This window comes from Xyrauchen texanus, chromosome 38 (assembly GCF_025860055.1).
Source record: "Xyrauchen texanus isolate HMW12.3.18 chromosome 38, RBS_HiC_50CHRs, whole genome shotgun sequence".
In the NCBI taxonomy this organism is placed as follows: Eukaryota; Metazoa; Chordata; class Actinopteri; order Cypriniformes; family Catostomidae; genus Xyrauchen; species Xyrauchen texanus.
The window spans coordinates 211485-283573 of record NC_068313.1 but is presented as its reverse complement, the minus strand read 5'-3'; the positions used below and the strand labels follow the sequence as shown (position 1 = coordinate 283573).

General features: G+C 43.0%; 1 protein-coding gene across 1 annotated transcript; it reads right to left on the bottom strand.

Annotated features, from left to right (window-relative positions):
- Window positions 1–18178: 18178 nt before the first annotated feature.
- Window positions 18179–47906, bottom strand: LOC127632076 (ADP-ribosylhydrolase ARH1-like). The gene is made up of 8 exons (XM_052110553.1): window positions 47768–47906; window positions 37002–37116; window positions 36696–36804; window positions 36501–36599; window positions 36179–36284; window positions 32581–32847; window positions 30587–30801; window positions 18179–19389 (listed from the first exon to the last, which is right to left on the bottom strand). Exons 1-8 carry the CDS (start codon window positions 47779–47781, stop codon window positions 19235–19237), a joined length of 1080 nt encoding a protein of 359 aa, XP_051966513.1. The 5' UTR covers window positions 47782–47906; the 3' UTR covers window positions 18179–19234.
- Window positions 47907–72089: the final 24183 nt, after the last annotated feature.

Below are 72089 nucleotides of genomic sequence, written 5' to 3'. Positions count from 1 at the left end.
CACTCCCCCACAATGTACTGTGTGCATTAAAATCACCACACCACACCATCTTGTGATTACCTTCTCCACGTATCTTTTCCAGATTTACTTTATTACGTTTTCCACATGGATTATAAAGGTTTACAATTTTAATACTTTGTTATCCTTCCCATATTTCAACTATCACTACCTCTTGTTCCTAATTTACCTCTACGATTCTGTATACAATAACTTGTTTTATGAAAGCTGCTAATCCACCACCATTTCCACCTTGCCTATCTCTACGTACTGCAATATATCCATGTAATGTATAATGTAAGGCTGGTTTCAGCCATGATTCTTGAACACATAAGATATCTGGGCATCTTTTTTGTTTTAATATAAATGTCTTAAATTCCTGTCTGTTAGCGATCAAACTTCTTGCATTCCATTGCAATATTGTTAAAACCATTAAGAACCATCACATGTTGCCTGAGTGTTTCCTATCTGTACCTTGAAGTTTTCATTTATCATCTCCAAATTAATTCCCACTACATCCAAATACTTTTCAGCTGCTTTAATAATGATTTTAATACTCTCCGTCCGACTTTCTGATTGTGCAGAGCAATTATCTTCTGGAATTGAACGTATCACTTTTTAACCAAGTATCATCTTCAACTCCAACACAAGTTCCTGTCTGTCGCTCACTTCGACGTTGTGTCGAAGAAGGGACACTAGGGGTCTCTCTTGATCGCTGAATATGCCTCTGATCTATGAAAAAAGGCCAATGAGAAGTTGGCAGACAGAATTTGCATGTAAAGGCGGGGAATTACGTCTGTTTCATTCAGAAATTTTTTCTGGGAGCTGATGGTCGTGTATGCAGCGAGCTGTGAGTCACACATATACACCTGTTCCTCTTACCTCTGAGCGATCTGCTGTTGGATCTATGACGCACTACAGCGGCTTTCTCCTTCTCTGCACACCAGTGCAGTTTAAAAGAGTGTTTGTAAAAGAGTGATTTTCTCTAAAAGAGTATTTTCCGCTAAAAGAGCAATACACAGCGGCGTTGATGTCCTTTTCAGGACGCGTCTTTATAAAGATGCCTTTCCACCCCTGTGTAGTTCCTGGATGTGGTAGAGTGCTCTCCGCTTCAGACGGCCACAGGCACAGTCTCGTGTGTCTGAGCTGCAATCACACTGAGGCAGGTGGATGGTTCATGTACTGTAGTATATTTTTATCAAGTTAAGTATACATTAATCAGGTGTAATCAATGTAAACATTGTTGATTTGTACCACAGTTATGTCTGACAGGCAAACATGCAGTTTACTGTATGTGTATAAAGGCCTGTGGATGTGATGGAATGTGTGCTCAACATATGTGTGACTATTTGAAGGTGTGTGCAGAAACAGGAATAGCTGTACATGTGTGCTCACATGACCACTGGGAGAATTTATGTCCTCCAAAGATGGTTCCTGTTCACTTCTAAAAATGGTCAGACCAGAGTCAAAGAAGAGGATGATAGATAAGGCATGTTTAAAAAAGTGTAAGCCCCACCTTGTTTGAGGAGATGTATTTAAGTGAACAAAACCCAGAGATGCGTTAGTTGTTGTTGTGGTTTTACTGCAGGCAACTCGACTTTATTGAAGGATAATAAAGTCTATTCTTCTGAAATCAAAATCCCCAAAAAGATGTGGAGTGATTTTTCACAAAATTGGCAGAAACTACTACAGTACTCACTGCGAGAACATGACCATGGCAACGTTGAGGTCACGGCTTTCCTTCAACCGAAGGAACGCCACTCCAGCCGCCCCATCGTCGCTCCTTCTTCCCACGGGATTGAGGACGATGCGGCTGGCGATGGAGGCAATCTGGGGATAGCAGCGGGCTCAGTTTCACCAGGTATGCCTCCGCGAACCACCTGCCCACCGGCACGCTCTTTGACTTCCGTCCGGGCTCCAGGCAACAGCGGCTCGCAGCATCTGATGCAGGTGACTCGTCTGAGCTGCCACCTTCGGACCAGCATGCCCAGGCTGAGGCCAACGCCCAGATGTCCGACATCCTTGACCCTTGCAGTGTGGGGCTGGACTGGAACCCTCCGTCCTCCCCACAGCCGTTGAGGCTGGATGATTGATTCCTTGGGTCTGCGCGCCGCTCCCAGCCATGCCCCTCAGGTCCCTTTCTTCCCGTAGGTGCATGATGAGCTGATGACTGCATGGAGAGCACCCCTCTCCACTCGTCACAAAGCCCCTCGCTCATCCGCTCTCACTACCCTCGACGGCGGAGTGCCCCAGGGGTACACAGCAATTCCCCAGGTGGATAGGGCGGTTGCGATCCATCTATGCCCCGAGAACGCCACCACCTGGCGGGGTTGCCCTGTGCTCCCCTCCAAGGCCTGTAGGACGATGTCATCAACCTCGCCCTCAGGGCCACACACTGGCAGGCGATGGCCACACTTGTAGTTCAGGAACGTCATCTGTGGCTGAACTTGGTCGAGATAAACAAGATGGACAAAACACGCTTCCTTGATGCCCCGTCTCCCCTCCTGGGATCTCTCAGTGGTCCTTTCGGGCCTTCAGAGACCCCCCTTTGAGCTGCTAGAATCAGTTGGACTCAGGACCTTCTCACTAAAGACGGCCATTTTGATTGCGCTCTCCTTAATCAAGAGGGTCGGGGACCTGCAAGCGTTTTCTGTCAGCGACACTTGCCTGGAGTTCGGTCCGGCAGACACACATGTGATCCTAAGACCACGGCCTTCAGAGACCAGGTAGTGAACCTGCAAGCGCTGCCCTGGGAGGAAGCAAGCACTGCCCCAGTATGTGCTTTGCGTACCTACTTGGACCACACATAGAGCTTTAGACGTTCTGAGCAGCTCTGCTTTGGTGGACAGTGGAAAGGGAACACTGTCTCCAAACAGAGGCTCTCCCACCGGGTGGTGGACACCATTTCATTGGCCTATCGCATCCAGGCCATGCCCCCCCTCCCCTGCGGGTCCGAGCACACTCAAAAAGGAGTGTTGCGTCCTCATGGGCACTGGCCAGAGGCACCCCCCTGGCAGACATATGCAGAGCAGCGGGTTGCAACACCTTATTCCTTTGCTAGATTTTACAATCTCAGTGCAGAGTCAGTTTTGTCCGTGTTTTCTCAGGTCCGAGCCAGTAGAACTCAGTAACACATTGACGGACTGACCGGGTGGATTGCTTGCACCTAGCGCCCTTTCCCTCGGTTGAGGTAAAACCTTGCGCTTTTTCTACCAGGTGATCCCACTCACTCGGCTCACTGGAGGACTCCTCTCTAGCCCTCTGGGTCCGCAATTCAGTGGAGGAATTTGCCGACTCAATCCACTGCGGGTACTCAAATCTACCTTGTACTGGAAATACTGCCTAACTTCCCCCCTGTGTGTATTTTCCGCGGTATGGTCCCCTTACGAGCGGACCTGCGTCTCCCTTGGGCAGTTCTCACTGCCCCCGGTTGCCGTGTCGGTAGCAACTCCTCCCTCCGAAGAAGGGAGGGAGGATCTACCACCGCGCCACTCCCCACATGTGACCTAAAAGCCCATGTGGTGTATGTCACCACTCTTACCTCCCCCTCTCTGGGCAGGTGTGGTCTCCAAAGGGTCTTTTCCCCATGAAAGAATAGGAAACTGGATAAGACCCCCTTCCCCGATGCGTGTAAGGGCCCCAGCCATTGACTCTATGTGAGAAACATAGAGAGAAAAGAGGCCCGGCTAGGCTCGGCCCGTTCCCAGGTTGGCAAGCGTCACCTTGTTCCCCTGTCTAGGGTAACTATAAGGATTCCAACAACTTTATGGGGCATTGGGGGAAGGGTATGTGCAGTCTGATACAGCTGGTCATTTTGGCACGTCAAGTACCTGCCCGCTCCTGTGTCAGCAGTACATATACACGGCTCAGCGCATGGCGTGATTTAAACTGGACCCCTAGTGTTGCTTCTTCGACACAATGTCGAAGTGAGCGACAGACGGGGAACGTCTAGGTTACGGATGTAACCTCCGTTTACTGATGGAGGGAACGAGACATTGTGTCCTCCCGGCTACGGCGCTGAGCAGAGCCACTGTTGTGGCCGGACCATTTACGGCTCCTCAGAAAAATCCTGAATGAAACAGACGTATTTCCCCGCCTTTATACCCGTATGTCTGGGGGCGGGACATGCAAATTCTGTCTGCCAACTTCTCATTGGCCATTTTTCATAGATCAGAGGCATATTCGGAGCTCAAGAGAGACCCCTAGTGTCGCTTCTTTGACACACTGTCTCGTTCCCTCCATCGGGGAATGGAGGTCACATCCGTTACCTAGACGTTTCTGTTGCATATTATCTTTACAGAATAATAGCAATTTCCCCATCCCTCAATGTTTTTGCACTTTCAATCTGCCCTATCTCATCATGCAGGCCCGGACTGGCCATCGGGAGCACCGGGACAATTCCCGCTGGCCTGGCGACTAAGTTGGCCTGCTGCCAGCCAGCGCTTTTTAATTATTTTTTATTATTATTATTCAATAAAATTATTATTAATATTAAGAACAATAAAAAAAAAAAATCATGAATCTCTTAGTCTTGACTGGCAAGGCTACGATTCGACTTTACGCCTCAGACAAACGGTTAAACAGAAAATGCGAGCAGCACCCGATGATGGAGGGAAAACGGCCAGGTGGAGCAGAGAGGGAAAGGAAAAAAAAAAAGAAAGCACTCCAAGAAGAAGCAGCAAAATGTTGCAAAATGACTGACCTGTTCAGGGCTTCAAGTGCAGGTCAGTTTCATCTGTAAATACTTTTTTCTTCATTAACTTAGTATTGAACTGCTAGCAAATGTAAGCGGTAGCTTACATTGTACTGAGGTAAAAATTCTAATTGTTGTTTTTTTTTATTTATAACATATGATTTAGTTTAACATAACACAACTAAGGGAGCTGTTTTGCTGAATATTATCACAATTGAAAATGTTACATTGAATTTATTGTTCAATAAACAAGTAGCATAGTTAATATTTATTATTAAGTTACTTACATTTTAGACACAAACCATATTAACCGTTTTTGTTCTATTTCACTGACTAAAATAGTTCCAAAGGAAAGCTACAGCAGCGCTGTGTTTTGTTACTGAATGATTCAGCATTTTGAACGAATCTTTTGTATGAATGACTCACTAATTAAGACGGTCACTTGCCGCCACCTATTGTCGGTTTAGTTTAATGTTTAAGTATTGCATTTTTTTTATATTCAAACATTTATTTAAAACATCAATCTCATAACATTATTTATTGCAGTTGTAATTGCAGTGCACATTTTTTAATTTGATGGGTAATAGCCCTATAGTGTCTTATTATTATAACTGAATTTATTGATCAAATGTAAGAATTTGACATGAAAGATGATGCATACATTTAATAAGGTAATACAAATTTCCTTTTTTTTTTTTCATCAAATGAAGGTGGAGACAGCCAACCTAGCACTAGCTGTGGTGCAATGATCACACATCAGATTCAGCCAGGGAGTGAGATGACAGGTAGAAGCAAAATAAGAAAAGAAAAAAAATTAACATATTGTATGAAATATAGTGTTGCTAAATGTTGGATATTTAAGTAGTTTTAAGATAAAAACAACAACATTTTGTCATAAATATAATACTTTGATTTTTACTAAAATAAATGTAGATTCTGGGCAAACAAATTACAATAAGGTGGTTGTTTTGCACCACGGTGGAGAGTGGGACAGTTCTGTTTGTAACATGAGGCCAGAAGAAGTGACAGGTGGAGAAGAGACAGGTACAAGAAAAATACACACACTTTATAACTACATACATACATACACACACACACACACACACATATATATATATATATATATATATTAATGTTTTAGTTTAAATTTCCAATAACACTAGTACTCCTCTTTACTTGGTGTATGAGGCTGATAATCCTGGTGGAAGGGAGAGACACAGCGATATTAAGGAAAAGGGAAGTGAGGGTACCGTTCAAGAGAAAGCCTTTAATTATTTTGCACAGCCACAGCCTAAGGATTTAGGATTTAGGCTTTCATGTTAATGTCAACAGAGAGGGAGATACTTGTTGGAATTGACATTGACAGCATTATTGATAAAGTTGCTGAGAGCAGCGAAGTCTTACGCAACCTGCTGACCTTCTAGGTTCTAGGTTGGTTGTTTCTGTTTTTATGTTATGGTCATACTGTGAAATAAATGTAATTTAGGGGGAAAAAAAACAAGGTTGTCCGTGTTTCAAAATTTTATTTGGGTGCATAGGATGGCCTGGATGGGTGTAGGATTTCCCGGCCTGAAATTGTGTCGCAGTCCGGCCCTGTCATCTTTAATTGCTTTAGTTAACTTCAACGGCTTTATTGCAGATCCAGATTCAGATGCGAATTTCAACATTACCTTGTATTCTTCCTTACCTTGCCTTATCTGATGACTTCCCCTTTCACTGTAACGAATGCAGGAATGCAGACAGGAGGTGCGGATCCAAATGCGGTTTTTATTTAGCATATAATAAATAAAAGGGTAAACACAAAGGAAAGTCCATGGTGGGAAAAACAGGCAACTGAAAACACAATAAAACAGATCAAACACGAGGGAACAAAAACACAAAACTAAACCAGGAACTCGGGTGAAGGAGACAGACCAGGCTAGACAGCATACCGGACACAAACAACGATCGACAGTGATTAAACAAAGAAACAGGGTTTAAATACACGGACAAAGTGGAGACTGAACGAGACACAGGTGGAAACAATGATGAGCGCAGGCAGTGAGGGAGGCCGGGAATTGTGGGAAATGTAGTTTAGACAAGGACAGTGGAACACGGGGCGAACAACAAGGAAAACGCGACATGGAGCGTGAACGGTGACGGGTGAAACGGAAAACACGGAGCAGACAAGGAAACATGACATAAATTTGATAGTGTGACAGAGAACACAGGGCAGACAACGGGGAATCGTGACAGAATCCCCCCTCAAAAGGACCGGATTCCAGACGGACTTAATAAACAGAAGGGAAAAAACAGCAGGGATAACCAAATGTTCAAGGCGAGAGGGGCTAGACAAGGGGAAAAAAAGATGGACAAAAGGGGACACAAGGGACACGGAGACAGACCAAGGAAGTTCAAGGGACATGGAGACAGACCACGGGGGCACAAGGGGAAATTAGGCAGTCCAAGGAGGCAAAAGGGGCAAATAGGCAGTTCACGGGGGCACAAAGGGCAGACGGGCAGACTAGGGAGGCCGAGAGGGAAGGTAAGCAGTCTCTGGGGGTGTGTGCAGGGAACCAGGTCGGGTGGCCTGGGGAACGTCCCCCGGGTAGGGACAGGTTTAGGTGGCCTGGGAGCTGGCCACTGGGCAAGGGCCGGTTCAGGGGACCCGGGAGGTGGCCACAGGACCGGGACAGTTCGAGGAGGCCTGGGAGGCGGCCACAAGACAGGGACAGGTCTAGGGGGCCTGGGAGGTGGCCATCGGACAGGGACAGGTCCAGGAGGCCTGGGGTGTGGCTCCAGGACAGGGACAGGTTTAGGTGATCTAGGAGGTGGCCATAGGACTAGGGCTGGTTCAAGAGGCCTGGGAGGAAGAGTGGCCACTAGGGGAGCTGGCGGAGCCAAGGTGGACTTCTGAGACGGAGCAGTCGAAGACTTGGGTGGTGGCGCCGAAGGAGGCACAGGCAAGGCCGCAGGAGACCCTGGGGGTGGAGCTGCAAGGGGCTCTGGAGATGAAGCTGAGGGAGGCTCTGGGGGCTCAGGAGGCGGAGCTGAGGGAGGCTCTGGGGCCTCAGGAGGCGGGGCTGAGGGAGGCTCTGGAGGCTCAGGAGGCGGATCTGAGGGAGGCTCTGGGGCCTCAAGAGGCAGAGCAGAGGGAGGCTCAGGAGGCGGAGTCGAGGAAGGCAGAGCCGAGGAAGGTTCGAGGGGCTCAGGAGGCAGAGCCGTGAGAGGCTCAGGAGGCAGAGCCGTGGGAGGCTCAGGAGGCAGAGCCGATGGAGATGGCGCCGTAGGGGGCTCTAGAGGCGGAGGCCTGGAAGGCTCTGGAGGTGAAGCCGAGGGAGGCTCAGGAGGTGGAGCCGAGGAAGGCTCAGGAGGCGGAGCCGAGGAAGGTGGTGCCGTAGAGGCCTTTAGGGGCGGAGCCGTAGGAGGCTCGGGAGGCAGAGCCGTAGGTGGCTCAGGAGTCTCGGGGAACAGAGCTGTAGGAGGCTCGAGAGGTGGAGCCGTAGGCTGCTCGGGAGGCGGATCTCTAGTAGGCTCTGGAGTCTCTGGGAGCAGAGCCGTAGGAGGCTCTGGAGGCGGAGCCGTAGGAGGCTCGGGGCGAAGAGCCATAGGTCGCTCTAGAGGCGGAGCCCTAGAAGGCTCTGGGGTCTCTGAGTGCAGAGCCGTAGGAGGCTCGGGAGGCGGAGCCCTGGAAGGCCCGAGAGGCAGAGCCCTGGAAGGTTCGGGAAGCTTGGGAGGCAAAGCCCTGGAAGGCTCGGGGAGCTTGAGAGGCGGAGCTCTGGAAAGCTCGAGAGACTTGAGGGGTGGAGCCCTGGGAGGCTCGAGAGGCTTGAGGGGCGGAGCCCTAGAAGGCTCGAGAGGCTTGAGAGGAGGAGCCCTGGGAGGCTCGAGAGGCTTGAGGGGTGGAGCCCTAGTAGGCTCGAGAGGTGGAGCCCTGGGAGGCTCGAGAGGCTTGAGAGGCGGAGCCCTGGAAGACTCGAGAGACTTGAGGGGTGGAGCCCTGGGAGGCTCGAGAGACTTGAGGAAGCTCGGGAGGAGCTCTGGGAGGCTTGAGAGACTTGAGAGGGGGAGCCCTAGGAGGCTCTGGAGGAGGAGCCCTGGGAGGCTCAAGAGGAGGAGCCCTGGGAGGCTCGAGAGACTTGAGAGGCGGAGTCCTGGAAGACTCGGGAGGTGGAGCTCTGGAAAGCTCGGAAGGCGGAGCTCTGGAAAGCTCAGAAGGTGGAGCTCTGGAAAGCTCGGGAGGCGGAGCTCTGGAAATCTCGGGAGGCTCAGAAGGCGGAGCTCTGGAAAGCTCGGGAGGCGGAGCTCTGGAAAGCTCGGAAGGTGGAGCTCTGGAAAGCTCGGGAGGCTCGGAAGGCGGAGCTATGGAAAGCTTGGGAGGTGGAGCTCTGGAAAGCATGGGAGGCTCGGAAGGTGGAGCTCTGGAAAGCTCGGAAGGCGGGGCTCTGGAAAGCTCGGGAGGCGGGGCTCTGGAAAGCTCGGGAGGCGGAGCTCTGGAAAGCTCGGGAGGTGGAGCTCTGGAAAGCTCGGGAGGCGTTGGCGCTTGGACGGTCATGGCTACAGACGCTGGCTCAAGGACGGTCGAGGCTACAGGCGCTGGCTCAGGGACGGTCGAGGCTACAGGCGCTGGCTCAGGGACGGTCGAGGCTACAGGCGCTGGCTCAGGGACGGTCGAGGCTACAGGCGCTGGCTCAGGGACGGTCGAGGCTACAGGCGCCGGCTCATGGACGGTCGAGGCTACAGGCACTGGCTCACTGACTTCAGGGGCAACAGGCTCGCTCACAGTGACATGCCTTGGCGCAGGTTCGCTCACAGTGATGTGCGTAGGCGTTGGCTCGCTCACCGTGATGTGCGGAGGTGCCGGCTGGCTGACCGTGGCTGACGTGGGCACAGGCTTGCTCACAGTGATGTACGTAGGTGTTGGCTCGCTCACCGTGACAGGCGTGGGCTCTGGCTCGCTGACCGTGGCTGACGTTGGCCGGAAGGCGGAAGCCCGTCTTCTGTTCCTCCTCCGGCCAGACGAAGTGGGCCGCGCTGGCTCGTAGAGAGTGACTGGCGTGGGGGTGCGTTCGCTGACAGATGGGGCTGGCGTGGTTGGGTCCTCCTCAGAAACGTCCACCGTGACAGGCGTAACAGGGAGCCCAGAGGTGAGGGCCGGGATCGAGAGAGGAGATTCCCGGCAGCGAATTCCTCCACGACGAGACTCACGTATTCCTGCCAGGTGTAGTCTCCTATCTCCGGCAAATCATCACACCGGTGTTTAGGTACGCCAATCCTGTAGACGGTCTTCAGGAGGTTGTCATCCCAACCGGTGTAGCCGGCCATGCAGGAGAAAAAATGGGAGAACTCACGGATGTTTAGCTCCATGTGTGTCAGTCCCACGAAGAAAGCTGCTGGATCCATTGTGGTCGATCGTTCTGTAACGAATGCAGGAATGCAGACAGAAGGTGCGGATCCAAATGCGGTTTTTATTTAGCATATAATAAATAAAAGGGTAAACACAAAGGAAAGTCCACGGTGGGAAAAACAGGCAACTGAAAACACAATAAAACAGATCAAACACGAGGGAACAAAAACACAAAACTAAACCAGGAACTCGGGTGAAGGAGACAGACCAGGCTAGACAGCATACCGGACACAAACAACGATCGACAGTGATTAAACAAAGAAACAGGGTTTAAATACACAGACAAAGTGGAGACTGAACGAGACACAGGTGGAAACAATGATGAGCGCAGGCATTGAGGGAGGCCGGGAATTGTGGGAAATGTAGTTTAGACAAGGACAGTGGAACACGGGGCGAACAACAAGGAAAACGCGACATGGAACTTGAACGGTGACGGGTGAAACGGAAAACACGGAGCAGACAAGGAAACATGACATAAACGTGATAGTGTGACAGAGAACACAGGGCAGACAACGGGGAATCGTGACACTGTCAGAATCCAAAACCTGACCCCAATTTTTCTTTCTTTTCCGATTTTCCACTATATTCCAATTAATCGCTTTCTGGAATCTCCGTTACTTCCTACCATGCGCACTCCACTCTCAGTCCAGCTGCCGCCACCGAATCAACACTCTCTTCTTCTTCTTTATGTTTAATGGCGGATCGCAAACCAACATGTATAGGTGCATACCGCCACCTAATGTACCGGAGTGTATAATATCAGGGTTTTACATACATCAGGTTACATAAAAGTAAACAAATAAATAAATAAAATAAAACAACAACTATATTTTATGATCTAATCCTGTATTTTTAAGAAAATGAAAGAGAGCCTGGCAGCATTCCCTCATTTTCTCACTCATCCCTAAAATCCCTTCCAAATTCTATCCACGTGTATATATCTTATCACATAAGATATTCCTCTCTGAATTATATTTACTACACCACATAATGACATGCTCAACATTTTCAGGAACATTACAAATGTCACATTTATCTGATAAGCACTTTGCCATTAAATAAAACGTTGATTTTAATCCAGTATATCCAAATCTTAATCTAGAAAAAGTACTTCCCTTTGTATGCCTTCGCCTTAATTGATTTTTGTATGCTATAATAGTGTCACCCTTTGGTATCTGTGTCCCACTTCTTCTGCCATTAATCCCTCACTGCCTTTTAATTAATGATTTGGCCTCACCTTTTCCAAAGGGAACTTTCAATATTTCATTCTCATTTAATTTCAATGCTCTCTTTGCAGTCTCGTCTGCTTTCTCATTACCCATCCCCTCCAACATGAGCAGGAATCCAACAAAACTGTACATTAGTTACAACTCTTTGTATTCTCCACATTATAATAAATGTTTCCAGCAATATATCATCTCTTATTGTTTCTTTTCAGTTCAAGCTACTAAGAGCCTAGCCTGCAGTAGAGTCTGGACAAATGACAACTCTCTCAGGCCTTACCTCTACTATCCATTGTAATCTTAAAATGATGGTGATTATTTCAGCTGTAAATATACTCTATCATTCATTCTTTTACATATGACAACACTAAACTCTGGTATGTATACTCCTGCTCCTACATGTTTGCAAGAAATATAGATTTGCTCTCAGTTTACTCTCAGGCCTACTCTTTCATTTTGGGCCTCCATTGTCACTAGTCTTTACTGACACGTAGCACATTGTTTTTCTGTTCCTTCTGCTCTCCTTATCTGAAGCTCAAGGATTTCTTAGGGTCGTCTTTAAGTATAAACTGGTATTCTGATAGCAGAGAATGTTATTGATGCATGATGATTTTCCTTGATGCACTTTTCTGGTATAAATATGTTTGATTGTCAATAAACCTTTGAAGAAGTTTTTATTTACATTTTGTGTCAGAGTCTCTTCCCTTGCAAGCATATTCCTGAGTGAGAGGACAACGGAGAGTGCTGGGGATGAAAACTATGAACTACATAGATCAGAGGAGAAATAATCTAACAACGTTCCCTCCCTGGGTCTTAATCCATCAGTAAATATGAGCATATAATGAAAATAGTTCCTTTTCACATAATCTTGAACCAAATATCCAATGTTATCCACATTCCTTTCAGTCCATTCCAACTTTAGGCACTGGAAATATCCATGGAGGAACATTACCTCATACAGTATTTGGTCCATAATCTAACCTATTTAAACCAAATTCCTCAAATATTGTATGAATATTCCAAGCAAATCCTTTACCTTTTCGTTGTTGTGAATATTCCCAACAATCACACAGCACCTTTGTTGCAGGCTGTTCCTCTCCAGATCCTATTATGCCAGTAAAACCCAATATGTCAATGACAGCTTTTAACTTCTTAAATATATTGGTAATTCGTCAGTGTCCACCAGTAATGCATTAGTAGGAGTTGTTTTAACTCCACCAATACTGAGTCTTAAGGGTCTGTCAAGTTTTCCTAACACACTCTTAGCTGCTGCTCCATATACCATACACACATAATCAATACACAACCGTATTAAAGCCCTATAAATACCCAGTAGTGATTGTTTATCTGCTCCCCATTCATAACCAGAAACTGATCTCATGAGATTCAATACATTTTTGTTTCAACCTGTTTAATATGATTCCTCCATATACATTTCTCATCAAACCATATCCCTTTCCATATTTTGACCATACAATTTAATCTGCACATTATCAGGCCTTCTCTTTCTGGTAAAGAGCATGTGACATGACTTTGCAATTGACATCTTAAATCCCCAGTCATATGACCATCTTTCAACTTTCAATATAGCACTCTGAATGCGATTAGTCACGTCTAATGCAATTAGTCACATGTCCCCCCTTTTTCATATAGCCCCATCATCTGCATAATTTCAACATTCATAAAAATATAATTTATCATAATGTTAAACAGGCGCTTTCTCAATATCAAAAAATACTAGTCATAACCTCTTTCATACGAATTGCTTTTTCTGCTTCATTACTAACTTTCACTAAGGCATCTACAGTAGATATTCCTTTATGAAATCCACTTGGGCATGGGCTTAACTATTCTCTATGTTCTAAATAATATGACAGTCTATGAACAATTTTCCATCCATTTACACAAGTGTATTTTTAACGCTATAGGCCTGTAGTTTCCTGCATTGGCTGGGTCTTTACCAGGCTTACCAAAATGTAGTACCAGGGCACCTTTCCAACTACCAGGTATAATGCCTTCTCTCCATAACTTATTACACTGATTTAATAGAATTTCCAATACGTCATGTGGTAGGTCATAGTTGGTCTTGTCCTGGGGCCGTATATCCACTTCCCTCTAAGGCCATTTTCAACTCGTGTAATATTAAGTCCATATCAATTGCCGATCCATCACTATCCTTTTTCTTTATTACATCATTATTTGCTCTTAAAATTTCATCTTTTCATTGTTAATGTATTTCTGTCTTTTATAGCATTTTTACATTAATCATTCCACCATGGAACCATTTTCTTTTTCCCCTTCATTGTGCTCTTAGGAATACATGTTGATGCAGCACTGATAATCATCTGCGCATGATAATCTGCTGCACAGCTATCAACATCACCCTCCATCCATATTCTTAGTCTTCTTGTACATACATATCAAAATTCATAGAGCATATTATCAGAAAGTGACATCTCTCTATGTTAGTATCATTCTTAACATTCACATAAATTACTCATATTTCCAGAGACTAAAGTAAGATCTAAACATGAAACTGTATTTCGTGTAACATCCACTCTGGTACCTCTTCCATCATTAAGACAAACAAGTGATCTGTTTGTGTTCTTCAGCTTTTTCTCCATTTGTGTCTGTATGATCACTTTCCCATAGAGTATAATGAGCATTAAAGTCTCCACATCATATTTCTGAGATCATATGAAAAATTTGTATTGACAGGTTCTTGCAAGGATTGTAGAAATGGACTAATTTCTCCTCTGGGACTACATATTTCTATTACAATACATTCATACTTATTTGGGACATTTACTCATCTATATGCTAGATTATCCTTAATAAATATTTCACATCCTCCACCTTGTTCTCCAATTCTGTCACATCTAATAGAGCTGTAACCTGGTATAACAAATTCCAAGTGTGGTCTTAACCATGTATCTTGTAAACAAATAACATCAGGTATAACTTTCAGATCAGCAACAACATTCTTGAACTCTTGCCCATTAGCAATTAACCTTCTCTATTGGAGGATATGGAAAACCATGAGGAAGCTAGGCGCCTGTAAGTTGTCACTCTCCTTCAGCCGACACATCAGGTTCTGCATACCCTCTATTCTCCGCTCTTCGGTTGTTAGTCAAGTTAGTCAAGTGGTTTTTATTGTCATTTCAACCATATACAGTTAGTACAGTACACAGCGAAACGAGACAACGTTCCTCCAGGACCAAGTGCTACATAAAAACAACATAGGACAAACACAGGACCACATGAGACTACACAACTAAATGAACTACCTATATAAAATACCTATATACCTATATAAAGTGCACGTGCAAACATGTGCAAAAAAGTACAGGACAGTACAAGACATTTCTAACAATGAACAGGACAATAGGCACAGTGAGAGACAGTGCAGCTCCGACCAGTACACAGTAGTGCAAAAAAGACAGTTTCTTGACAACTGACAGTTTCTAAAACACGTAAACATAACATACTATGAGATAGTGTTCTATGCACATAGCAGTTATTGAGGTAGCAGACAGTTATAAAGTGACAGTAATTAAAGTGCAACTCAGGGCACGTGTGTGTGTGTGTGTGTGTGTGTCAAACCAGTCTTTGAGTATTGAGGAGTCTGATGGCTTGGGGGAAGAAGTTGTTACACAGTCTGGCAGTGAGGGCCTGAATGCTTCGGTACCTCTTGCCAGATGGCAGGAGGGTGAAGAGTTTGTGTGAGAGGTGTGTGGGGTCGTCCACAATGCTTGTTGCTTTGCGGATACAGTGTTTTTTGTAAATGTCTTTGATGGAGGGAAGAGAGACCCCGATGATCTTCTCAGCTGTCCTCACTATCCTCTGCAGGGCTTTGTGGTCCGAAACGGTGCAAGTCCCAAACCAGGCAGTGATGCAGCTGTTCAGGATGCTCGCAATAGTCCCTCTATAGAATGTAGTGAGGATGGGGGGTGGGAGATGTGCTTTCCTCAGCCTTCGAAAGAAGTAGAGATGCTGCTGGGCTTTCTTGGTGATAGAGCTGGTGTTGAGGGACCATGTGAGTTTCTCCGCAAGGAATTTGGTGCTCTTGACGATCTCCACAGAAGAGCCGTTGATGTTCAGCGGAGAGTGTTCACCTTGTGCTCTCCTAAAGTCAACAACCATCTCTTTTGTTTTGTCGACATTCAGGGACAGGTTGTTGGCTCTACACCGGTCCGTTAGCCGCTGCACCTCCTCTCTGTATGCTGACTCATCGTTCTTGCTAATGAGACCCACCACGGTTGTGTCATCGGTGAACTTGATGATGTGATTCGAGCTGTGCATTGCTGCACAATCGTGAGTCAGCAGATTGAACAGCAGTGGACTGAGCACGCAGCCCTGGGGGGCCCGAGAACTCAGTGTGGTGTGGTGGAGATGCTGTTCCCGATCCGGACTGACTGAGGTCTCCCAGTCAGGAAGTCCAGGATCCAGTTGCAGAGGGAGGTGTCCAGGCCCAGCAGGTTCAGCTTTCCAATCAGGTGCTGAGGAATTATTGTGTTGAATGCTGAGCTGAAGTCTATGAACAGCATTCGAACGTATGAGTCCTTTTTGTCTAGGTGGGTGATGGCCAGATGGACGGTTGTGGCGATAGCGTCATCCGTTGAACGGTTTGGAAGAAATACGCAAACTGCAGTGGGTAGTCGTTGAGGCAGGACACTGAAGACTTCTTTGGCATGGGGATGATGGTGGTGGCCTTGAAGCACGTTGGAATGACGGCGCTGCTCAGAGAGATGTTGAAGATGTCAGTAAGAACATCTGCTAGCTGGTCTGCACATCCTCTGAGCACTCTGCCAGGAATGTTGTCTGGTCCAGCAGCCTTCCGTGGGTTGACTCTACATAGAGTTTTCCTCACATCCGCCGTGGTAAGGCAGAGCACCTGGTCGTTGGGAGGACGGGTGGTCTTCCTCGCCACCGCGTTGTTCTGCACTTCAAACCGAGCGTAGAAGTCCTTCATTGGATCTGGAAGGGAAGCATCTTTGTCACAGGCAAATGATGTTGTCCTGTAGTTGGTGATGGCCTGGATGCCCTGCCACATGCGCCGCATGTCACCGCAGTCCTGGAAGTGACTGTGTATTCTCTGGGTGTGTGCGCGCTTTGCCTTTCTGATTGCCCGGGACAGTTTGGCCCTAGCTGTTCTTAGGGCTGCCTTATTTATAAAAATACAATTATAAACACCACATGCTACAAACAAACCCCGAACTTCCCCCAGAACCAAACAAACAGCAAAAAGAAAAACGTGCGCATTAACCCCACGCACAACAGTGCCAACCGGCGTGCATCCCTTAAAACTCAAAAGTCCAGTGTTTCTATACAAATTTTGTGAGAAAGATTTAAAAAAATTAAAAAAAAAAAAAAATCTATTAAACAAGTACAAAGAATGTGCAGATTCATCCACAACACTGTACGGAAGGAGTGTTACTACACAACAAAAACTCCAGCTGCTAGGCAGAACATGCACAAAAAGAAACCAAAAAAGCCCTGTTTCCTCAGACGGTCAAGAGAATGTTCATAGAGTCAGACCCACTCGGCTGCATCGTGAGAATCGTGAGTGGGGCCTCTCTTCCTCAGTGGATCGCCGATCTGGAACTCGCTCAATTTCCAGCTTATGGCCTGTTATGTCGAGCAGACTCGGAAAGAGCCCGTCTAGAAATTCCATCATATTCTGACCCTCTGCTCGCTCAGGAATTCCAACATTTTGGATGTTGTTCCACCGACTGCGATTTTCCATATCTTCCAACTTTCCCCAGACTTGCTCCATGTCTGCTTTGGTCGCTAGCAGATAAGTAGCTAATTCCCTCTCCGAAGACTCCAGATAATCGATCCGTTTCTCAACCTCAGTGAATTTTGTTTCCATGGCAGTGATCGATCGATGTATTGAGGCAAGATCCTTCAAGTCAGCAACGACCTTCATCAAGATTACCGACACGTTCAGCAATTCACATCAAATCTCTTTCACCTCTCCGACCAAATTGACTCCCTGGTCCAAGGCCTCCAGAGGGGCGTCAGCTTGAGCACTTAAGTGTCATTTAATGTCTCCAGAACCAGAGGGTTTTGAATTCGTTGACATAATGTCTTCCTAGAATAGTTATGGATCAGGGTGTATCAAATCTCACCAGTTTACATCATTAAAATATAAAAACTAGTGCACAGAGCTCGCCGTTTACACGTCCGACCCTCGCATGGCGTCATGTGACTCCCGAGTACTCCTATTTTAATCGCTTTATACTGGCATGTAAGCGCTTTAATTGCATTTCTTCAATTTTGACCAAAAAGTGCCATAAAAACATTGCGAAAAAGAAGCGTCACTTTTCGGCTTCATGTAAAACGGCAGTTCCATGCACCGTTTTCCAGCAGTGGTGCTCCTCCATCCATAGCCACACGGCAAATGAAAACATATTTTCCGAGTTGTGAATATCCATTTGCAGTCTGAATTGAATGTTGGGGAGATAAAAAAAGACCATATGCCATATGCAAGTTTGTGGTGATTGACAACAATGATGTCATTAGGGAATCTGTATCTGGATATGACTTTCATCCTGAAAATACTTTAATTACTAATGAGAGGATTAATCTTTGAAAGGCCAAAAAAAAAACAAAAAAACTTGCATGTTGAAGAGCTGTCAAAATAAACACATTAATGCATGCGATGAAAAAAGTTTCATTTTTCTTTATCACAATTAACACATTTATTAATACAGCATAAACCATCATAAACACTGGTTAGATGGGCGGAGTCTTTGTGATGTGTCCATCCAGAGTCATTACACACCACAAACACACAAGTGATTCATGTCAGTGATAAAATGATGGAGAAAGAACCTCTTAGTTCTAATTGCTGTAGGAAACAGGCAGAGACGGGACTTGTGACAGAAATCAATTAGTTTTATTGAATTTATTCTTATTTTAATTAACATACAAGCATGTCAAATCTTAACTATCACAAAAAAAAGAATTAGACATGTTTGTCTGTAAGCACTTTTCCCCATGGAGTTCAACATGGCGCTTGGCTCTGGCATTGACGCTCTGACACAAATCATGAACGCAGCTTCACGACTGCTGTAGGAATGCGGATAGCCACAGTCCACCAGAAGATGAATTAATATTAATATTGTGGAGGATGAGAGTTTAAGAGATTTAATGCCCATTGCAATGAATACGCAACCAATGTGGAGAGACTAGTTCTTTCAATTAGTCAAAACTCCCACTTTGACTTAATATCAACACATTTCTAATTTTATAATGTATTGAGTATCAAAATCTAAAGATAAAATTTATTTGAGGTCATTTTTATTTTATTTGAGTTAGTTTTGGATTTATGAAACATATTTTAGTTAAGTTTCAGCTTTTTCCCCATCATGTTTTTATTTCAGTTAAAGAAAATTTGTTTTTCATATAAAGTTTTTTCGCCTTCAGGGGTCTAAATACAAATATTATTTACTTATTTATACTACTTGATTTATTTTAAGGCACAATTTACAATCATGTTTTTTTTAATAAACTTCACTATTATGACTCTAACAGAAAAATAAGCTGTAATATAGGTAATGTCTTAAAGCATAATTTTCTATAAAGCTGCTTTGAAATTATGTTGTGAAATGTGCTATACAAATAAAACTGACTTTAGTTTTGTAAATGAAAATAACACTGGTTCAACATTATGCAAATACACTGTGATGCAGCAAACATGATTTTATACCTCATACAATTGGATAATGTACAGCGGCTTTGCAATCTCTTTCAGATTAATTGTTGTGTGTGTGAACGCACCTTACAAATGTAAAAGCATTCAAGTTTGCTTAAAAAGTAGTTAAACTGTTCTAAACACTGACAAACCTCAATTTACTAAATTAGTTAAAAACCCTAATTATTTTAATGACATCTTTTTCTGTGTTTATATGAGGCGTATTTTACTGTGTGTTAGTTTCTTCTCGAAAGAGCATAAAGTTTTTTAGCCGCGCTCTTCAGTCGGACCCTGTACTCCAGCTTACTATAGTTAGACATTGGCACTCCCCCTGTCCCGTACAGCAGACCCCAACAGCAGCAGGCGATCACTGCGGTGCTGTCACTATCTCCTGTAGAGAGAGAATAAAGATATTATTGAAGTAGTATTTCACACAAAAATATAGATTCTATCAGCATTTAATTAGTGTCATTACAAACCCATATAACTTTCTGTGAAACACAAAAAGGGGATGTTTTAAAGAATGGCATGATTGTGCAACAATTGCATTGTGGAAAATTCCATTGACAATTCTTTTAGTACATTTGAGGAAAAAATATTTGGAAACAAGAAATGCAATTCTTAATAATCTCAGCAAAAAAAGAAACGTCCCTTTTTCAGGACACTGTATTTTAAAGATACATTTGTAAAAATCCAAATAACTTTACAGATCTTTATTGTAAAATGTTTAAACAATGTTTTCATGCTTGTTCTATGAACCATAAACAATTAATGAACACGCACCTGTGGAACGGCTGTTAAGACACTAACAGCTTACAGATGGTAGGCAATTAAGGTCATGGTTATAAAAATTTAGGACAATAAAGAGACCTTTCTACTGACTCTGAAATACACCAAAAGAAAGATGCCCAGGGCCCCTGCTCATCTGCGTGAACGTGCCTTAGTCATGCTGCATGTGGCCAGAGCAATCATTTGCAATGTCCATACTGTGAGACACATAAGACAGCGCTACAGGGAGACAGGAAGGACAGCTGATTGTCCTCACAGTGGCAGACCACATGTAACACCTGCACAGGATTGGTACTTTCAAATATCACACCTACGGGACAGGTACAGGATGGCAATAACAACTGCCCGAGTTACACCAGGAACGGTCAGTCCCTCCATCAGTGCTCAGACTGTCTGCAATAGGTTGAGAGAGGCTGGACTGAGGGCTTGTAGGCCTGTTGTAAGGCAGGTCCTTACCAGACATCACGGCAACATCGGCACAAACCCACCTTCACTAAACCAGACAGGACTGGCAACAACATCACCTATGGGCAAAAACCCACCTTCGCTGGACCAGACAGGACTGGCAAAAAGTGCTCTTCACTGACGAGTCGCAGTTTTTACTATGTGCGTTACAGTGAAGACATCCTCCTCCCTAATGTGGTACCCTTCTTGCAGGCTCATCCTAACATGACCCTCCAGCATGGCAATGCCACCAGCCATACTGCTCGTTCTGTGTGTGATTTCCTGGGTTAGGACAGGGATGTCAGTGTTCTGCCATGGCCAGTGAAGAGCCCGGATCTCAATCCCATTGAGCATGTCTGGGACCTGTTGGATCGGAGGGTGAGGGCTAGGGCCATTCCCCCCAGAAATGTCAGGGAACTTGCAAGTTTCTTGGTGGAACAGCGGGGTAACATCTCACAGCAAGAACTGGCAAATCTAGTGCAGTCCGTGAGGAGATGCACTGCAGTACTTAATGCAGCTGGTGGACACACCAGATACTGTTACCTTTGTTCAGGGACACTTTATTCCATTTCTATCAGTCACATGTCTGTGAAACCATTTAGAATAGTCTTAGTTAGAATAGAATAATTTCATGTTCATACAAATATTTACACATATTAAGTTTGATGAAAATAAAAACTGTTGAAAGTAAGAAGACGTTTCTATTTTAAACACAGTTTATATTTAACTACATACAATCCCTGTCCCTGCCCTATTCTACATTTCTGACAGAACTGCTGGTAAATATTTGGTGATAGAATCATGTCATTATTGCACCCAGTATAACGCACATACATATGAAGTGTGTTCGACATCAACTTCACACACAGTTGCAGTCAGTGGAGGAGTTGAAAAGGTGCCATCAGGTTGAGACACTGGGGGGAAATCACTAAGAATGAATTACGTCCGGTAGGGTTGTGTTCTTTTGGAATTAGCTGGTTTTCTGCATTAATTGGTAATTAAATGTGATCTCATCTTCATCAAAGTATACACAAGTATAGACAAACACAATGTGTTTAAGCTAACAACACACACAATTATAATCTTTCATATCTTCTTTGAACACATCACATCACAACATTCACAGTGTTGTGTAAAAAGTAAGTGAACCCTTGGATTTAATAATTGGCCAATCCTCCTTTGGCAGCAATAACCTCAATCAAGTGTTTCCGGTATCTGCGGATTAGACCTGCACAATGTTCAGAAGGAATTTTTTACCATTCTTCCTTCCAGAACTGCTTCAGCTCAGACATATTTTTAGGATGTCTAGTGTGAATGTCTCTCTTGAGGTCATTCTACAGCATCTCTATTGGGTTAAGGTCTGGACTCTGACTGGGACACTCCAAAAGGTGGATTTTCTTTTTTTTTAAGTCATTCTGTAGTGGATTTACTTCGATGTTTAGGGTCATTGTCCTGCTGCATCAGCCAACTTGTACTGAGCTTCAGCTGGCACACTGCCACCCTGACAGTATCCTGTAGGATATCTGGATAAACTTGGGTATTCATTTTTCCCTCGATGATGGCAAGCTGTCCAGACCATGAAACATGATGCTCCCTCCACCGTACTTCACCGTTAGGATGATGTGTTCATGTTGATATGTGGTGCCCTTTTTATGCCATACATAGTGCTGCGTGTTCTTCCCAAACAATTCAACCTTACTTTCATCAGTCCACAAAACATTTTTACAGTAGCATTGAGAAGTATCAAGGTGGTCTCTGGCAAACTTCAGGTGTGCAGCAATGATTTTGTTGGAAAGCAGCTGCTTCCTTCATGATGTCCTGCCATGTTTTCTGTATAGCAGTCTCAACAACAGAGATGTAAACAGTTCCAATGATTCCTTCAAGTCTTTATCTGTCACTCTAGGGTTCTTTTTTACCTCATTGATCATTCTGCGTTGTGTCCTTTGAGGCATCTTGACTGGACGGCCACTTCTAGTGAGAGTACCTATAGTACTATATCATCTCCATTTATAGACAGTTTGTCTAACTGTGCACAGATTAATATCTAAACTCTTCCAGATAACTTTGTAACTCTATCCAGCTTAGTATATGTTTGAGTGCTTTTTATAAGTCTAAGTATCTCTAGCCCACACCTCCAATCTCATTTCATTAATTGTATGCCAGGTTTGCCAACTCCTGACTCTAATTAGCTTTTGTTGACATTATTATCTTATGGTTTCACTTACTTTTTCCAAACTACACCATGAATGTTTGAATCATGTATTCAGTATGTACAAGAACAATACAATAATCTGTGTGATATTAGTTAAAACAGATTATGTTTGTTCATTATTGTAATTTAGATGAATGTCACAAGATTTTAAGACAAATTTATACATAAATGCAGGTGATTCCAAAGGGTTTACATACTGTTTCCTTGCCACTCTATCTATCTAGCTATCTAAGCTTTTAAAACCCAGTTTTGTTTTTACAAGCCAACCCAAAAGTTTTCTTACAAACTTTATTTGTCAAGTTACATTTTATTATCAAAAAAAAGAAAGAAAATAGAAAATATAATTATTTTAATGAATTTAAGTTCACGCATATGGGGAGGGGCCTTCATACACTACCTATTTGAAACCTCTCTACAATAAAGGCAATATTCTAATATTGGCTATGGTGTTTGAGCCCCACCTGATTCGGTGCGAAACTGACCGCTCGTTTCAGCGTGAACTGACCACTATAAAACAGGTGCACACACACCATTTCCTCAGAATTTCTTCCTTCAAGACAGCAAATTCCTCTTGTCTTGAAGCCCTCTACCTTCATCGTCGATTCACACCAGTCAGCAAATGGAATCTTCACAGCAGCGAGAAGAATATCTGCTCCCCTGCAGTGCTCCGGCGAACATCACTCCGCCTTGCTGCTTGACGCTTCGCTGGTGAACGGACCTCAGCATCCTGATTCTCCGCAACGCATCGGCAGGTGTAGAGTATCTTTTTAAAGCAAATACTTTTGTGTTATAAATATAAGTTATATAAGTTATATAAATATAAATCTATATTTAATATATATCTAAAAGAGCCCTTGTTCTGAGGGACGATTCAGCCTCTCGCGCCCTCCCACCTGCCTCGGGCCGCGATGTCGAGCAGGACGAACTTGAGGTGGATTTTGTTGCCGGCCCACAGGCCACGAGCCCCTCAATCTCCACGAAGCACATATTTCCCTGTACGCTATGTGCGAGACGAGCTCCGGCCCTCTGAAGGAGCGTGCGGCCTCGTCTCGTTTGGTGGACCTGATGCTGGGGATGATAAGGATGATAATGATGATGTCATGTCTCTCGCCACATCAGGCGACTGGTCAATGGATGATGCTACTGCCTCTCCCCCCAGCGAGGGCGAGGACCACGTACGCACCACTGAGAGGGAGATGCTTCGTGTCCTTGCAAGGGTGGTCAAAGAACTCAATCTCGAGTGGTCTCCTCCAGAGGTACCTGGACAGTCTCGCCTTGATGAGTGGTTCTTGCAGTCCGGACGCTGTCAAGCGGCCGCGCCCCGCAGAACTACCCCGTTCTTCCCTGAGGTGCACAGCGAATTATCTAAGTCCTGGCACGTGCCCCTCTCAGCGTGCACACGCAGTGATACGTTCTCTCGAACGTGGACCACAGAGAAAAGAAAGGCTATGCCCAACTACCCCCGGTGGAGGTCTTTTAAGGGGCATGGAAATCACGCCCCATTCATCCTTTTAAGCCATGTAGGCAGTCTACACTGGCGGCAAAAGCCTACTCGGTGGCAGGCCAAGCTGGATCAGCACTCCATGCAATGGCAGAGCTCCAGGTTTTCCAAGCGAAGCTCCTCAGACAAATGGAAAACGAAAGTCACGAAAGTCACGGTGCAGGCCATCGGGAAATCCATGGATAACCTGGTTGTTCTGGAAAGGCATGTATGGCTGACCCTCACGGAGATGAGTGACAGAGAGAAGACATCTCTATTGGCTGCCCCAGTGTCTCCAGCCGGCCTCTTTGGTGGCGCAGTGAGTACGTTTGCTGAGCGCTACGTCACGACTCAGCAGTAGTCACAAGCCATAAGGCACTTTATGCCCAAACGGAGCATAGTGCAGATGGCTCGCCCCCGCTCTGTATCAGGCCAGCGCCCGGCTAAAAGACCCATGCCCGCTAAAACAGCACTCGTTGCAAATGCACGAGATCCTCATACATTCTCAAAAAAGAGCCCTTTTCCTCTTCAAAGCACACACATTATGCACAACCGGTAAGCGACGCATTATATCATACCAAACCAAATTGCCCTCTGTCCCATTACGCGGACGCGTGGCGAGCCCTAACGGGCATTTCAGAATGGGTGCAAATAACGATCAAACATGGCTATATGATCCAATTTGCTCTCTTCTACCCTGTTTCAACAGCGTTCTGTCTTCCATGGTTTCGTCCGAAGACGCGCTATTGTTACGAGCTGAAATACACAATCTAATCGTGAAAAACGCAATAGAGATTGTGCCAAATTGTCAAGCACATAAAGTGTTTTACAGCCATTATTTTCTTGTCCCAAAGAGAGACGGCGGACTTCTTATAAAGCGCCCATTCAAAATGATTGCTCGGAAATGGATTCTATTGCATGTACGCCCACATGATTGGTTTGTATCAATACATCTGAAGGATGCGTACTTCCATATCCAAATTGTACAACACCACAGGATGTTTTTGAGATTCGCGTTCGAGGGAACAGCGTATCAATTCAAAGTCCTGCCCTTCGGACTGTCTCTGGCTCCTCGCACATTTACGAAGTGCATCGATGCAGTTTTCTCCTCTCTGAGACCGAGCGGCGTACGCATATTGAACTACCTCGACGATTGGCTGTTACTAGCACAATCAGAGGCTCTGTTATGCCAACACAGAGACTTACTGCTTCAGCATCTAAACAGCTTGGGCCTCAATGTAATCTGGGCGAAGAGCACGCTCTCCCAGCCAAAATATCTCCTTTTTAGGAGTCCGCCTCGACTCCACGAGCGGGCGCGCACACCTCATGAGCGAGTGCGTTCAGGCCATTGTACCGAGTTTGTCTCAGTTCAAACTGGGGAGAACACTTCCTCTGAAGCTGTTTCAGAAACCATTGGGATTTATGGCAGCAGCATCGGCCGTCATCCCATTAGGTCTCTTACACATGAGACTACTTCAGTGCAGGCTGAAGTGCCGTGTGCCACAACATGCTTGGCGCCAAGGGTGCGTGCATATAACTGTATCCCGCCGCTGTATAGCTGCATTGGTACCATGGACAGCTCCTGCATTTTACCAGCGAGGTGTGGCGCTGGGGCAAACTATCAGGCGGAAAGTGGTGACTACGGATGCTTCCAACACAGTTTGGGGGGTGGTGTGCAATGGGCGGCCAACTTTTAACACCTGGATAGTTCCGAGGATGGCGTGGCATATCAACCGCCTAGAACTATCGGCTGTAATTCTAGCCTTGAAGGCTTTTCAGTCAGATATAGCGAACTGACATGTCCTGGTTTGCTCAGACAACATGACAGTTGTGGCATATATAAACCATCAAGGTGGAATTCATTCACCGACACTGTTGAGACTGACACGGCACCTCCTCCTATGGAGGCCGCCTGAATTACGGCGCGGACCTACTGTCACGCCACTGGGTGATACAGGTTGATTGAAGACTTCATCCTTAGATGATGTTGAGGATTTGGGAAATATTAGGCAAAGCAGAAATTTACCTATTTGTCTCAGTGGAGAATGCCCACTGTCCCCTTTGGTATTCGAAGTCCCAAGCCCCATTGGGAACAGATGCAATGGCACACAAATGGCTGGTGAAACGCAAATATGTGTTTCCTCCACTATGCCTGATCCACTATGCACTACGCCTCTATGCACTAAAATGGAGAGACACTGACTGGTGTCTCTCACATAGTAAGGACCCAGTAAACAGCCCCATACATGAAATTCTAATATTTCTTCAAGAGCAATTAGACGCAGGATTCACCCCGTCAACACTCAAAGTGTATGTGACAACTATAGCTGTGTATCACGCACATGAAGCAGGCGCCTCTATAGGCAAGCATGATTTAATCATAAAGTTCCTAAAAGGAGCAAGACAATTAAACCCGCCTCGGCCAGCTACAATCCTGACTTGGGACCTAACTTTAGTCCTAAAAACTCTCGCAGGGCCCCCCTACAAGCCTTTGGGCTCTGTTGATTTGTGCATGCTTTCCGTTAAGACCGCACTACTGCTGGCTCTGGCCTCAGTAAAACGGGTCGGTGACCTACATGCGTTATCAGTCGACAATTCTTGTCTGGAGATTGGCCCCCGGTCTTTTTATATATACGTATATATATATATATATATATATATATATATATATATATATATATATATATTATTAAAGCTTTATTGCAGACACAGGTCCATATAACACATACATACATACATAAATACATACAAATTTCCATATTAGCCTACAGGATATACAGGCTATTGCACCAGTGTCGTCTTAACCTAGAGGTGTATCTATAACAGCTTTTCAGCGGACTGACTAGGGCTTCAATTATATGGTTCACTGACCTGTCCAGGCGACACATAAAACTAAACATCAGTTGTCTTAAAAGTGCCTCACAAGATGGCACTCTAGTAAACACAAACAAATGACTGGCACTATGCCACCTAGGGACACGAAGCAGCAACCTCATTGCATCATTGTATGCAACCTTGAGTCTATGCATACTCTTTTTCTTATAGTTAGACCACAATTGAGCAGTGTATAGTGGTGTGATGTAGGTTCTAAACAGAGAGCACTTCACAAAGTCAAAACACAAAGAAAACCTCCTTATAAGCATATTAGCTTGAGAGTAGATTTTACATCGCTGACGATATAGGTCTTTGTCATCTGTCCAGTCATTGGATATGACATGACCTAAATATTGAATTTCCTCACACACAGCAAGAGGACTATCTGCCAAATAGAATGTTGGGAAAATTGATTTCATGTCCTCGTCGCTTCTAACTATCATTATGTGGCTTTTCTTAGCATTATATTTTATGTCATGATCAAGGCCATACTGAGAGCACACCTTCAGCATTTCCTGCAGCCCAGCACTAAATGGACAAAGCAGGACCAGATCGTCAGCATACATAAGATGATTAACAATAGTGTTGCCCACAAGACAGCCAGTTTTCAATCTATTTAATTGGTTTGATAATTCATCCATATAAAAATTAAATAAAAAAGGAGACATGATACCTCCTTGTCGCACACCATTACTAACATGAAAAGGAGTGGATACAACATTGTCCCATTTAACCAGAAACGTTTGGTGGGCATACCAAAACATTTAAATTCTCACTAAAAATTTAGGGGCACCTCTGTCTAACAATTTTACAAACAATCGTTCATGATTAATCCTATCAAATGCCTGTGACGCATCAATAAAACATAGGAACATAGATGTATTCAAGCTTTTGTACCTGGACACAATCTCTTTAAGAGCATAGATACACAGGTCAGTTCCATGTTTTCTTTTGAACCCAAACTGATTGTCGGAAGTAAGGACATACATTTCTAGCTTGGTTAACAGTATCCTCTCCAGTACTTTAGACAAGATACTTGCTATTGCAATAGGTCGATAATTGTCAATACTGTTGAGCTTACCAGCCTTATCTTTAAGCACCGGCAGTAACATTACAGACATAATAGCATTTGGCAGGACACCATGGTCCAGACAACCATTAAAACACATGGAAAGTAAAGGACAGAGCCTATGGCTGGCATATTTTAGATGTTCTGCAGTAATACCGTCCATACCACAGGCTTTGTTGTTCTCCAACATATTAATGGCACCATGAATATCTACTGCTCTAATTATCATATCTGTTGAAAAATCAATATGTTCATTATCAATTCTACCTGGGTTACTTTTAACACAATTAAACAGGTCCCGGTAGTGCTCCTGCCAAAGCTCAGCTATTTTTTCGGGGCCACTGATACCTTCAATATCCACTGGTAAAGATGTTTTATTGGAATTCATTACTTTTACCTCTTGCCAAAAGGCATTAAAGTTGTTGTTCTGTAGCTTTCTGGCTAGCGAGTCCGCTCTTATTGTATTTAGATTTTTCTTAATAAATCGGAGTGCATACTTAACTCTAGCATTTGCCTGTTTTTTCACATCTAGCAGTACCCCATGTCTAGGTCTACCTGCCTCTGACCAAAGTCTAAAAGCCTCTCTTGCCTCAGCATACTTCTCAACTACAAACTCATTCCACCCAGGTCTAATGTTAAATACCTTACATCTACTTTTACAAAAGGGATCACTGGAAGCATTAAGACATTTCACAATATCATCATACATGGCACAAAGTTGTTCAACATGTTGCACATCCTTACAATTCATATCTGAGCACATAAGGGCCTCATGAGGCAGAGCAATTTTATTTAAATAATGCTCTGTTAGCAATGAGTATATATCTATCTATATATATAGATAGATATATATCTATATACTTATGCCCCCTTTTTAAGTACGGGCTCCGCATCATTTACACAACCGCCTGCATTCAGGCTGTTATAATTTCATAAGTCACAAACACTTCATTATAAATAAACTCTCTTCCCGGCTGGGTTTATATGGAGTAATTCATACTATATTGCTATAGCTCATATATTCATTATTAGTGCTCTCCATCATGAGGATCACTCACTGCGGCATACACATGTCGGTCGTCATCCCATAAGACTGCGCCACCATGTTTCCTCTTTAGGAAGTTATGTCATGTAGTTCGGCGTGATGAGATTCTGTTCCCCATATGTGTTAGTAAACGCAATGTCAAGTGGACTGAAGTCGTAAGGGAACGTCTCGGTTACGTACGTAACCTCGGTTCCCTGAGACGAAGGGACAGGGTCAGTTCAGATGGCGAAACAGGTGGGGCTCAAACACCATAGCCAATATTAGAATATTGCCATTATTGTAGAGAGGTTTCAAATAGGTCGTGTATGAAGGCACTCCCCATATGCGTTAATAAATGCAATGTCTCGTTCACTTCGCCTCAGGAAACCGAGGTTACGTATGTAACCGAGACGATTTCCACATAACATGGCATCATTTTCAATTAAGTGCTTTTATACAAAATCCTCACAGCACAATCCAAAACACTGGATATATTAATTACAGTAAACATCACATTACTATACAGCAGTAATAAATAGTTGTATTTTCCCTATTTCACTCGTCCATTTAGATTGAGGTTTTATTTAGGTGTTTCAGTCTGTTTTTGATGATAGTTTCTTACCTACAGATTTTAACTTGATTAATTGTGTATTTAAACATTAATTTCATCCCTAATATGTCATATTCCGTGACATTACACATTTTTACTGGAGTCAGTGATTCCATCTTTATTTTCCATATGGTGGAAATTATAGGGTCCTTCATGTGGTAACAGTGGAATAATAAAACTCCAATTGTTTTGTTTTATTTTTATATTTAAACACATGAATGAGGGGAGGCTGTCCCCCTCCACCTTGAAGGTTTATGTAGCCGCTAAATCAGCTCACCATGACGCAGCGGATGGTAAGTCTCTAGGGAAGCACAATCAGGTTCCTAAGAGGCACCCGGAGGCTGAACCCTCCCAGGGCATGCCTGTTCCCCTCATGGGATCTCTCCGTGGTCCTTTCAGGCCTACAGAGACCCCCTTTCGAGCCGCTAGAATCAGTCAAGCTCAGAGCCCTCTCCTTGAAGACGGCCCTCCTGATCGCGCTCACTTCCATCAAGAGGGTTGGGGACCTGCAAGCATTCTCTGTCAGTGACACTTGCCTGGAATTTGGTCCGGCAGACACCCATGTCGTCCTAAGACCACGACCGGGCTACGTGCCCAAGGACCCCCTTCAGGGACCAGGTAGTGAACCTGCAAGCGCTACCCTGTGAGGAAGCAGACCCCGCCTTATCGTTGCTGTGTCCGGTGCATGCTTTGCGTACCTATATGGACCGCACACAGAGCTTTAGATGTTCTGAGCAGCTCTTTGTCTGCTTTGGTGGACAGCGGAAAGGGAACGCTGAATTTGAGGATGCTGTTCTAACTACATCGGCAGAAAATTGCACACTGGAGAACCGTTAATGGAACTGAAAGTCACAAAGACCATACAGTTCTGATATTTTTCAAACAGTTTTACTCAAATATTTTTCAAGACATTTAGGTATTTTCAAATTTTCTATGACTTTTCCATAATTGGAAAACTGCATTGCAAAATTCCAGGTTTTCCAGGATGGGTGGAAACCCTGGCATTGCATCAAGTCATGTGGTAATCAGTCTGTGCAGTGCTCCATGAAGTCGAACACACCTAAAGTTAATGGACTTCCTACTGACCTCCATGAAATGCTGCTCGACTCATTAGCTCCTCCCAGTCTGACCCCGCCCCCAACAGAGCATCCAGAGCTATCATTGGAGCATCGTGACCACAGCTACCCGCACAACCAGAAAAGCTGAAGCTCTTGTAGGCCCCGTCTCGTTCAGCTAAACCATATGGTTCAGGCCAGACAACTGGACCAGTACCAGAAGACAATCCCCGGAGATCCAAATACCTTAAGAATGAAGAAATGAAAATATTTCACATGTGAAGATTTTCATGGCCAAATTAAAGGAATAGTTCAAACAAAAATTAACATTCTGTCATTATTTACTCGCCCTCAATTTCAATCCAAACCCATATGAATTTCTTTATGTGGAACACAAAAGGAGATGCTTTAAAGAATGCTGCGAAAAAGTTGTCCATGTGACTCGTGCCTCATATCCCAAGATTTCTGAAAGCATATGATAATTTTTTATGATGAACTGGCAAAAATTCAAGTTGTTACCAAAGTCTCTTTCTAGCAAGTCAGTCCACTCTCGGTCATCTGTGGCACGCTCTCGGGAGGTTATTTCCAATCATGTCAGTGCAGCTCCTATCTACTTGAATGGGGGAACACCAAAATCTCAAGAATTGTTGGTCAATATTATGAACAAAGAACATATTTCAAATCAGCAGTAAAATCAAGGTCCAACAATATAAACAATACTACTACTACTAATAAGAAGTATTGAAAAATAAAATGTTTATAAAGTGTAACAAATCTCATACATTTCATAAAATGGCTACAACAGTGTTTGTCAGGGACAATATATAGTGTTCCACTATATTTTTAGAGTTTGGACATGAACTTTATTACCACGTGCTGGTGGAAACTCAGAATTGCAAATGTAGGAACTAAATTTAGACTTTGCTCTGAGAATAGATGTGGTTTTGAAATGTCTTAACGCAATGACCAACCTCTCAGGAAAATAGCAAATTGCACTTTGTGCCACTTCATTAACATACTGTACATCCAAAGCAAACAGTCCCATCCACGGCCAACTGCAGTTTGTGCTGGCACGAAAATAGCGCTTAGCGCTTGATGAACTGGTCGAGTTCATCAATGACTTGATTTGATTTAATAGCGAATAACAACCAGAGGTGGGCCACTTCTATTAAAATGAATGGGAGAAATGGAAAAGCACCATTTATGATACCAGTATTGTCAGATTTTATTGCTGATTTGAAATATGTTCTTTGATCTTCATCTAGACCAACTGGAGATTTTGGCCTTTCTCCATTCAAGTAGATAGGAGCTGCACTGTCATGACTGGAAATATTGTCCTGAGAGCGTTCCAAACATGCCCGACAGTGGACTGACTTGCTAGAAAGGGGCTTTGACTAGACGAAGCTCAACAAAAACATTGAGACGCACTTTTTGATATTAAACTCCTTTCAGCTTTTTAACTCCACAACGTTTTAAAGCTCAATGGCTGTTCATACTGAATGCATTCTTGTGCTAAAAAAAGTTAGATGCAGCTCTTTCACATTCAACAGTACGAAGGGATCTTGATACACACTTTTAAAAGTTGAGGTTCCTTATACCTTAAACAATGTCTATAATGGTGTCACTAAAAAACAGCTAGATTAGGTGCAGCGGTTAAAGACATCCATCTAGCACATGTGCATAAAAAAAACAATAGTAAAAAATCAGACAGACACAAAATCGGTTCAGTGTGAACGGCCCCTTGTGCTGCAAAACGCTGAGCAAGACACAACTACACTAAAAACCTCCACACAAGTTATCGTCAGGAATTCGAATGCACAGAATGCACATATGCATTTTTATTTCTCAAATGACTCTTCATTTAAATAATTATACAATTGTTCTGTGGCTTAATAACCTCAGAGCTCAAGGTCAGTCTGTCTAAAGAGGTTTTAATTTTATTGTTTGAGGCAATTTCTCTATAGGGCAAATGCATTTGATTTTTTATTCCAGAACCCCATTGTTGCCTTTAATGTAGTTTCTCACCATTTCCATTTTTCAGTAAAGTAGCCCCAGTCTTTCTCTGTCTCACCAACAGCATATCCTGCAGTCTGTACATACTGCTTTGCTACAGGACAAGCTTCCTCCAACAAACCCAAACCCCAGCTCATGACTGGTCTGCGCTGGACCGCATAGGCAGCGAACAAAGCTGCAGCCACAGCTCCGAGAAATCCGGTTGGATGATTATGAGTCATTCGTCCAGTCTCCACAGCAACCGCAACCAGTGAGGACAGCTGCTCAGTATTAGGGTATCTGTGGAGCAAAGACACTTACTGTAGCTACCAAACAAAACCACTGCTAAATTAGGGATGTGCAAAACTGCATGTTTTCAAAATCTGTCTTAAGGAAGCCCTGTATAATTAGGCCAGTTTCAGGTTCACCCATCATCAGATGCATGTTTTTTTATGGGGCTTTTACATCAGATGCATTTTTGCATTCAAAAACATACAGTATGCAATAGAATGGAACAGACTGCAGGGTCTCGAGACGGGTACCATTTCTAATTTGACACCCAGTCTTAACAGTGTAACGCTCATGGCGTGAGGCGCTCAAAAACAATGCGAGTTGTGACTTATCCAAGAGTGTTCACTGTGCAAACAGTCTAACAGCTAAAGCACAGCATGCTAATTAAAGCACTGTCACTAAATTATTGAAACTAATCAACGTTACTAACTGACTAGCAATGTTGCCAATCTGGGGAATTTGTCACAAAATGTAGCGACATTCTCATGTTTTCTGCAACTATTAATGAGGTTTAGTGCTAAGGGGCTATTTTGGCTATGCTGTATTTAAATATATCTTGTGACTTTGAGCAAATATTATTAAACATACACACAAGCCATCAGAAATCATCCACTTGAAATCTTGGGAATGTGATCTCCATACTTCACATATGATATGGCCTTTTTGCTTGCAACAAAAGATGTTGAAATTACAATCTTTCACCTGACTGAACCTAAGTCAGAACAATGGCATCACATAAGGAGAAATTGAAGATCTTACAGACTTGTTTTATCTAAAACAATATTTAGCTATGCTTTTTCTATACACACACACATACGGACCTATATACAGTTTATTTGTGAACTGGGCCCAGGTTGAGGCGGAGCAGGGTGTTTCTTAGCCGCAGGGGGATGCCCTCGGCGAGCAGATGGGGCATGGCCCATGGCGGCAGGCTTGCGGCGGGGCATGATGTGAGATATGGCCTCTGTCTGCTTCTTCACCGCAGAGAACTGCTGGGTGAAGTCCTTGACGGTGTCGCAGAAGAGGCCGAAATGGGAGACAGGGGCGTTGAGGAAGCGAGCTTTGTCGGTTTCACGCATCTCGACCAGGTTCAACCACAGATGACATTCCTGGACCTCGAGCGTGGCCATCGCCTGCCCGAGTGACTGCGCTGTGACCTTCGTGGCTCTAAGTGCGAGGTCGGTCACTGAACAGGTGTGTGACTCGCATCAGATTGCATGCACTACCATCGGCTCATCGAATGAACTCATCGTATTTGCCCGCTTAAATACCCGTATGTCCGGGGGTGGGGTATGCAAATACTGTCTGCCAACTTCTCATTGGCCTTTTTTCATAGTTCAGAGGCATATTGGCACTCAAGAGAGACCCCTAGTGTCGCTTCTCCGACACAACATCGAGAGAGCGACAGATGGGGAACAATCTGATACAACCACCACAACCTCGCATTTCATCAGACATTTCAAAAACCACAGTAAATAATTTAGTTATCATTTCATTATCCAGAAAGACTAAATATAATATGTAAAATTACTGTTCAAATGTTTGAGGGTTGTCAGTAAATTAAAATGATTGATGATTAATAATGTTTTTTTGCACGACAAGTTTGAAATGACGCGACATTGCCTCTAAATGTGTGTGTGCTTTCTCAACAGTCAACAATAAACCATAACCATTTTTTGACAATGTAACAACATAACAGGCAGATCTGTAGTCACAACACTTTATTTAAAACATGACAAGTATTAAATATACAGAATGACTCGTGACGAAATCAAAGTGCTCTCATAGTGATTATGACTTCTGAAGACTTTAACTAAAGCCCTTGAATACAAAACCTTTATGAATATTATCTATAAATGTATCTCTGAAGGGAACTGACTGTCTTCAGAAAAGTTTCGATGGCATTTTCTTTTCATCTTACCTCCGTATAATGCAGGGGTCAGGAACCTTTTTTCAATTAGGAGCCCATTTTAAATTTTTTTGGTTGATGCATTTATTTCGTTAGAGGCATACCACAAACGAATAATTTACTATTTTAAAAAACAAAGTATTTCTATAAAATAAAATGTTTATAGTGCCCATAGACTACTCAAAAACGCACAAATATGCAAGTGGGCGTAGTGGGCTAAAGCACATAACCGGTAATCAGAAGGTTGCTGGTTCGATCCCCACAGTCAATACCATTGTGTCCTTGAGTAAGGCACTTAACTCCAGGTTGCTCCGGGGGGATTGTCCCTGTAATAAGAGCACTGTAAGTCGCTTTGGATCAAAGCACCCGCCAAATGCATAAAAAATAGGTAACATGTTGCAGTATGGAATTGAGTACACATGTTTGTGCGGTATACATAAAATGACTTCATTTTACTTCATGAAAACTGTAACTTCCCTTTTGGGCGATATGTAAAACATATTTGAATAATAATCACATTTAAAATATCAATATTCAATTATATGGTCAATCCCCAAGGTTGGTGAATATTTGAGTGATAACTCTTACATGCACTTGTTTCACGAGACTCGTGCTGCACGCCCCTGAACAAACAGAGAATCAGACATGAGCGTTCACGGATATAATAAAGTCTTTTCAAGAGTATCTATGTGACTAACTCATTTTTTGTCATGTGTCACTGCGACATGTCTTCCAGGTCACCCGCCTATTAATATTAATAAAATTAATCATGCAAATTTAACGGTTAATTCTAAAAATGGAAACAATTCAGATTATAAGGTATCTAGAAGTGTTCACAGTATTTTTAAGTGCCAATGATAAAAATACTGTGCATGTTCATTAACGCAATTCACTAATACTATATATATATATATAGTATAACACATTACTGTTATACAATTCATATAAAAAATGAATGTAAAGATATGTACAAAAGTTCATCTTTTCAGAGCAAAAATAAATATTATTTAAAAAATGAACCTCTATTTATTTTAGTACTGTGGCTTGACTCGACTTGAAACTCACCATGACTTGACTTGATTTGTCTGCACTGGACTTGAGACTTGACTTGAGACTTGACTTGAGACTTGAACATATGTGACTTGCTCCCACCTCTGGTTCTCGCTCTCGGTGGGGCGCGTGGTTAATTAAGCGTGGATGTCGCTGAGAATAGCGTGAAGCCTCCATACGCGCTACGTCTCCGCGGTAATGCACTCAACAAGCCATGAGATAAAATGCGCAAATTAATGGTCTCAGACGCGGAGGCAACTGAGATTCGTCCTCCGCCACCCAGGTTGAGGCGAGTCACTACACCACCACGAGGAGAAAAAAAATGTCCTATACAAAAATAACAGGGTTAATAATACAAATGCAAACATGTTTGACCCTCACCTAAGGCCGATGCACATGGACCTCATAGCTGCCCCACACCCTGCGCCCCTTGGATTGTAGGGGACCCTGTAACCCCCTTCAGTGCCCGGACGCAACTGTGAAGCCCCTTTACACGGAGAAAGCATTTATAAAAGAAGGATACAAGATATGAATGGATAACACACAAGAACTTACACTGTCACAATATATAATATTTCCTTCTTTAAGAAGCTTCAATGTAGTTGAAATATGAATTAACCCTTAAGTGGATTTTGGTGTAATATGTGATGACAGATGTCCCCTAACAGACAGAAAAGTTGCCCTAATTAAAAACCTTTTTTACCCAGAATGCATGCATGTCCTGGCGCCCTGTTGTCCATGTCCTTCATTGCCTCCACATAACGCAACGCAACCTCATGAAGTAACGCCTCACCTTCTTTACCTGCAAGACAACAATGATGACTCCTTGATGACCTTTAAGTGAAAACAACATCATCATTCTGTTTTCCTGTCCAAACACATCGACTGATGGACCAACCTGTTGCTAGAGCTTCAGCAGTTGCCAGGTGAAGCACTGTGTCGTCACTAACAGGCCAATCAGGAAGCTTCACACAGATCTTTTTCAGTCCTCCGAGGTTTTGCAGTTCCTATTTGAACATGATAAATTACTGATGGCAAATACTGACCAGAAATTAAAGGAACATTCTGGTTGCTCATATTTAACAGTTCAAAAACACATGACATAAAACATATGTAAAAATAAATTAGTTGGTATTCTAGGTTGAAGATGTACCAACAGATTAAACAGAAAATAGTTGTATGCTGCAATTGTAGTTTGTCAGACCTTGTGGATGGCAGGACCGGATTTGTTAAATTCCCACAGCCCATTCCTGTATCCCATCGCATCTCCTACACCACTGAGCAGCATGCCTGCTTTATAATGTTCCTTGGAGACAGGTCTGCAAGAACATCCATCCATTCATATCCACACATTATAGGTGTTAAACTCTGACAGGAGGTCATGCAACACTCACTTGAGGTCTGGTAGGTCTACCATTGTTCTACCAAAATTTTCTGAACATGGCACCTTCCCATATGGTGTTCTGGAAATCTACTATAGTAATACCAAGGTTTTTAACCAAGCACCACACTGCGGTAAAGTTGGTTTCATATATAAAATTTCTTCTCTGACAACAGCTTTCTAACGGTGGGTCCTAAATGGTTGGTATCAGTTAATTATTAATATTGGCAAGTATATCAATCAGCAACAATGCTGTTTTCTCTTGAACAACGTTTTTAAAAAGTGAACAAAAGCATTGATCTCTATGGATGGTGCTGAACAATCTTTAATGGACCGTCTACAAATTATTGGCTCTATTTTCCTGAGTTCGCAAATTGCAGCGCTAAGATCGTCTTATCCAATTTACGTGACAGTGCTAATTCTAAGTGCAATTTTCTTGCCAGCACAAGTGGGCGAGGGTGGGAGTGTACGTGTTGTGCTACTCTGGGTGTACGCGTAAAAACTGTAGGTGTATTGTATGTAAATGAAGTGCCGCAAATCGCAACTTGCTCTTTTCCTGAGAAATATGTCAGTGCGCTAAGACGTTTCAATATCACCTCTTATCTCAGAGTGAAGTCCAAATTGAGTTCCTGCATTTGCAGTTTGGAGATTTCAACAGCAATTGGTAATAAAGCTCATCCCAATTCTAGAAGAACCTAAAATAATGTCCTTGACTATCGCTGTTGAAGCCGTTTGTTGAATCAAAAAATTACGAGATTTGTGTTAAACTTTCTAGAGGTCATGTTAATAGTTTCAAATATTAAAATTTTTATAGTTATGTTTATATATTATTATTATTGTATATTTACAATTGTATTTATGATACTAGTAATTTTCCACCCGTTGTCGTAGAATGATTTTAAGTCACTGTAAAAGGGGCTGGTGGAAGTTGGAGAGAGTCAAAAGTTTGATGATTTTTTTGACCACTTCATTATTTTGATTATATTTTTTGTATTTAGTTTGGAATGTAATTTGAATTTAGATTATTTTGGGTTGAAATTTTTTAGTGTTTCAATAAATGAATTACATTTTTCAAAAACAAAATTGACTTGTAGAAGTGAAGTGCATTCTGATACAATCACCTTTAATACTAGACATGATTTGTGTGTCAGTAGATGAAAATAAGTAGATGGGAATGATAGCAGAGAATGACAGTAGATGAAAATAATAATAATACTTACATTCTCTACAATTGAACAGAGAATGCATCCAAATTCTGAGGAGAATCACATTTTCCATGCGTATAAAAGGAGCATGTCACTGTCATAGAAATATGCCTGACATTCATCAAGGACGCAGTTAATGCACAAAAGAACGTATTTTCAATACTTCTACATTGCATACAGTCCATTTACACCAAGTCTACTAACTTATGAAGTTGCTGTCGTTGTTTAAATTATTGAGGCTTAGGAATGGACTTATATATATATATATATATATATATATATATATATATATATATATATATAATTGGACGCAGATGCTGGAATAACCGGAGAAGAACCTCAGAATTAAAATGCACTTGAACCAGCCTATTAGCACATTGTGCGTGTGATTTCACCCAAACTAATTGAGCCTAGACAAAGCGCATGCTTGCACGCAAACACCAAAACTTCATGGCCATGCCCACTGACTTTACACTAACCCTAACCCTTGCGCTGCGCTTAACACTTGCACTTTTAAAATAGGCCCTATATTTTATATTTTACTTCAACCTGCCCAGGCTTCTGAGATTTCTGCTTGACTTGATCTATAAAACTTCCAAAACAAGTTGTAGAACATCTGTGAAAAAATAAATAGATCAAAATAATAATCATCAAAAATAAAAATAATTATTTTTTATTTACATATGTTTGCCCTTGTCAATTATTTTTAAGTAAATAAAAAATCACATCTGTATGTTTGTCCAAATGCTTTTGAAAACATTCAGGATACACAAGTGGGCCTACAAGTTGAAAAAATGAATCTATACCCCACAGGACATTAAAGCTTGTAGCTTTCCAACTTCTACCTTGGTTAATTTTTGGTCATGTTTATTGTCCATTAAAAACTTAAATAACGTTCCACTATTTTAACTGATTGGTTAAATGTTGGTAAGTGTTATGCACCCTCTTGCACCAACTTTTAGTATGGCAACTTTCACCCAAATATTTCAGTACCTTTTCAGTGGTTGTACAGATCACCCCAAAATAACTTCAACATTATCAAGCACCCTCTATAAGACATACTACACCTTAAATTTTCACTATTGTCAAATCTATTTAATTCCATTGACTTTTTAATGTGGAAGTATACAGAAATCAATAGATCCTACATGGTGGAACAGATTGCTCTAAAACATGCTTGAAAACCTTACGTGAATCATACTGAATAAACAACACCTTAAAGATTTTAAAGTTTCAGCAGAGCTTAATAGTTATGTTCCCCTTCTGTCACTCACTCGACGTTGTGTCGAATGTAGTGACAAAAGGGATCTTTCTTGAGAGCCTCGTGTACCTCTGAACTTGAGAAAAGGCACCTTCGGTCTGTTCGTCCAGTCTGAGGCTGCCGTGCGGATGTCCGCTATGCTTTCACGGGCTGCCGTAAGTGCAAGGCTGGACTGGAAACGTTCGCCCCCCCCCTCACCCCTCATGGCTAGTCGATTGGTTCCTCGGGTCAGGGCGCTGTTCATAGCCACGCCCGGTTCTTTCCGCATAGCCCGGTTCCTTTCTTCCCGGAAGTGCATGACGAGCTGATGAGGTCGTGGAGGGCACATTTTACTACCCAGATCAGACCTCCTCGCTCTTCCGCTCTCACTACCCTTGACGGTGGGGTGGCCTACTGGTACACGGAGGTCCCCCAGGTGGATAGGGCAGTTGCGTTCCACCTGTGCCCCGAGAATGCCGCCACCTGGTGGGATCGTCTGGTATCCCCCTCCAAGGCCGTCGAAAGCCTACAGCCCCACTGGACAGGCCGCCTCCGCCCTGCATGCCATGGCTCTCCTGCAAGTCCACCAAGCCAAGGCACTTAAGGATCTGCACTTGGCTAGTCCTGACCTCGACGTGCTGCAGGAACTGCGCCTTGCCACCCACCTCACTCTCAGAGCCACGAAGTTAACAGCACGGGCACTCGGGCAAGCGATGGCCATCCTCGTGGTCCAGGAACATCACCTATGGCTGAACATGGTTGAGATGCGCGATGTTGACAAGGCTTGCTTTCTCAATGACCCCATCTCCCAGCTTGGCCTCTCCACAAAATCTTTGTTTTTCCACATTGTAAATAATAGAGCAATTTCCTCACTTCCTGGGTCATCTAGCCGGTGCACGCAATTCTCGCGGCACCCCGGCACCAAAAACCACAGTCCCGGCTCCCCGGACGCAGTTACTTTGCCTCCGGACTCGCGACTGTCCATCCCTGGAGGGACGGCGCTGACGAGTTCTGAGGACGTCTTCACCAGATCTCCTCCTCAGTCTCTAACCCACCCCCTGCCAAATGGGCAGAGCAAGGTAAGTGCTTTGAGTCTTTTCTCAGCACCCAAGCCTCGGGACGTGCTTTTGCCTCCCGACACATTATTACCTGCTCCCCCCGCTGCGAAGCCCCACCCGGTATGTAAAAAATCGTCTCCTTAGTGCCCCTCGCACGGAGCTTGGACGCATGGCTTTCGCTGTCCAACCCGTCGCGCTGTTTGATAAGGATCATCTGACTCGGCAACGCGATTCAATTCACCAGGCTCCCGCCTTGTTTCAGCGGTATTCTCTCCACTTCGAAGCACGGCGAAAACGCCATCACCTCACGGGCAGAGATTACAACTCTGCTACTCAAGGACGCGATAGAGCCTGTCCATCCAGCCGAGATGAAGAAGGGTCTCTACAGCTCTTACTTCATCGTACCCAAAAAAGGCGGGGGCCAATCTTGGACTTGCGAGTTCTCAACGGGGCTTTACACAAACTCCCATTTAAAATGCTCACGCAGAAACAAATTTAATCTGCGTTCAGCATCAGATTGGTTCACAGTGGTAGACCTGAAGGACGCATACTTCCACGTCTCCATTCTGCCATTGACCCTTCCTACGGTTCGCGTTTGACGGCCAGACAAGGTCCTCCCCTTTGGCCTGTCTCTTTCTCCTCACGTCTTAACCAAGGATGCAGAGGCAGCCCTTGCCACGCTACGGGAAGTGGGCATCCGCATACTCAACTACCTCGATGACTGGCTCATTCTAGCTCACTCTCGGGAGTTACTATGCACTCACAGGGACCAGGTGCTCAGGCACCTCAGCCGTCTCTGCCTCACGAACGCGTGCACGCAGTCAATGCTCAGGTGCCCCACTCTCTTCGAACCCAGCACAGCGGTTCCTCTAAAACAGTTACAGAGGCTTCTGGGGCATATGGCATCCTCAGCCTCGGTCGCGCCACTCAGGTTGATGCACATGAGAAGGCTTCAGCACTGACTTCAGACTCGAGTCCCGAAATGGGCATGATGCCACGACACATACCGTGTTAATCACCCGTTCCACTCAACGAGAAGTGTGGCATCCTCGTGGGCACTGGCCAACGGCACCTCCCTAAGACATCTGCAGAGCAGCGGGCTGGGCAACACCCAACACTTTTGCGAGGTTCTAAAATCTCAGGGTTGAGTCAGTCTCGTCCCGTGTTTTTTCAGTTCCGAGCCGGTAGAACTCAGTAATACGGAACAGCCGACCGGGTGTTCCGCTTGCACCTAGCGCCATTCACCAAGTTGATCCAAGGCGCTTTCTATCCCAGGTTAGCCACTAAGCTCTCACTTCCTGGACGATCTTCCTCCCAAGCCTTCTGGCCTGTGAATTCAGCAGAGGAATTTGCGACCAGACCCACTACGAGCCCACAAATTGCACAGTTCGCCTACAAACCCAACAGGTCAACTGAGGATGCTATCGCCTCAGCTCTTCACCCCGCCCTGACTCACTTGGACAAAAATTACATGTATGTCAGGATGCTATTTATTGATTTCAGTTCTGCCTTCAATACTGTGAACCCATCCAAGCTGATCTCCAAGCTCACTGATCTTGGCATCAGCCCCTCCCTCTGCAACTGGACCTTGGACTTTCTCACTAACAGACCACAGTCTGTTTGTATCAGCAACCACAAATCCTCCACCCTCACTTTGAACACTGGTACACCACAGGGCTGTGTGCTGAGCCCAATCCTCTACTCCTTCACCCTCAACTGCATACTTGAGCATGGCTCCAACTCCATAATCAAGTTTGCAGATGATACCACAGTGGTAGGCCTGATCAGTGGCGACGACGAGATGGCCGACAGGGAAGAGGTACAGCGCCTGGCAGTGTGGTGTGCCACAAAAATCTCACACTTAACACCCAGAAGACCAAGGAGCTGATTGTGGACTACCGGCAGACTAGGAAGGGACACACACACTCCCATCTATATTGATGGGGACGAAGTGGAGCGTGTGACAAGCTTCAAGTTCCTGGGTGTCCATATCTCTGAGGATCTTTCCTAGACCTACAACACCTCCACTCTGATCAAAAAGGTGCAACAGCGCCTTTACTTCCTTAGGAAGCTAAGGAAAGCTCACCTGTCCCCCCACATCCTGCTGAACTTTTACCACTGCACTATTGAAACTATCTTAACAAACTGCATCACAGTGTGTTGGCAACTGCACTGTCTCAGACCAGAAGGCACTCCAGCGGATGGTGAAAACTGCCCGATACATCACTGGTGTCCAGCTACCCTCCATCAAAGATATTCACAATAAACGCTGCCTAAGGAGGGTGAGAAGCATGATCAAAGACATCTCTCACCCCAACCATGGTCTGTTTACTCTTCTCCCATCTGGGAGATGCTATAGGAGTCTTTGCTGTCGCACCAGCAGACTCAGGAACAGTTCTTTCCCTCAGCTGTCAGCCTACTGAACTCTAAGCTCAGGCGCTGAACACTACATCCCACCCGAACTTCATATTTGTATTTTTTTATTAATTTATATATATATATAAATTTTTTCACACATTCTCTTGCACATTTCTTGCACATAACTTCTACCTCCTGATGCCGCTTGCACTGTTATGGTCACTGGCAGTATAAACATATTTACATATTTATACCTCATTCTGTAAAATGCACCTTCAGTTTTATACTTCTTCATTTGCAACTTGTACTATAGTCATAGACATTTGCATTGAGCTGGTCTCTGCTTCTCTACATCATAACTTTGCACTCAAAAAACCCATATTGTATATACTCACATATATATATATATATATATATATATATATATATATATATATATATATATATATATATACATATTGCTATTTGCACTTCTGGTAAGATACTAATTGCATTTCATTGGCTCTGTACTTGTATTTTGGACAATGACAATAAAGTTGAATCTAATCTAATCTTGTGTCACTACATTCGACACAAATTCGAGTGAGTGACAGAAGGAGATATCAGTGGTTCTTCAGTGGGTCATACCAGTGGGTAGAAGGCGCAGCGCTGGGGGCGGCTAGAGTGGCTTTCCCGTGGAAGAAGGAAAGCCGCGACCACAACTTTGCCATGGTCATATTCTGGCAATGAGAACATACCCATCCACACATACGCTGCCTCAGTGTGATCGCTTCCCAGACATGTGAGGCAGCACCCATGGCCATCGGAACCGGAGAGATAACGACCGCATCCAGGAATCACACAATGAACGTTTAAAAAGACGTCAATGTGTGTAATCTAATAGGGAAAATATACTCTTTAGCAGGAATATACAATATATATATATCGTCTGTCGTTTTAACGTGTTAATTCAGTGCGATTAATTTAACCAAAAATAACACGTAAAAAAAATGTACGCATTTAATCACAATGCCCCCCCCGGACCATAATAAGGAAGAGTCCTGAGAAATGCAAGCTTGTAGTACCACCTGTTTACTCCAGAGGGCAGTAAGTGAAATTTCAGCTGTATGAGCAACGCGCAGTTTATACAGTGACGAACACTTCAGTAGGCAGAACAACACGTTCTTGCATTCAAAACACTTGAAGGAGCGCAAATGCGAACTAAGGGACCTCAAGATGTGTTTAAAGATTGAGTATTAAACTATATTTAACTTGAAACAGTGAACTAAACATTTTATGCTTATGATGCAATGCACACGAGACACTACACAAGCATGTCTGACGATGGATTGAGATGTGCAAAATTTGGAAATTACCCATAAATATTTAATCACGAATAAAATCAAAGAAATTTCCTTCAAAGAGAGATTTAATTGTGATGTCAATATATTCTGTACATTTTGTGGTCTGCAGGAGGAAACATTTTTTCATTTATTTTGGAGTTGTCCCTACTCGACTTGTTTTTGGTCTGATTTCTGCAAGATTGTTAGAGATCATATTATTCATTTTGAAAATGTTTTATTTGTTTATTTAGCTATGACATGTCTCTTCATAAGGAATATTATTTGATTAATGTTCTGCTTTTGTTGGCAAAGGTTAGTATTCATAAATGTTAGTATGGTGGTTATAAACCATTAGATTAAATGTTTAATTCAGAGGTTCAGCAATACCTATTAAACTGTTTATTTATTTATTTTCCTTTTTGTTTGTTTTAATATACCTCGTGGCTCTAGATGTAAAAGATTTTTAAGCATTAATAATAAAAAATGTCTGACGCAGGTGTACATTGACGGGTTCTTAAACAAGCCCTCATAATATATCTCCAAATGATTGACAAATTCACTTGTGAAATGGATTTCTGTGAACTGTATACAATGATTGACTTAAGATCAATAATATGGTAGTAAACAATACATTGTATTCTAAAGCCGCTTTTATATTGTTTTATCAATGATGAACTCTTCTACTACAAGAATGTAATGCACTTTAATTATCTGAATATTTTTTATTTATATATATATATAATTTTTAAATATTTAAAGATAACTATGTATAATTATATATTGATATAAATATGTATAATCATTATGTATTGAATTATTGTTATATGAGGGGCTTTCTCAGCAAATATTTGTATATGCGATAAATTAATCGGGACACCATGTAATTAATTCAATTAAAGATTGTAATCGATTGACAGCCCTAATATATATATATATAAGAATATACTCTTTTAGCGCTGTCGAATCACCCAGGGGCAAAATCTGCACACGACGTGCAGGAGAGAAACCCCCTGCACCGTGTATCCAACAGCATATGCTTCTTAAGAGGTGAATGGAACAGCAGTGGTATTCAGCTTGCTGATAGTACAACCGCTCGGCTTCGAAGAAAAAATCTGAATGGAATTGCATTCCAGCTCCTTTCATACCCTTATGTCCGGGGGAGTTGCATACAAATTCCACATGCCAATTCTCATTGAACTTTTCTCAAAGAATGGGAGGTGTTCGGGGCTCTCAAGAGTGACCCCTAGTGTCACTACATCAACACAACTTCGAGTGAGTGACAGAATGGGAACAGCATTTATTTCTTCTCCAGTAGTCCAATGGGTTTAATTCCTTGGCTCAGTGAAATACCCTAAAGTATACATCCTAAAATTATGTTGCCAAACCCATTCCAACACAGATAAAAGCTGGCACGAAGCTCTGTATAGGCCCTGCCCTGACTAGTATGGTTTGTGTCACAGGCATTCCTTAGTCCTGTTGAGTTGCAGCCAAACACTTTGAGAATCCTATAACTAGCTATAACTGTTACGTATTGGAAGGAAGTTCAAGAGCTGGATCTAGTTGCGGCAAAACTGTATTTAATAAGATAAACAAAGTACAGATTAACGGGGTAAACACGGGAACAAAAGAAACATCCACGGAGGGGAAAAAACACAGGATCAGAGAAAACATGAACACGGGTCAAGAACAAGGTCAAAAACACAGGTGAGGACAATGAAGGACAGCTGGCAGAGATGAGAGCAGGGAATTATGGGAAGTGTAGTCCAGGAACAGATGACAGGGGAGAAACCGATGCCAGACAACAGTGAATTGTGACAATAACAGCGGTGGACTATTATTCTGTCTGGATTGAGGAAGGCATGGGTTGACCAATCAGAGGACAGGGCCGTTTCATGCCCACCCACATGTGCAAATCTAATATTTAAGCTGATTATCCATTTTATATCAATTAACCAAAAATGAAGCAGAATTCTTGGTTTTTTTTTGTCCTGTTTATTTCTATTTGTTTGTTTGTTCTATTTATTTTAAATTATATTCAAAGAAAAAATGTACACGTTCAACATGAAGAAGCTTCTCACTTTTTATTTATTAAAATAACTTAATCAAAAATCATTAAACCTTTATATTTCTAAATCAGTGCCTGTATTCGCAAAGATGAAGAGGTACCTGCATATTTAAGTTTATAATTATGAAAACACCCTCACGTTTCAGGTGATACTTTTTTAAACGGTCAATGTCAAAATACGACGCGTCATAATCTGAAGACCACGCCCATCGTGGGGGGAAACAATCAAACCGTCTCCATTGACTTTGCATTGCGAGAGGCTGCCTCCTTGTCATTTATAGCATAACAAAAGACAGAAAAATGCCTAAAAGCTGCTGTGTGACAAGGTGTACAGCAAACAAGCTAAATAACCCAGAAATAATTTTTTATAAAAGTGGATACAGGCAATAAGACCTGAAGCATGGAAGCAGGAAGAGTAGGTGAATTGTGGGATCCTGACACTCAGTATGTCTACGTGTCAATATATCTCCTCCTCTCAGGTTCACATAGGGATGTGAAATAAGCAATCAACATGGTTAAAATTATGATTTTTTTTTCTTCTTTTTTACAATATCATGTCGCGTTCCAGTGGGCGTGGTTCTCAGAGTAGTTCGAGAACTAGTTGCGCTCTGTCTCAATTGATCCACTTTTATGTCCTGAAACAAACCGTTTTTTGGGGTCGACAGTTTATAAAAATGTTTTTCTGGGTTATTTAGCTTGTTTGCTGTACACCTTGTCACAAAGCAGCTTTAAACATTGTTTTGTTTTTTGTTATAAGTCATAAATGACAAGGAGGCAGCCTCTCGCAATGCAAAGTCAGTGGAGACGGTTGGATTGGGTGTGGGCTAAATACGCTCTGTCTCTATTGTTTTTAATGTGGATTGACAGCAGACATGCCTCCATCGGTTGAGTCATTTATAATATGGAATCGTCCAATATTTGATGAAAAAAAAACTGTGTTCGTATTAAATCCATACAGAATTTCTGCATTAGTAGAAGACTTTTAGCCTTCAGTTGTTTTGTGAATATGTGTTTTGTGATGTATATGACTTTCTTCTGCAGAACACAAATTAAGATTTTTAGAAGACTATCTCTGTTCTGTAGGTCTGAACCCCTAACATGAGAGTATTTTCATTCTGGGTGAACTATCACTTTATAACCATATAAACCATGTTTGAAAACATGTTTCAATATAGAAAGTATCTCTTACAAGAGTAGAAATGTACCTATTGACAGTGCAGGCAAGACATAACATAAAGAAATAATAAAGCAAGAAGACAAACGAAGATTCACACACTTTATACACAATCTCTATCTTCTGACTCACATACATGAAAACTATATTAATTTACAAACACTTACCTTATTGCTTCCATTATTATAAAACTTGAACTGCTCGATCGGTGAGATTTGCCGGTTGCAGTCGGAGGAGGATTTAAAAGTGGAGCATTCAAGCCGGACACTTTGCTAGCTGTGTCTCAAAAGTAACCCCCGGCAGCCCAAGTCTCGCGAGAGCCTCATTCGCCGTAACTAAGGTTAGGTTTACGGTTAAATTTAGTGATAGGGGTGGGCGTAGGTTTTCTGTAGGACTGTAAGTACGCACAAAAGTCACATTGTGAGAATATTCAATGCGGCTCTCGCGAGACTTGGGCTGCCGGGGGGTTACCTTTAAGACACCGCCAACTTTGCTCTTCCCGTCCTGTGCTGAACCTACACTAGTTACGGAAAATCGTGCGATGTTTGTAGACGAAGTGGAAATCATATAGGCTGATGCTTTAATTTTAAACAAATATTTTCAGAAACATTGTTCATTTTAAAGTTCATTTGCTGTTTACCATACCTGCTGTGTACACAAAGAAAGTCCAAATAATAGTCTGTATTATTTTAATACCAAAAAAGGATTCAGTATTTTTAATCATTTTGATTGTTTGTTTTTTTCATGAATAAACATGATATTACTATGAAAAACATAATAAAACTTGATGTTCTGTTTACAGATTTGTGAGAGTATTGCTGAACTAGAGGTGTCAGAAAAATCACCTTGGAAGTGGCATAATATAATATTACTTTTATTTCTCCCATAGACTGGCATAGCAGAAGTAGTATCGCCGGGTTCACACATCCTCCGTGAGCGGGACAGGATCGTTTTCCTTTCGGCGCCCATAATATTAATTATAATATAATTAATAATAACTATAATAATTTTTTTATTAATGCTTTCATTGACAAACAGTATGGAAAACATATAATTCACAAGGGCAGACAATACCAGGGGAGCATAGGGCTGACAAAAAAAAAGAATAAAAACAAAAAACATTTAAAACAAAGTATCACAAATCAGCACTGAAAGATGTTAAACAGGGTAAATAGATGCAAGGTCTTGATAGCTTTCCTGTTTTTAGAGTATAGGATTGTTTTAATGTACTGTTTGACTTTGTTTTCAAAGATGGCAAAGGAAGGTTTATGGTTGAGAACTTAGATTTGTGAATATGTGATTTTGCCAGCAATAACATCAAATTGATGAGAAATGATTTGCCTTGATAGAAGGGTATGTAAAAAAAACCCCAATACATTGTCATTGGAAAGTGAGAATTCAAAGTCAATATATTGGGAGATAAATGTACAGATATCTTGCCAAAAAGTCCTAAATAAATGATGCAGGTCTTCTTGAGCCATTTGACAAAATGAGCAGTCCACAACAATGTCCTTCTTATATCTTCGTAGAAATACCTTGGAGGGATAATAGCGATGCAACATTTTAAAAGATACTTCCTTAATATTATTTAAAATTAGTATTTGGAAGGTAAGCACCACATTTTCTTCCAGTCCAGATTTGGAGTAAGGTTATTCCAATAAGGAACAGCATTTGGAACAGAGACTATTTCTTTTTGAAACAGAGTACGTATAGCTCGGTTATTGTTTCTCAAGTTAGGGGAGAAACAGGTCTGGCCAACAGCAGTCGCACAAGGATCCAGTGGCAAAAAAGTTGGTACAGATACTATATAGTTTCTAAGAAGCATTAGAGCACCAGAAGGGATTGCATCAAACACTACGGCATATTCCTTCGGTGGTATAGGAATACCATACTTGTCTAGAAGTTCGGAGTATGACATTAATTCACCACAAGAATTGAGGAGATGTTTAACCAGATAAACTCCATGGACAAACCAGTTTTCCAAGAATAATGATTTGTGTTTATATAATATGTCTCTGTTGTTCCAGATGTAGTACTTGTGAGGGGAAAAGTTATGTTTATAAATTAAGGACCAGGAAAGAAGCAATTGTTTTGTAAAAGTTTGATAGTTTTAAGGGGATTTTTTCCACATTGTAGATGCAAAGTAAGAGGAACTTAAGACCTCCAAGCTTTGGAAACAGGTAGTTGGGAATAAAATTCCAGAATGAGTTTGGTTTTTTTTTAAACGTTTTTATCCAATTTATCTTAAAGGTATTGTTGAGAGTAGAGAAATCAAGAAAGTTTAGACCACCATTTACATAGGAGTTCATTAATACTGATTTTCTAACATAATGGGTTCTATTTCTCCATACAAAGTTGAATAGTAAGTTATCAATGACCGTAGAGATCTGTTTGTTGACATCTAGAGATAAGGCTGCATTAGTAACACGAGATATGCCCTAAGTGTTAGTTAGCAAAATTCTAACTTTAAGAGATACGATTTTTTCTGTACCTTTCCTATGACTGGGTTGAAATTCAAAGAGCATGTGGTGTCATAAAGTCTAAGGACTTTAGACTAAACCAACCGGGAATGACATAACCTTATACTCACAGGCCTAACAGCTTTAAAAGGAATTGTAGGTCTACCTATAAACCTATAAGTGTTTATGCAAATTTTGAATCGTGAGTACAGACGACCATCAGGGAGGTCTTGTAGTGTTCATCTGAGCCGGTGTCAGTTGTGCTTGTAGTGGAGACAGCGGTGGGCGTATCTCCTTGCCTTCTATTATCCCGCATAGCTTTGTCAGCCGCAGTTAGATTTTCTTGCTTGTTCTCAGGGATACCGTGGAAGGATGGTGGTGTAGTGGTCTAAGCACATAACTGGTAATCTGGTAATCAAAAGGACGCTGGTTCGAGCCCCACAGCAACCACCATTGTGTCCTTGAGTAAGACACTTAACTCCAGGTTGCTCTGGGGGGATTGTCCCTGTAATAAGTGCTCTGTAAGTCACTTTGGATAAAAGCGTCTGCCAAATGCTTAAATGTAAAATGTAAATGAGTCTGAGGTTCCATCTGTGCTAGTACCTTTCTGCCTCGTTGATTTTAAGTTCCACCTCGGACAACTTCTGGACATAATTCTCACACGTGGTTTTTGTCGATCTCAAGTCTGTTTTCAAGCTTTCAACTCAGTAAACACAAAGTCAACTGACTTTTTCAGGCCTTCGATGCTGACAGTGTTATGATTGATCATGCTCTCCAGGTTATCAGCTCGCGCGTTGATAATGGCAGCAATGTTGTTTTGCAAATCAGTAAGAGTTAAGTCACCTTTGAGTCTCTTTCCCTCTGGTTTGCCAGGAGTATCTGGGTCGGACTCTAGCATGGGTGATAGCTCTGGGCTCTGGCTGCGAATGTTGGAGAAAGTATAGTCATGTTCACAGGGAACATGGCAGCAGTTGTAGAACGAGCCTGGACACCAGTTGTTACAGCAGATGCCTTCGTGCCTTTAGGTGAGATTCTCGTAACGATTTTGGTGGATAATATTTTTTCTTTATCTTTACGCTTAGCGCCGTGCTCAGATGAAGACATGTTGCAAGTTAGCTTAGCCGGAGATAAGCAGAGTTGTGGTTAGCTGGCTACAGTGCTCGCCGGTCTCTGATGAAAGTTGCAATGTTGGCAAAGCACTTTCCCGGTGAATTTAATCCATGCGAAACTGAACAAAGATGTTTTACGCGGTATTCTGGATTCAAATGGAGTTTGAAAGAGGATAATAAAGGATGAAAATTGAAAATGCTTTACTAGGCGCCATCTTGCCCGCCTCCACGCGTGCCTAAATCTTTAAAGCACGTACCACTGACACTGACTCACTCGTGAATGGGATAAATTGGAACACGAATGCGAAGAAGCGTGACGTGAGCGCGTCCGCCCATAATAACAGATGACACCGTTTACACTGCAAGAGTGAATCATGAGGTGACGTGTCCTAGACGTATGGAAAGCCTTAAGGGTTAAAATTCACATGTTTTGTAACGCCATATGTAAAATAATAAAGGCCTCTCAACAACTTCTCTTGATGATGTATCTTACTGTGTTGTCACAAAACACTGTTGCAGCTGTTCTCTGTTTAGAGGATGCGTCTATAGGAATGTGTTTCCTGTCTATGTACTCTCACATTTCACACATAGCTCAAACATGTATGTCACCCTCATATAATTTCATTGGAGGGTATAATGGAATGTTGCTTTGCTGGACCATATAATGATGAGCTGGACATTAAACTTTGGAAAATGATCTGATATGCTCTGGTGTGTCATTTTCTTTCTCCCCTCACGAGCATCCGGATTGAGACAGCGACTGCAGACCTGACTTCAAACTTAGGGCCATTTCTAAAAATTCCATACACAATATTAAGCTTTGAAATGCAGTTTTCTAAATGCCATAAGACATTTTATTAAACAGTGTTAGGCATTACATAAAGCCGTATGCCATCACGTCTTAAGTTAACGCATGTTATTTTAGCGCCTCACATAACTTAATTAGCCAATTCATTTGCTCATGTTCATAACTCCTCCTTTATCGCGTTTGAGGGATCTACGGCAAGTCGGAGGATTCAAATCATTAACAGCAACGAGAACCTTTGTTTCAAATTGCAAACGCACATTAAATTACTGCAGCCGACTTTTGGCTAACTAAGCTGGATATTCGCTAACCAAGACCCTATTTACTAACTTTAATTCACAAATTGGTATTCACTTACTGCAGTGTGTATGTGTGTGTGTGTGTGTGTGTGTGTGTTGCTAATATTACAGAAGTAGGCCTAGTTATTAACTGTTTACAGACATATTTGTTGTTGGCCCGTTTGTCAACTTTCCTTGTTATTATGATTTATTGCTTGAGATATTGTCAGATTCACATTGAAATAATTTCATTGAAATGAAAAGTTTATTCTGCTGCTTTACAAACAGTCCTGGACATCGATCATTGCTGATTTGTAGTGGATACATAGGTCGATGTCTTCTTGTGATTGTTCTGTAACACAGATGGCAGATATTCTACAATATATATTTTTTTCTATATTATCTTTTCTATATTTCTATATTTTTCTATAATTATCTATAGTCAAAAGATGTTTAAGATAGTTGTGGTTATATTATATAGTGATATTTCATTGACCACACACTTTAATACATAATTTCTGCATCATGTAAAACTTGCATGATCTGCAGAGGTGTACATGGCTTTTTTTGTATTTTGTCCTGGGTGATACAACAGAGGTCTTCGACTTAATGCAATATTAGCATAAATGCAGCATCATGCCAAAGCATTCTTTTTTGGTTACTGATGCCATTGTAGCGAAACTGTATTCACAGTCATAAATAATACAAATGATTAATTTATTCTGCAACCAAAAGAAACAGTGAGTAGTACTTGGCTGGTCGTGTGATCTTATGTCAGCCCTCATGAAAATATAGAAAAATATAAAACAATTGAAAAAGCTTGGTTAGCAAATATCCAGCTTAGTATACCAAAAGTCGTCTGCAGTCATTTAATGTGCGTTTGCAATGTGAAACAAATTTTCTCATTGCCGTTAATGATTTGAATCCTCCGACTTGCCATAGATCCCTCAAACACGATAGAGGACTTATGTACAGGAGCAAATGAATGGGCTAATTAAGTTATGTGTTAAAACTTTGTTTTGAAGCAAAAAAGGTATTTAAAAATTGGACAAAGACAAGGATACAAGGCTGTGACCTAAGCATTGTGAATGGTGTCATTGAATAAAAAGTATGGGAATATATAATAATATTGATTTAATGTGGTTGATTATAAGTACAGAAATAATGCATTTTTTGTTTATTGCAAAATATTCTGATATGTACAAATATATTAGTTAACGGGTGAAAGGAGACGACACAATTTCATCATTCACTGTGTGTAATGGGTGTGTGTGGACATGCCGAGGCACGTTATTGATGGTTTAGTTGGCTGCGGTTCTCTGATTGGTGGATCTTTCTCTGTTGTACTATGGGTAACGTAAAAGTTTACCACAAATTCAGCTATCAAACTGTTATTTCAACTTTCTTTGTTTAAAAATCTTGATTGATGACATTAACAGAAGCATATACCATCAATGAACAAACTCCTAGCTCAAGGTAGGTCTTTCTGTAAAGGTTAATAAGTTATCGATGAAAAGCAATTCATAAATGAATGGGATTTTTACTTCTGGAACCAGACTGTTGCACTTTTGTGAACGCAGGCCATGATGTGTAACCGTTGTCATGTTGTTAGTCTGGACAAGCATGAATAAGTGGTGTCGTGATTCAGAGTCGTGCAGCTCCTCTGGAGAAACTGCACCGGCTGCATCAGACGGCTGCTCTCGAACACTACAGTATATTGATTGCATACACCACGGTGACGCGGCCTCAAATCGGACACAATTTCTATCTGACATGCAGTACTTCAAGTCCAGCATCAATCGGTCTGTGCAGCAGTCGAACACACCTGTTATCTCAGGCATCAAACGGGGCTGGGCCACAGAGAGTGATTTCACATTGGTCAATCAGTGGCCAGAGCTACAATTAAAATAAAAACAACATAAATAACAAATTCAATTTGTATGATAATGTAATCTTGTTGAAGCAGTAAACATATTTGGCTTGCTGTCTGTATACTGGAGGGCTCGGAGATCGAGACTTGACTTGAGTCCTGATCACCCCCCTGGACTTTACTTATTTAGATAGAGAATAGGTGGAGATGTCAGGAGAGTGGTCACAGGAAGCAGGTAAGCAGTGTTGGGCCTCATGTATTCAGATTCAAGACAAAGGCCGGCCTAACACAGTCATAAAGCCTGACTGAGGCCCACAAAAACAAAGTCATAAATCTTACTGATAAAAACCACGCCAAAATCAAACAAAGGGAGTTCAAAACCGACTACAAATCCCAAGAAGCCTTGCTCACTTTACAACTGTGTGAAATTCCAAAGGATCGAACTCTCAACTCCTATTGGATGAGGCACTCAACAGAATGCACCTCAACTATGATGTCATCAGGAGTAGAAATACCCCGGAAATCATTCTCTACGCTGCTTCCAGTGACTTAGCTCGCCGTGCATAGACGCAGTCCTCGCTGCTCTCAGGTGTTGCCTTGTTGCAAAAGGAAGTAACGTGCAACTTGAATCTGCAGCCATACAATCTCCATCTTGCTGGATGAGTTGAGATTACATTGTGTTCCAACGAACACTTTAACGGATCCAAAGGAAACCGCAGAGCAATCCGCATCTTCATCCGCTTGCCTGCAGAAAGAGAAAACGGCCTCCCGTCATTACACAAGCCTCAAGGAACCAAGTCGGAGTCAAACGACGGATGAACACACGTTCTAAGTAAGAGGTTACGTCTGGGCAGAGATAGGATATTTAGTTTATTGTTTGTACAGTTTACGGACCGCGGAGTCCGCTCATCTGTTGCTATTAATACTCAAGGTATTAATGTAACTTACTGTTATCACAAATGAGAGTTTGCTGTGTTGTCATACAAGCACGTTGGACTGTTGTGTATTTACGCCATCGCGGATGAGACCGGCACACTGTGTTTATCCATAACAGTTGCCTTCTCTCCCACGATCGCGAAACCGGCTTCGGCGCCACCACTTTCTCTCTCTCTCTCCCTCTCTCTGTCGTACTAACCACACACATACATAAGTCGTACAAGCGAAAGACACGCCGCACTCGGGCAGATGCCATTAACCGGCTTCTCTCCGCCCACATCTCTGGCCGGAAATCTAGTGTGACGTACACTCCACGAGAGTCACGTCCGCCATTTTGTGCGCGTCACTCCTCTCACACACATACACACACATATACACACACACACACACACACACATACACATACACACACACACATACACACACACACACACACACACACACACACACACACACACACACACACACTCACACACACACACACACACACACACACACACACACACACTCATGTTGTGTTTCCATGTTTTATGGGGACTTTCCATAGACATAATGGTTTTTATACTGTACAAACTTTATATTCTATCCCCTAAACCTAACCCTACCCCTAAACCTAACCCTCACAGAAAACTTTCTGCATTTTACATTTTCAAAAACATAATTTAGTATGATTTATAAGCTGTTTTCCTCATGGGGACCGACAAAATGTCCCCACAAGGTCAAAAATTTTGGGTTTTACTATCCTTATGGGGACATTTGGTCCCCACAAAGTGATAAATACACGCTCACTCTCACACACACATACACACACACACACACACACACCCACACACACACACACACACACACATACCTTCCTCTTATGTGTTATTTTGGTTACCATATCTAATCATGTCACTGTTTAGTTTGTAGTTGAATGTCGGAAGTTTATTGACTGCATTGTGTTGATTATTAATTGATATTATATTTTCAATAAACTTCCTTATATTTCAAAGAGAAGTGCTTTGGTTTGTTTTGCATACACATGTGTCAAAGGCTGGCAGGGGATGCCAGTGCTCGGATTCAAGCCTTCATTGTTTCCTTTTGAATATTGATGCTCTCCAGACATAGATTTTCCTAAGAGAACAATCTAATATTGAGACTGTTATACTGTCTGGTTATAGTCCCTGATTCCAGGGTGGTGCCCCGGCGATATTAATCCTTATTAATATTCTATTGATTTTGATAATTGACAATTATCTTTGATGATTGTTGAATTTGAAGGACCAATAAGCTAGTGTGAAGTCTAATCAATGTTTAATTAATTTTAATAATTGATTATTATCATTGATAATAATTAATTTTCTGTTAAATTTGATGATAGTTGATTAAAAGGATTAAAAAAGCAAACATTGATTTTAATCAATGTTATATTGATTTTAATAATTGATAGTTATCTATGATAATTATTAATTATTGCTAATAACCAAACCCGCTCCTAAACTGTGAGCCCTACACAATAACTACATTTGTTGTATGTAACAAGGTAAATTCCTGGTGGAATGAACTCTAGAGGTGCAAAAAAACAATGACTTTTATCCCCTTTCACACAAATCAGGAGTAAAACAACAGATTATCCATTTATAAACATACTTTTCGCTCTATTCCTCACACAATGTTATCTTATGACATCTAAACACTTTTACTATTGGTCATGACTCATTTTTACATTTGCATCACAACTACATTTACAAGCTTGTTTAAGTGTGATCAAATTGCTCAGTAGCTCAACTGATAGAGTGTTGCATATGCGATACAAAGTCCTAAAAAGCATGTAAGTTGAAACATGAGCCGAAAGTGTCATAAAAGCACCTAAAAATGGCGTGGTTGCTTCAGAAATGGTGTTTTTCATCTCAAATGTTGTTTTTATGACACTATTGATTAGATTGGTTTTGTCAATTTAAATCTCAATAGAACATTTTCTTTAAAAACCTCATCTGTTCGGGAGAACATTTTAACCTGCTTTTAGCATCACTCAGTGGACATTTCACTTCAGAACCGCACTGAGCTGTGGAATAAACCACATCATTTTATTTTGCAAATATGTTGCCACAGTCACGCAATGTTCGTTGCATGGGAGAAGGCCCTCATGAATTGCGATGTCAAAGCACCCAACCCCTTCAGACATAGAGAAAGCCCCCCCCCCCCAACAAAAAAATCTAAATAAGCTTTGAAGAAAGTTAGTAATGCTGTTGGTTTTGTGAATTGTTTTCTGAGGTTTGCTTCCAAACCTGGCAGTTGAGCAGATGGAGGAATTCAATAAAATTCATAAATAATATTTAAAGTTCCATTTATTTTTATTGTCATCATTATTATTGCTGGTTTAATAGTTATTATAATAATAAATATTTGCCTGACAACAACAACAGCAACAACAATAATAATTCAGCAAATCGGGAGTAGAAATTCTTGACATGTACACATTTTATTACAAAACCCTTATATATATTTTTGCAATGTGAATTATAATTTTTGACTTCATAACTGTCCAATCTGTTGAAGTAGCAGGCATTTTGAATACATTTAGAACAAAAACCATCAGTGTTTCTCACTTCGTGCTCATAGTTTTGTTGGCAGTCACATACAGTTTGGTCTAGTCTAACAAATATTTCAACATATCCGAAGCTCAAATCAGCTCTGAAATTCCGCCTCTGCACACAGCCGCTGTGCAACACTCTGACCACTGGTCTGTAATTTGTTGGATGCAGTGAAAAGTGCTACATTTTATTTGGAAATGTAATTAAGTAAAATTATTCCATTTAAATTGCACTCGAGTAAAGTATCCTTAATATTATACATAAGTATTTTTACTCAGATATTTTACACCCCTGGAAAAATCAGACATCATCCCAGGATTATTATTATAATTTTTTTTTCTTTTCATTCCAACCCGTTCTCACTCCCAAGGCGTCCATTACTGACACTTGTACAGGAGCCCAGCGCATTAATACACAAACGGCAAAAGTGCCCATGAGGGTACGCCCAGAACATCCTCATAATGGAGGCATCGCCGTCAATCTTCAGATAATATCACATGATTAACAACAATATGTTTATTACATAACCAGCCAACAATATAAAAGATGTACAAGCAGATGCAAGCACACAAAAATGTATTTTAAAAGATGGACAAAAAAAGCTCTATAAAAGTATTTCATATCATACAATACTGTGAGGAACAGAGTGAAACTAAGGTTTTAATAGCTGATCTTCCCTTTCCATGAAGGCAACTTGTGCATGTCACAATCGGTCACATGACACACACGAGAGCGGCATTTGATATTGATGTGGCGGTATTGATATCTGCCCCTTTAAGGATGTTCCCCTTTAAGAGTCCTGTACTTTAAGAATTTGACTCCATTTTCTGAGGAAGCAGGAGTTATTGAGAGGCAACTGATAGCCTTCTGTAGTCATCTGGGGCCGGTAGCTCCAGCTGTGCATAAGTTAAAACTTAGCCTAGTTGTGGTGTAAATGGGCACTAAGTCACAATTTACGCACTACTAAATATTTGAGCATTGCACCATTAAACTTAGGTAGAACGTAACCTTACGTATAAACTAAATATTTACGGCATCCTCCAACCAGGCGTAACGGATTGAATAAAAAATCAGACTGATATTGTCACGGTTCATCGATCCATGTGTTCATTCCGTCATCTGTTGGTGTGTTTATAGGTGTGTGGGTGTGTGTGTGTAGTGCTCGTTTGTTGCTTAGCACCAGCTGATTACTCCACTGCCGTCAGCTGCTACTAATCACTACTGCTTGTTAGCTACCTTTATCTAGCTGGTAATTGTCATGCATGGTGTCGGTTCGTTATTCATGTTTGTGCTTTGTTACCCAGTCTTGTGTCCTAGTTCCTTACGGGTGCAACCCGATTTCCCTTTACCTCCAGTCTACTGAGGACTCCTCTAGGAGTTTGGTTCCTGACGCTGACCTGTGTTCGCGCTATATTCCAGCCTGCTTACCTTTTCTCGAGACTGTCACTTCTAGAGTGCCCGCCTGCTCGCGGCCGTTGTAGTATTTCCCTGTGCTGTCAGTCCTTAATAAACTGTTCACTTGCACTTGGATTTGTGACTCATCATTGTGACAGAACGAACCGACCCGGAATGAATCCAGCAAGTCTGACCGAATTGACAGAGATTCTGTCTAGGAGTGAGGCTTGTATGCAACAACAGGAGGAACAGGCGGTAGCCACGGGTCGCGCTATACAGGCGCTGGTAACCCAGGTCTCCGAGTTAACTACTCAGTTGCAACAGCTGAGAACCGAGTCGACTTCAGTGCGAGGTCAAGCAACTACTCCTCCACCTGCCTCGGTCGCGCAGACCATTCGAGCCAGTGAACCACGTCTTCCTCCTCCAGCGTTTTATTCTGGTGAGCCTCAATTATGTCGCTCCTTTCTGGCGAAGTGTTCACTACACATCTCTCTTCAACCCTCTTCTTTCCCCACTGAGGAATCTAAGGTGGCTTTTGTTATCACACTTTTATCGGGGAGAGCCGCGACTTGGGGAACTACTGTGTGGGAACAGCGACTTCCTTGTTGTGACTCGTTTGATAGTTTTTCACACGAGCTCAGAAAGGTCTTTGATCGCGCAGCCTCCGGTAGAGACGCAGCGCGCATTCTCGCGGAGTTGCGTCAAGGAGATCGTCCAGTCACGGACTATTCCATTGAGTTCCGCACCTTGGCTGCGGAGTGTGGCTGGAATTCGGAGGCTCAATGGGACATGTTCTTACACGGACTCTCTGAGCACATCAAGGACGAGATTTATGCCTTGGATTTACCCACGGGGTGGATAAACTCATCGACCTAGCCATTCTGGTGGACTCGCGACTACGACGACGGGGACCACTGAACACAGCGAGGTTGGCCGGTTACTGCTCAGTCTAACGTATCTTTTCCTGCGGTGGAGACTGCAGACTCTTTTTCAGGTCCTGAGCCGATGCAGATGGGCAGATCTCGCCTATCGCAAAGGGAGAAGCAGAGAAGGAGAGAGAGGACTGTGCTTATATTGTGGAGCCGCTGGCCACATTGCTCTCCAATGTCCAGTAAAAGCCAGCGCCTGCCAGTAGGTAAGAGGTTACTGACGGGTGGATCTATTTTGACTAAATCCCCTTTTCTGCCACTCATCTCACTGTCAGTTTAAGACTTTCTGCTCAGAGCGTTGACTGTGAAGCTCTGATAGACTCGGGGGCAGAGGGTAATTTTTTAGACTTTAACTTCGCTCAGAAACTCTTGATACCTGTGAGGACACTCCCTCAACCCATTTCTATAGTAGCGCTTAACGGCCAACTGTTACCCTCTGTTACTCATTCCTCGGCCTTAGTGAGACTCGTTACCTCTGGTAACCATTCAGAGGAGATTAAGTTTCTCTTAATCCACTCTCCTTCCGTTCCTGTGGTACTTGGCCATCCTTGGCTGGCACTCCATAACCCGCATATTAATTGGTGCAGGAATTCTGTTTTGTCTTGGAGTGAATATTGTCATGCTTCTTGTTTAATGTCTGCATGTTCTCCAGTGTCTTGTGTTGTGTTTCAGGATGAACACACGGATCTATCTAACATGCCACGTGAGTATCTCGACCTGAAGGAAGTGTTCAGTAGGTCTCGGGCTGCTTCTCTCCCTCCGCATCGTCCCTATGACTGTGCCATAGATTTACTGACAGGTATGTCTCCGCCGAAAGGCAAGTTATACTCACTTTCCATCCCGGAAAGGGAGGCCATGGAGAAGTATATTTCTGATTCTCTAGCCTCTGGGTTCATCCGTCCCTCCTCTTCTCCAGCGGGGGCAGGGTTCTTTTTTGTGGGTAAGAAGGATGGCTCTCTGCGACCTTGTATTGACTACCGAGGGTTGAACAACATCACGGTAAAGAATACCTATCCTTTACCGTTGATGTCTTCAGCTTTCGAGAGGTTGCAGGGAGCATCCATCTTCACAAAATTGGATTTACGCAACGCTTATCATTTGGTCCGCATGAGGAAGGGGGATGAATGGAAAACCGCTTTTAACACCCCCAGGGGTCATTTTGAATATTTGGTCATGCCGTTCGGCCTGTCTAACTCCCCTCCGGTTTTCCAGGCACTCGTTAATGACGTGCTGAGAGATATGGTAGATCAGTTCATATATGTCTACCTGGATGACATACTGATATTTTCTTCTTCTCTCCAGGAACACGTTCAGCACGTCAGGCGAGTGCTCCAGAGACTGTTAGAGAATGGGCTTTTGTCAAGGCGGAGAAATGTTCGTTCCACGCTCAGTCGGTTCCATTTCTGGGTTATATCATCTCCTCCGAGGGGGTGCGCATGGATCCCGACAAGGTTAAGGCTGTGGTGGATTGGCCAACTCCAGATTCCCGTAAGGCCCTACAGAGGTTTCTGGGGTTCGCCAATTTTTACCGCCGTTTCATTCGCAATTTCAGCCAACTAGCCGCTCCTCTGACCGCCTTGACCTCTTCCAAGACTACGTTCAGGTGGTCTGGCGTAGCTGAAGCTGCGTTTACCAACCTCAAAAGCCGCTTCGTTTCGGCTCCCATTCTTATAGCCCCTGATCCTTCACATCAGTTTGTGGTGGAGGTCGACGCGTCAGAAGTGGGGGTAGGAGCGGTTCTTTCCCAGCGCTCGCCCGCGGACGACAAGATGCATCCTTGCGCGTTTTTTTCTTATCATTTGTCTCCTGCGGAATGTAACTATGACATTGGTAACAGAGAGCTGCTGGCAGTCAAGTTAGCGTTGGAGCAATGGCGTCATTGGTTAGAGGGTTCAGGGGTACCCTTTATCGTCTGGACTGATCATAAGAACCTTGAGTATATCAGATCAGCTAAACGACTCAACTCCAGGCAGGCTCGGTGGGCACTTTTTTTCGGTCGTTTCGAGTTTTCCTTGTCGTATCGTCCGGGCTCCAAAAACATCAAGCCTGATGCTTTGTCTCGTATTTTTGATCGTTCCGTTCACCCGTCTACTCCCGAGTGCATTTTTCCTGAGAGACTCATTGTCTCCACACTCGTTTGGGGGGTCGAGTCGAAGGTCCGTGCGGCCTTAGAAGGGGTAACGCCTCCGCCCGATTGTCCACCGAGTCGCTTATTTGTACCGGAGGGGTCAAGGTCCGACGTAATCCGGTGGGGTCATTGTTCTACTATAGCATGTCACCCAGGAGCTAATCGCACCAGTTTTTTGGTCAGGCAACGATTCTGGTGGCCCTCTATGGCTCGCGACATTCGGAGTTTTGTATTGGCATGTTCGGTCTGTGCTCGTGGTAAGACTTCCAATCGCCCACCGGATGGGTTACTCCAACCGCTGTCTGTCCCTTCTAGACCCTGGTCCCACATCGCGCTAGATTTTGTCACTGCCCTCCCAGGGCAATTCGGTCGTTTTGACCGTAGTGGACCGATTCTCGAAGGCGGCCCATTTCATTCCCTTGCCTAAATTACCGTCTGCCAAGGAGACAGCGGTTGCTGTTGTAGATCACGTCTTTCGATTACATGGCCTCCCGACGGACGTGGTCTCGGACAGGGGTCCCCAATTTATTTCCAAATTTTGGAGAGAGTTTTGTCGTTTATTGGGGGCGAGTGTCAGTCTTTCTTCTGGGTTTCACCCTCAGAGCAACGGGCAGACCGAGCGTGCCAACCAAGACTTAGAGAGAGTGTTGTGATGTTTGGTTTCTCAAAATCCTTCCTCCTGGAGCCAGAAGCTCTCATGGGTGGAGTACGCACATAACTCCTTACCAGTGTCATCCACGGGCCTATCTCCATTTGAGGGTAGCGTAGGGTACCAGCCACCTATTTTTCCCAGTCTGGAATCCGAAGTCGCGGTCCCCTCTGCTCACGCCTTCGTCCAGAGGTGCCACCGCACATGGACCAGAGCCCGCGAGACTCTGCTCCAGGTGAGGGCGCGCACTAAGGCCAAGGCCGATCGCCACCGGTCAAAGCCTCCCGTGTACGTTGTGGGTCAAAAGGTGTGGCTTTCTACTAAGAATATTCCGCTCCGTTCCGTGTCTAATAAACTTGCTCCTAAATTTATCGGCCCGTTCACTGTCACCAAGATCATTAGTCCGGTGACAGTCCGTCTCAAACTTCCTCCAGCGTACAGGAGAATTCACCCCGCCTTTCATGTCTCCAAATTGAAACCGGTTTTTCGGTCTAACCTTAATCCGCCGATGCCGGTTCCCCACCGCCGCGACTCGTAGACGGGGAGCCTACATATTCGGTTAATCGTATTCTGGACTCAAGACGGAGGGGACGCGGATTCCAGTACTTCGTGGACTGGGAGGGTTACGGTCCGGAGGAGAGGAGTTGGGTTCCTGCTAGGGACATACTGGATCACTCCCTTATCGAGGATTACAATCGTCAGGTAGGCTCTCCTGGGAGTGCCAGGAGGCACTCTTAGGGGAGGGGGTACTGTCACGGTTCATCGATCCATGTGTTCATTCCGTCATCTGTTGGTGTGTTTATAGGTGTGTGGGTGTGTGTGTGTAGTGCTCGTTTGTTGCTTAGCACCAGCTGATTACTCCACTGCCGTCAGCTGCTACTAACCACTACTGCTTGTTAGCTACCTTTATCTAGCTGGTAATTGTCATGCATGGTGTCGGTTCGTTATTCATGTTTGTGCTTTGTTACCCAGTCTTGTGTCCTAGTTCCTTATGGGTGCAACCCGATTTCCCCTTTACCTCCAGTCTACTGAGGACTCCTCTAGGAGTTTGGTTCCTGACGCTGACCTGTGTTCGCGCTATATTCCAGCCTGCTTACCTTTTCTCGAGACTGTCACTTCTAGAGTGCCCGCCTGCTCGCGGCCGTTGTAGTATTTCCCTGTGCTGTCAGTCCTTAATAAACTGTTCACTTGCACTTGGATTTGTGACTCATCATTGTGACAGATATTTTATGACATCAATGAGCTCATGTTTTGCGTGACTCCTCAATCATTTTGAAATACATTATGATGTAACAAAAACGTACTTTTAAGCAGCTTTTCAGCATGAAACCGTTCTAACGTGGCAGTTTTCAGGGTGTGTCGCCCTGTGATGTGTTTCAATACATATGGAAATATATATAGGATATTTATAGCAATGTCCAGCCTGTTTTGTTAGTATTTATTTATCACCATTTATTTATTTTAGATACAGTTCCTATATATTGTTATTAACACAGGGCACATATACTATTTATCAAATCTACTTTTATTACGTATCATATTTTAATGGGGATATAATTTATTACAGCTGACAGTTACGTGAGCAAACAAGCTTTGAACATCAACCGTAACAAGATCAAATTGATGTTCATGGCTTTTTAACACTTCTGTGTAATGATTCTGACAGTCAAACTAAAAATACAATGACTAAACATCAATAGGGATATGCACTCTCTGAGTGAGAATGGAGTTCGGTGTGTAAATTAGCCATTAAATGCCTCATAATAAGCTACAATTTGCATGAAATGAATCGTATAATGTAATCACGCCTGATAAATCACACACATCTGAACGATCATTCGTGATGTTCATGTTTTGAGCTCAAAACGCACTTACAAACACCAACAAGTGTTTGAAATAACATCCGACTTGGATCTGGTGTGGATTCTGATCACAGAATGAAGCAGAATTACATTCATTATTGAGTTACATTTGATGCTTTCTCTTACACATACTAATCACTTTCATACTAAATATACTTTATACTAAAACAAATACCAGAGACCTCTTAGACAAATGTCTCATGTGCTGAGAATGTTCTAATGTGCTAACCATAAAAATATAAATCATAAAAGTTTAAGAACCACTTCATGGTCAGAATGGCGACCTTTTGAATCACGCTTGCGCCAGAGAATTATTGCGCCTCGGCCTGTAATTGGCCAAAATGCTCCGTTCGACTTTTCCGAGACCCTCTACTCTTCCCTGTTGAACATGGAAGCTTGACCTCTTTCTGTAGATCTGAATTTCTGCGGTTTGAATTTTAGAATATTGAATTTGGTGTTCTGAATTTCTTCATCTTGAAAACTTGAAGCTGTATTTTTTAAAATGGGATATTTACAGTGTAAGAATTCAGAACCAAAAATTTGCTGTTTGAAAATACATATTTATAAAATTGTGCCATAAAAAAAAAAACTTTGGTTTTTGGTTAAATTTGGTTAAAATGAAATGTCCAGGATTGGAGTAAAACTTACTTACTAAAACTTGGTTAAAACTTCTAATTCAAACCTATTTAAAATACAACGTAATATTAAATTTGGCAAAATCACAATTATAATTCAAATTCAAAAGTCTATAATTCAAATTGTATATGTGAGTTAAGGGAAAAACTAAAATTTTCTACATAAGAACCTATTATAGTAGGTGGGGACCATTGTTGAATGTTACTTCTTTTCTGATGTCTAAACAGCATACAAAAAGCTTCACTTTGATGCTACACTTTGCTAAGCGCTTTGGGAACAATCCTGCATTGTGACCTAGCTGTGAATATGTGTAACACGTCAATGAACATTGACCGGAATTTATAGCCTCGGCTGATGTAATCATTAGATTTACAATTATGCATTTGGCGGACGCTTTTATCCAAAGCGACTTACAGTGCACTTATTACAGGGACAATCCCCCCTGGAGCAACCTGGAGTTAAGTGCCTTACTCAAGGACACAATGGTGGTGGCCATGGGGATCTAACCAGTGACCTTCTGATTACCAGTTATGTGCTTTAGCCCACTACACCACCACCACTCCACCTGTGGCCAGGCTATAAATGGATGCATCACCAGAGTGTCGTCATATCCTCTTTTTTCAGAGCATCTATTCTGTGTGTGTGTGTCTCACAAGCCTGTCAAAACTTTCTTTCCTCTGCTAGGAGTTAGAATTAGGTTAGGCAGTGCGCTGTGAACCTTTTCTCCTTTCACTGCTTTCTAAAATAAAATGATGTGTGTTCCCTTGTTTACATGGGATATATGACTGAAAGGGACACGCATCTGTATTGCTTTGTTTGTTTGGGGGAAGAGCATGCTGCTCTCGCGTTGGGGCAGGGCGGGTGAGCGCATTTCGATCTGCTTTCGGGCGAAATGCTTCGCGCTCGCCTCGCTTACTTCCAGGAGTCAGCGCTCACTCTTTAATCGTGTTTCTCTCGCATGTATCTGGCTGAGGAGCGAGAGACGGGTCCCGGATCCAGCTGATCCTTCTCGTGAGCCTGAAGTGCGCCTCGGCGCCTCTCTACATTCCACAATAATAAAGTTGAGAAATTACTTGAGGTGGTTACTCGGGCTGTGGCCAGACTACAGCTAGACTGGCCACACGAATAAGAGACCCCCCCCACCCCCCCAAAACACCCAAATTATAAGGACAAAAAAAAAAGAGGAAGGGAACACTATATTAGTCCCTTCCTTTCTTTGATGACCTCCATGACGAGTATTTTTCGTTCATAGAGGAATCTTTTTACTTCCTGTGTCTACATGCCCTCGATGTCCACATGTTCGACTATCGTAGGTGCTGAGATACGGGGCTATTCTTTGATGCCGCCGGTAGAAGAGACCCACTCTCCCCACAAAGCCATGCAGGACTATCTCCAAACTAGTGGGGAGGGCTTATGAAGCAGCGGGTCAGGCTGGTGCTGCTCTGCACACAATGGCTATATTACAGGCTTACCAGGCTGACCTGCTGGAGGACCTGAGTGCGGGTACTGCGCTCGACGAGCAAGCCTTTTCTGAGCTTCGTCAAGCCACGGACCTATCTCTACGCACGACCAATCAGACAGCCCGTGCTATTGGCCGGTCTATGTCCACTTTGGTCAGCACGGGAAGACACCTGTGGCTCAACCTATCGGGCATCAAGGACAAAGATAAAACTTTCCTCCTTGATGCCCCGGTTTTGCCTTCTGGACTTTTCGGAGATGCCATGACTACGGTTATCTCCAGGTTCCAGGAGGCAAAAAGCCATGAGGAAGCATTCGGGCAATTCTTTCCTCGCTGCACTCAGGGGGCGTGGCTGTCGGCCACCCAGTCCCGCCCCGGTCCTGCTAGAAGGGAGGCCCAAAAACAGAGCGTGGTGAGTCGTGCTCCTCCTCGTAACGACCTGGGATAGGCTCGTCGCCCCTGACAGCCTCCAAAGCAAGACCGCGGGACGGGGCGCGTGTACCATCCACTTCGCCCCTCCCGGTACCCTCACGAATCCTCTCCTTTCCCGCCACCTCTGGTGTTTCGGGAGGCAGAGGCTTCCATCTAAAAGTTGGGTGTACCGCTGTTTCCTGCCTTATTCCAGGACGCGGAACACCTGACATCCCCTCAACATTAAATTTCGAAATTAGTATCCATTCTAGAAAACCTGGCAGCGTGGAAACTTCTGCACGGTATTTCACAAGCCCAACATCACGTTTGGCTGGTCACCATCGATCTTATGATGCAGTTCTTCACTTAGAATTCTGCCGCAACACAGGAAGCTCCTGAGGTTTGGCACAGACATTCACAAATGCATGATGCAGTACCGGCTCCTTTGCGACTCTGGGGCATCCGCGTTCTGAATTACATAGACGACTGGCTGATCCTAGCGCAGTTCCAGCAACTGGCAGTTCAGCACAGGGATACTGTCTTAGCTCATCTAGTTTCTCTGGGGTTGAGGCTCAACACCATGAAAGCGTCCTCTCTCCCACTCAGAACACTGTCCATTGGGTATGGAGTTCGATTACTATGCGGGCACAACTGTCTCCCGCTAGATTAGAGTCCATTCAGTATACCCTGAGCAAAGTCAGGCTAAGTCAAGGTTCTACTAGGTCTCAGGGCGACTGTGTCCTCGGTAATCCCTCTGGACCTTCTGCACATGAAACCATTTTTGTTGTGGCTCAAAGACAGGAGATTTTTTTCCAAGTGCCAAACCCCCTAGGCTAATAAGGGTTACGCGCCTCGGGCTTCGTTCCCTTTCTATGTGGTTCAGACCCCGGTTTTCTACCTTGGGTCCCACTCTATGTGCGTCTTGTTGTCGTAGGCTGCTAACGACAGAGGCCTCCCGGACAGGCTGGGTAGCAGCCTTAAGTGGTCAGCTTAAGGGGATAGGAGGGTCGTCAGCTCGGTTGTCACAGTCACTGTCTCGAGTTGATGGCTGTATTTCTGGCCCTGAAATACTTCCTCCTGAAGCTGCCATGTCTTGGTGCGGGTGGGCAATACAGCGGTAGCCTCTTACATAAAACATCAGGGAGATCCACGTTCTTGTCAGCTGTACTTCTGACGCATTGGATTCTCCTTGGGGCCCAGGGCAGCTCCTGTCACTCAGGGCAGTTTATATCCCTGGATGCCCATATGTGGGAGCAGATTTACTGTCCAGACAGAAAATACCAACAGGCGAGTGAAAACTAGTTGGCCAGAGTTCGCCAGCAAGGGTCTTGCCTCTTTTTTTTTTTTTTTTTTTTACAGGCAAGTCATTAAGAGCAAGTTCTTATTTACAATGGCAGCCTGACAAGTGGAATAACCACTTAGGGAAATGTAATGGGGCTAAAATAAATACAGTACATTAGAAATACATACAGGTTAACAATTACATTAAATACAATTTAAAACAACACAGTAGACAACACAAAATGATTATGTAGAGAAGAAACTACATGTGTCCGTGAACAAGGATGATATAATAGTTTTAAAAGATGAAATTGAAATTAATGTATCTAGTTTGAGAATATTTTGCAGAGCATTCCAGTCGCGAGTGGCAGCAGATTGAAAAGAAATAAAACCAAAGGCAGAGTTAGTTTTGGGAATACGTAATTGAAGATGAAGTGAGGACCGGGTGTTGTATGTGACAGGCTTTGGCTGCAGCAGGTGACCCAAGTAAGAAGGGTCTTGTAAATAAAAGTGAACCAGTGAATTTTGCGGCGATTGTGAAGGGAGGGCCAGTTGACAGATGAAAGATGTATTGAAAGGAGCATTTATGACAAACCTGATAGCGGAATGGTAAAGAGTGTCAAGAGTTGATAGAGTGGACTTGCAAGCAACCCTGTATATAGTGTCTCCATAGTCTAACATGGGTAGAATGGTCATTTGAATTAGAGAAAGTTTGGCAGAAGTGGTGAAGGAAGAGTGGTTTCTGTAAAGTTTCCAACCAGATGCCCAAGTATTTATATGCAGTGACTTGTTCTAGAATAGCCCCCTTGCAAGTGGTGATTTTAAGGGCTGGAGGAGGCGTTGTAGCCTTACGGTAAAACCACATGGTTTTTGTTTTGAAGGTATTAAGAGTGAGTATGAGTTGTGTAAAGGATTGCTGTAGTTGGAAAAAGCTATCTTGCAAGGTAGCTTGAACAGCATCAGGGGAGGAACCCGTGGCATAAAGGATTGTATCATCAGCATATAAGTGAATGAGTGAATTACCAACTGCCTGGGGAATGTTATTAATATAAATTGAGAAAAGTGTAGGGCCAAGGATGGAGCCTTGGGGGACAACCCTGGTGACCGGTAAAGAATGGGAGTGTTTTCCCTCTACTTCTCCCTGAGTCACCCTGTCCCTTTGGGTCTGGACGTTATGACACATACTTGTTTGCTGCTGTTCTGGATTTTCTGTGGGAAGAACTGTCAGCGGGCACTTGCCTCACCACTGCCAGGTTCTATGTGGCCTCCACTTCGGTTTGCCACGCCTTGGTGGGCGGGGTGCCCTCTAAGAGGCATCCTCTACTCGCGTGTTTCATTCGTGAGCCATGTGACTGCGGCCTTCTGCTAGGACTAGGACCTCTTCATAGGACTGAGCAAGTAGTCCTTGAGGGTCTGATTAAGACCCCCCTTTTTAAACCTTTAGAGTTAGCGTTTGGTAGACTTCTGACTCTCAAGATGGTTTTTCTTATGGCAATTACGTCTCTAAGGAGACTTGGGTACCTACAGGCTCTGTCTCTTTTTGCCGGCCTGTTTAGAGTTTGCCCCAGGTATGACCAAAAGCATTCTTTGCACCCTCACCCTGACTACCTGCCCAAGGTGTCTTTCGCGGCCCTTGACCGGTTACTCTCTAAGCCTTCTGCTCCCTGCCGTTTGTAACGCCGGAGCAGCTAAGACTTCTCAGGCTTTGTCCAGTCTGTACCCCTCAGACTTATGTCCACCGCACTAGCCAGTGGCGCAAGTCAGGGCAACAATTCTTTGCCATGGGAGCTGCAACCGAGGGGCGGCCACCCACTTGCAGATTATGTCGCATTGGGTGAGGGACGCTATTGGCCTGGCCTTCGAGGCGCGCGGTTAAGCTTCGCCAGTAGGTATCAGGGCTCACTCCACCAGAGAGCTCGCCTCCTCTAAAGCCTTGGCTAGAGGTCTCCCTCTGCAGCAAGTTTGTGATGTGGCAGGTTGGTCCTCTCCGCACACATTCATTAGACTTTTATAGTTTGGATGTTCTTGCCACTCCGGGCTCTTATGCCCTTGAGTCGACATCTCAAGCCCATGTCTGAACAAGTTTGTGATGCGGCAGGCTGGTCCTCTCCGCACACATTCATCAAATTTTATGGTTTAGATGTTTATGCTACTCCGGGCTCTTACGTCCTTGAGTCGACATCTCAAGCTCATGTCTGAGACCTCTCGCGTTCTTGTGAGCACACTTCACATACGTAGGGGTCCGGACAGCCCCAGTGCGGCGGCGTGGGTATTGCGTTCTCAAAGCGCTTAGCAAAGCGCAGCATCAAAGTGAAGCTTTTTGTGAAGGGAACGTCTCGGGTTATGTATGTAACCCGAGACTTTTGCATAGTCCCCTGATGTTACAGAAATGTTATACTGTGCCACAAACTCATTGTAAGTGAAAAGAAAACCATTTCAATTAAATAACTGATCCAATAATATGATGCCATTATCAAACCAATGTTTCAAAAACAATGACTTGTGTTTATATACTATTTCCTTATTGTTCCAAATACTGTATAATACCTATGTGGTGGAAAGTTATGCTTAAAAACCAAAGTCCATTATAAAAAGGCCTGGCGATGAAATTCAGATAGTTTTACTGGTATTTTATCAATATTCTAATTACAACTAAGAAAAAAAATGTGTATTACCAAGATTAGAAAGTGTATGGGAGGGGATAAAGTTACAAATGGAATAAGGATTTCTAACAATCTGACTAAGCCACTTAACTTTAAATGTCTTATTTAACATTTCAAAATCCAAAACATTTATGACACCGTTTTCATATGAATTCATTATAATTGTTTTCTTCATGTAAAGTATTTTGTTTTTCCATATAAAGTCAAACAGTGTTTTATCAATCTCTTTACATACTATTTTATTAAGATGCAAGGCCATTGCTGCATATGTCAGTCTAGAAATACCCTCAGCCTTTGTAATTAAAACTCTGCCTCTTAAAGAAAGATCCCTCATAAGCCATTGATTTCATTTCCTTTTAGTTTTTTCAACAATAGGATTGAAATTTAGTAAACACCTTCTGTGCTGATCTTTAGTAATGACTATTCCCAAATACTGAATCTCATTTTTTAAGGGAATACCAAAAGTCCAGAAAAGTCCTTGATTGCCATAAGCTCACATTTAGCCAAATGTAATTATTCACTAGATGCCTTTGAAAATTTGCCAATTAATTCGGTAGCCATAGAAATCTGGTTTTCCTTTTGAATGAAGAGTGTAGTGTAATCGGCTAATTGGGTTATTTTTATCTCTCTATCAACAATAGTGATACCTTTCATTGGACTTTTAATATGAAAAGAATGAAGCTGACTCACTAATAGAAAGAGGTATGGAGAGACAGGACACCCCTGCCTAATTCCTCTAGTAATATCAAATCTAGGGAAAGTGCCATTTAGTAACTTAATAGAACAGTTTTTTTATAGAACACATTTTTATAGAGGGTTTAAAAAAAACACCAAAATCAAATTGCTTAAGCATGTCAAAGATGAACTGATGCTCTACTGAGTCGAATGCTTTATAAAAATCTAAAAATAGTATAATCCCGTTATCACTAATCAATTCTGAATAGTCCAGGACATCCAAAACAAATCTTATATTATTTGTTATATGCTGATTTTTCATAAATCCCGATTGTGTTTCATCAATTACAGAATCCAAAACCATTTTC

What these genes read in the sequence shown, in the direction of transcription:
- LOC127632076 (XM_052110553.1), bottom strand. An exon ending in TGCTGAAGCTCTAGCAACAG is followed by an intron (nt 36,600 to 36,695) that starts GTTGGTCCATCA and finishes GTTGTCTTGCAG; the next exon opens with GTAAAGAAGGTGAGGCGTTA. An exon ending in TCGAGCAGCATTTCATGGAG is followed by an intron (nt 19,390 to 30,586) that starts GTCAGTAGGAAG and finishes CTCTCTCTACAG; the next exon opens with GAGATAGTGACAGCACCGCA.